Source organism: Helianthus annuus, chromosome 9, assembly GCF_002127325.2.
Source record: "Helianthus annuus cultivar XRQ/B chromosome 9, HanXRQr2.0-SUNRISE, whole genome shotgun sequence".
Taxonomy (NCBI): Eukaryota; Viridiplantae; Streptophyta; class Magnoliopsida; order Asterales; family Asteraceae; genus Helianthus; species Helianthus annuus.
In genome coordinates, this window is record NC_035441.2 from 157,951,246 (window position 1) to 158,021,787 (window position 70,542).

At 35.4% G+C, this 70,542-nt stretch overlaps 5 protein-coding genes and 2 long non-coding RNA genes across 14 annotated transcripts; 2 read left to right on the top strand and 5 right to left on the bottom strand.

The window, feature by feature from the left end:
* Nucleotides 1–1,985: 1,985 nt before the first annotated feature.
* LOC110879166 (NAC domain-containing protein 92) lies at nucleotides 1,986–3,896 on the bottom strand. Its single transcript, XM_022127585.2, has 3 exons — nucleotides 3,576–3,896; nucleotides 3,152–3,429; nucleotides 1,986–2,701 (listed from the first exon to the last, which is right to left on the bottom strand). Exons 1-3 carry the CDS (start codon nucleotides 3,871–3,873, stop codon nucleotides 2,246–2,248), a joined length of 1,032 nt encoding a protein of 343 aa, XP_021983277.2. The 5' UTR covers nucleotides 3,874–3,896; the 3' UTR covers nucleotides 1,986–2,245.
* Nucleotides 3,897–33,493: 29,597 nt separating this feature from the next.
* Nucleotides 33,494–37,091, bottom strand: LOC110879165 (alpha-glucan water dikinase 1, chloroplastic). Of its 5 annotated transcripts, none has more exons than XR_004867645.1 (8): nucleotides 36,803–37,091; nucleotides 36,133–36,231; nucleotides 35,775–35,948; nucleotides 35,545–35,637; nucleotides 34,827–35,445; nucleotides 34,578–34,668; nucleotides 34,337–34,390; nucleotides 33,494–34,202 (listed from the first exon to the last, which is right to left on the bottom strand). XR_004867645.1 is itself a non-coding variant. In XM_035977765.1 (5 exons), the coding sequence occupies exons 2-5, from the start codon at nucleotides 36,208–36,210 to the stop codon at nucleotides 35,368–35,370; spliced, it is 423 nt and encodes a 140-aa protein (XP_035833658.1). In that variant the 5' UTR covers nucleotides 36,211–36,231; nucleotides 36,803–37,082; the 3' UTR covers nucleotides 34,826–35,367. The 5 variants fall into 5 exon arrangements, 1 of the variants encoding a protein (XP_035833658.1); XR_004867643.1 differs by having other exon boundaries at nucleotides 33,494–34,243; XR_004867646.1 differs by lacking the exon at nucleotides 34,578–34,668 and having other exon boundaries at nucleotides 36,803–37,090.
* Nucleotides 37,092–38,308: 1,217 nt separating this feature from the next.
* On the bottom strand, nucleotides 38,309–39,332 carry LOC118481812. The gene is made up of 3 exons (XM_035977097.1): nucleotides 39,046–39,332; nucleotides 38,551–38,883; nucleotides 38,309–38,341 (listed from the first exon to the last, which is right to left on the bottom strand). Exons 1-3 carry the CDS (start codon nucleotides 39,325–39,327, stop codon nucleotides 38,309–38,311), a joined length of 648 nt encoding a protein of 215 aa, XP_035832990.1. The 5' UTR covers nucleotides 39,328–39,332.
* Nucleotides 39,333–40,012: 680 nt separating this feature from the next.
* Nucleotides 40,013–41,072, bottom strand: LOC118482190. The gene is made up of 3 exons (XR_004867647.1): nucleotides 40,978–41,072; nucleotides 40,438–40,524; nucleotides 40,013–40,361 (listed from the first exon to the last, which is right to left on the bottom strand). It is a non-coding gene; the product is annotated as an uncharacterized LOC118482190 (long non-coding RNA).
* A 6,942-nt stretch (nucleotides 41,073–48,014) lies between these two features.
* Nucleotides 48,015–49,951, top strand: LOC110879164 (pentatricopeptide repeat-containing protein At5g15300). The gene has a single exon (XM_022127583.2). It carries the CDS (start codon nucleotides 48,066–48,068, stop codon nucleotides 49,710–49,712), a length of 1,647 nt encoding a protein of 548 aa, XP_021983275.1. The 5' UTR covers nucleotides 48,015–48,065; the 3' UTR covers nucleotides 49,713–49,951.
* Nucleotides 49,952–56,520: 6,569 nt separating this feature from the next.
* Nucleotides 56,521–60,227, bottom strand: LOC110879162 (KH domain-containing protein At4g18375). Of its 3 annotated transcripts, none has more exons than XM_022127582.2 (6): nucleotides 60,064–60,227; nucleotides 57,683–58,974; nucleotides 57,352–57,591; nucleotides 57,210–57,277; nucleotides 56,951–57,012; nucleotides 56,521–56,835 (listed from the first exon to the last, which is right to left on the bottom strand). In XM_022127582.2, exons 2-5 carry the CDS (start codon nucleotides 58,937–58,939, stop codon nucleotides 56,964–56,966), a joined length of 1,614 nt encoding a protein of 537 aa, XP_021983274.1. In that variant the 5' UTR covers nucleotides 58,940–58,974; nucleotides 60,064–60,227; the 3' UTR covers nucleotides 56,521–56,835; nucleotides 56,951–56,963. The 3 variants fall into 3 exon arrangements, with proteins under 3 accessions (XP_021983274.1, XP_021983273.1, XP_035833659.1); XM_022127581.2 differs by having other exon boundaries at nucleotides 56,941–57,012; XM_035977766.1 differs by lacking the exon at nucleotides 60,064–60,227 and adding an exon at nucleotides 59,910–60,047 and having other exon boundaries at nucleotides 56,941–57,012.
* A 6,072-nt stretch (nucleotides 60,228–66,299) lies between these two features.
* Nucleotides 66,300–68,775, top strand: LOC110879161. Of its 2 annotated transcripts, none has more exons than XR_002558533.2 (4): nucleotides 66,300–66,646; nucleotides 67,451–67,494; nucleotides 67,597–68,435; nucleotides 68,534–68,775. It is a non-coding gene; the product is annotated as an uncharacterized LOC110879161 (long non-coding RNA). The 2 variants fall into 2 exon arrangements; XR_002558535.2 differs by having other exon boundaries at nucleotides 67,597–67,701.
* The last annotated feature ends 1,767 nt before the right edge of the window (nucleotides 68,776–70,542 follow it).

The following is a 70,542-nucleotide window of genomic DNA, read 5'->3' on the forward strand; positions in this document are numbered from 1 at the left end:
TTTTCTGTAATTATTGAAGACAAAGGACACAGTTTACAATAAGTGACATACATAAAGGACGATTTTTGTAATTTACTCTTTTTATAATTACCATACAAGATCAAAATTACTCTACAAGATCATTAGAGTAATTTTGATAATTAGCCTACGAGTAACTAATTACGATAATGCCACCGCGTTTTTTTGGGTTTTTTTCATGTCTTTCGTACGTTTTGTACGATAAGACACTTTATACGTGAACTTAACTCTATTAGGTAATATACCCGTATATTGTATTGAACATATGTGATACTTGTTTACTCGGATTGAAGCCGGAGATATTATTATATTATCCGGTCTTAAAAATATAATTAATATTATTTGAAGTTGTAAATTTGAAAATATTAGACTAAGAACATACATGACCAGGTTTTTTTGATGTGAGATTGGTTAAGATATTAGCTATAAAGTTTTCATAGGTCTGTAAAGTATATGATATTATGTAATACCCGTCATATTGTATTGAATATATCTTATACTTGTTTACTCACATTGCAACTGAATATATAAATATACTATGTTAGAATCCAGTGTATTACACTGCTTGAATTAGTAAAAATTTAGTTTTATATTTGTAATTCAAATTTAAACACGGGTGATCTTAAAAGGCAAAAGAGGAAATGAGAATCACAACTCTTAAATTTTTAAAAATAGACACAAAACAACTGTCAATTTAAACTTTATTAGGTATTGGGTATATTTTAACCCTTTTTAACTCAACCTAAGTGTCACATGTTTCACTCCAAGGAAATAGTTTAATCCTCTTAACTTCATCTAACCCAAATTTTTAGTGTTTTTTGGTTAAAAAAAGAGAATTATTAATTCAATCTTTAACATATGGTTGATATGTTAACAAATAACCCTTTTAACACACCTTATGACAAGGAGGAGTTGTGTACAATGCCGGTTAACATGTCATGTCACCATTAACACCGCAAATGTTAAGATACACCCCATAACCTTATAAAAATTGGTAAAGCTGTGTGAGGTTGATGAAAACAAAATAAGGAATATATTAGATGTAATATTTAAATGGAAATCGAGTAAATATGAAATGGGAAGAATTCGTGTGTAAGTTAAATGGATATACCAAATTAGACAAAAAAAACAAAAATTAAAGTTGCCTAAAATTGTGTCATGTGTTCCGCAATATTTTTATTTATTAGTGTAAAAGATAAATTTTGGAGACTAATATTTAGAATTATTTATTATAATAGGGATTATCCGGTCTTACAAATATAATTAACATTATTTTAATGTTATTAATTTGAAAATATTAAAAATAGGAAATTCTTAGAATTGTGCATGATATTTCTAGTCAATATTTGAGTTTAGTTTGAGATCGGTTTCAGCATGATTGTTTTTAGGGTGTAAGGGGTGCTCACCTAAGAGGTGAGTCCTCTCTCTTACGTCCAACCAATCCTCGTGTGTCACGTCAACTCCCCTCTTAAACTCCCCTAACACCCTAAATTGATGGCGGCACTCCCCTCTTAGGTGAATTGGTTTTTTTTTTTTTTTTTTTAAAAAAAAAAAAAAGGAAACTTTTGATTGGTCCCCTCATCCCTCTCTCCTCCCCCTCTCTTCGGCAGCTCCCCACCGGATTTCTTCCTCTCTCTACCTAACCGCATGGATGGCGGTGCTTTTGCCGAGCGGGAAAAGGGGTCACCGATTTCATATCGGTGGGTACCCCGTGTACCCTTAAACATATGAGTCTATAAACGAGGATCCCAAAGGCATGCAGGAAACACACAAATCATATGGGTAATGATAACAGGATACCCAAATGCTATGTAACAGTATAATAAGATATAATTTTATAATCAGAATCTAGAGACAAGACCATGAATGCCAAAAATCCATCCTAAAACTAATGGACCAATGATAACTAATTAATTCAATTAACATAGAAATAATGAACCTAAAAGTTGTACCGTACGAACAATATGTGTTTTAAATGTGTGATAATAAAATCTACACGTATATAATAGTTCATGAAAATTACAGCTAATCAAATACAAATAAAGATAAAAACCCATGATTAATATAATGATTTACATGGTATAATCCCTTTGATTCTATCAAATCTTTGCAATTAACCTAAAATGTATTAACAAACATCAATCTAAGTTGAAAAACCTTAAAATCACCATCTTTAGGTCTTTCTACTTACTATTCTCACTAACTTCCCAATTCTTTTGCTTGTTGCTCAATAATTCCATATGCAATCATAATCATCTTGACCACTCAAGTTCATACCATAATCCACCATTTCGGTTTTCATGATCGAATCGTTGTTTGCATCTAGAAAGATCTTGAGGATTGAGGGGTCTTGCATCCATGTTGAGTCCAAGTTGTTGTCCATGGTTGGAACCATTGTGTCGATTCTAGGCGCCATTAGAGCGGCGCTGTTGGAGCTCCAGCTTCCCATAATCGCTTCGTTGTTTGGATCTTGTTCTTCAATGGATTCGGAGAAGCAGGTCACGTGTGAATTCTCGGTTCTTGATCCTCCATCCCCACTTGAAATTTCCATTAGTGGAGGCATATTTGATGAACCAAAGGAGTTTTGGTTGTTATATTCATTTTTCATTGTTAATAGCCTAGATATTGGGATCTTTTTCCCGCCAGAACTCTTGTGAAAAACCCTGCTGATCACCCATTCACCCTGTAAAACAATCAAGTTGTAAATTTAGAAACAGATACATACATACCCAGTAATATCTCACTCATAAAGTACGGTCTGGGATCCCAAGAGATAAAAAGACTGCTCCAGATAACACCCCGACTAAAAAAAAACCATATTTTTACTGTATACAGGGGTAAAAAGACTGCTCCAGATAACACCCCGACTAAAAAAACCATATTTTTACCGTATACAGGGGCGTAGCTTTCAAGAGGCCGGAGGGTGCCCGACCCCCGAACTTTTCGCTCAGTAGTGTTATGTATGCGTTTCGTATAGAATTTTTTAGGTATATACGTTTTCGACCCACTGGTTTTATAAAAAAAAATTTACTTATACAGAATTTTTAGGTTCGGTAACTTCCGACCGCCCAGTTGACAGTTTATTAACACAAGTAACATAAAGTCTAATCGTGAATCAATTTGATGTTCATACCTTGCTCGATTTCACAAGATTATTAGCCGAAAACTTCCCATCTAACCGATATTCATGCATGACCCAATCGGTCTTTTCGCCTTTAGGAGCTCTTCCTTTATAAAACACAAGAGTTTTCTTCATACCAACAAGTGAATTCTCTTTGTAAATCTCTTTATCTTTTCCTGTAGCCTTCCAATACCCTGCACTTGTAGCTCGGTTCGTCCTCGATCCAGTCGGGTACTTCCGATCTCTAACACAAAAAAAGAACCATTCCTGCTCACCGAGTTTCGCCCTCCCTACAAACCCATACAACAAATTTAGTTCCAATTTAAAAATTTTAAGATCAAGAAAACAGAGCAAAAACAGAGCAAAACAGAGCAAAAACAGAGGAAAACAGAGCAAAAACAGGGGAATATTAGAAGAAAAAAAACAGAGGACTTACATGGAAGCTCCCATGGCTCTACTTTGTTCAAATCAACTTCTCCGATCGCTCGGGCGACAAAATTCAAATTGGAAACCTTGGGATAAAGATAGTGAGAGATCAGTTCTTCGTCGGTCGGATGAAACCGGAAACCTGGAGGGAGATCAATTGGTTCTTGGTGATTGAAGTTGTGCTCCATTTTTGTCAAAATCTTGTGTTTGTTGTTCTGAAAAAAATGTTTTGAAAATAAAAAACAGAGCAATAATTTGTGGGCTTTGAAGATTGAAATGTTTGAAAAGAGGGAAGAGGACCAGAACATAAATAGTGTTTAGGGGGAGAAGGAGACGTGTTTTATGAAACTACTTTGGTTTAAGTATTTATTTATAGTTATTTTTTTAAACCTTGGAACTAAATATATAATAATAAATGATTTGAAGTGTAAGTTATTATTATATACTAAGTTAGTTGTTAATAAAAAAGACACAAAAGAATCATTGACTGAAAACAAATGAGACTAGTTTCTTGAAATAAAAAGTAAATTTGAATTCTACAATAAAGTTAAATAAAATTGTATGCTTGTTTTAAGATATTTGTAAAAAATAAAAATGTCTTTTGTGTCTTAGTTTATTTAAGTATAACACATATTTCACATCAATTTAACAATTTAGGTGATTTTTGAAAGTATGCCCAATTCAAAAACAAAAGGTGGGTTGAGTAAAAAGTTAAAATTGTATACGTAGTCTATTTGAAACTAGATTATCTTTACCACATATTTTACCAAACGGTAGTCTATTAGAAACTAGATTATCTTTTACCACATATTTACACCGTTTAGTATAAACTATTTATTGATGGCAAAATAATAACAATAATTAATTGTTCTATTTTTTAAGGATAAATACTTTTATACATTTAACTTAAAGATTTAATCCATATTTTTTAGTAAACTTATAAAGAGAGGTTTTGACTTTCAATTATTAAGTATTCTATTTTTTTGGGTATGGAAAATGAGTGATTTCTTACTCGGTTTCTTTTTTTGGTACAAGCTCATCTTTATTCAACTTTTCTGTAGTTTGTTTATATGATTATATTTTTTTCAGTTTTATTTATCCTACAGTTTCTTTTTTTTTTTTTTTTTGAACAGCTTATCCTACAGTTTGTTTATATGATTATACTTTTTTCAGTTTTATTTATCCAACAAATATGGATTATATTTAAAAGTTATTTAGTTCAAAAAATAGAATTAAATTATTATAAATATTAAATTCATATTAACTTGTTATGTATCTTTGAATAACAAATAAGTAGAATATAATTTACATATTATAAATTAACATATTATAAATTAACAACATGTTGGTGTTTAGTATACTTGTACCTTAAGCTTTGGGGGTTTCCCAAAAATAATGTTAATGTTTAGTAGAGTTGTACCTTAAGCTTGGGTTTTTTTTTCAAAAATTATATTTAACTTACAAAACACTAGAGTTGTACCTTAAGCTTGGGTTCATTTTTTTCAAAAATTATATATAACTTACAAAACACAACAAGTTGGTAACATTATAGATCTTATAAAAGTTATTTATATACTATTAATTTGAAATATTTGTATGCATGTTTGGTTGTAAGTTGTGTTTAAATGGTTGTACCTTAATCAAATATTGGTTGTAAGTTGTGTTTAACTGGTTGTACCTTAATCAAATAATGGTTTCATTACCTTACCAAGTTCAATACGTTTTGTATGCATGTATGGTTGTAAATTGTGCTTAAGTGTTTGTACCCTAATCAAATAATGGTTTCATTACTCAATCGGTTTCATTATCTTACCAAGTTCAGTCTGTTTTGTATGTATGTATGGTTGTAAATTGTGCTTAAGTGGTTGTACCCTAATCAAATGATGGTTTCATTATCTTACCATATTCAATCGGTTTGATCCATTCAAAGTTGTGTTGTTTTTTTTTTGTAAACTAGGATTACGACCCGCCGCAATGCGGCGGGAATTCTTTAGTTATAACTAAGTCAATCTAGGACCTGCACGTTATGTTAAACCTGTCAAACGGGGAAAATACATGATGTAAAAACGTTCACCCACACACGCACGTTGCGTCGTGTTAACTCGCAAAATTTAGAACAAAACGTAAAAACGTTAAACCAAAGACGCACGTTGCGATGTGTTAAGTCACAAAATTTAAAACCAAGCATAAAGCGAAAAATTTACGGAAAATGAAAATATAAAGGACCAAAGTTGAAAGTAAAAAAGTTATGAGGATAGATTGCAAAAGATAAAAAGTTTTGGGTTAAAAGTAAAAAAAAAAAACAAATAGATTTTAGTTAAAAGTAATTTATGAAATACTTTTGGGTGAAAAGTAAAAAAAAAACAATTTTTTTTTTTTGGAAAACCCCCAAAGCCAACGTTACGATAACCATATGCATAACCATTTTTTCTTTAAAAACCTAACAAAGCACACCCCGCGTTGCGGCGGGGCGTAAAACGATGTCAATTAGTACTAATGTCACAGAACCGTCATCGACCACCAACACTGACTCGGCCTAGGATATGCGTGTTGCGACGAACATGGCATGGAAAAATAAAGGTAAAAACGTTGAACCACACATGCACGTTGTGTCGTATTAACTCGAAAAATTTAGAACTATACGTAAAATGAAAATTTGCGAAAGATGAAAAGTATAAGTGACAAAAGTTGTGAAGTTAAATTGTAAATAATGAAAAGTATTGGGTTAAAGTTAAAAAACAAATTATGTAGGGTTAAAATTGTAAAAGGTAAAAACATTTGGGTTAAAAGTAAAAAATTAACTTTTTTTTTTGAAAAACACCCAAAGCATAATATACAAGTGATGATGCACAAAAATATTGCAAACTTATATATGGATTAATTATTATTATTATTATTATTATTATTATTATTATTTATAATAATATACTTAATTTGGCCAAAATCTTGTATAAATATAATTTGCAACATATTGATGCAATGGTTGTTGTAATGTATGCATTATGGTTTGTATATATAGATTATGATGAACCTGTCAAACAGGAAAAATAGACGCGGGTTCATCGTAACGCGCGAGTACTAGATCAACTTAGTTATTTTGTTCCATGTTTTACGTTTCGATTTAATTTCTTCGCATTAACACCGCAACTTCTATGTCGATGGTCGTTGGCAGTAGTGTGACATTAGTGCTCGCCCCCGCCGCAACGCGGGGGGTTCTTAATACTAGTTAGTAATACATTATATCATATACAATTGAATATTTTTTTATTTGTTAAGTATTACCGATTAGTTTATTTTAAAAATTATGTTATCTTCATAGTTAAATTCTAGACTAATTATTTTTTCTTGTTCCTAAAATTCTCCTAATATAATGTGATTTTACTTTTATTGTATCAGTTTTGTATTTATGTTCAACAAAGAATCGTTTAAGAAAAAGCTTTTAAGTATACTTGTTATAGTCATATTTAATATATTGGTTATTACTCAAATGAAATAGTGACAAATTGTTTTATGAGTTGATTTAATCCATACGTATTAACTCGTCCTAAGTTCCTCAGTAGTGGGGCGGTATGAAGAGCTATAGCGTCTAATGGTGATGCCAAACACTGGAACGGAGGGCGTCATGAAGGAAAAGGGGGGGGGGGGCGATCTCCATAGCTGCCCTATGGGGTGTTTGTTTTGTATTTTTGACCGTTGAGCGGTCATAAATTAAAAAAAAAAATCAACCTTTCAATCTATAAATAACTCCCAAATCTTCCATTTTTTTTTACAATTTATCATATATCATTCCATTCTTCTCTATATATTTTTTAAAAAGTGTTGAAGCTACTCCCACCCTATTAAAAAAATGGGTTCCCCATCGGAAGACTCCTTTACCGATATTTACCGAAGATTTTTTTCACCCGAAGAAAACGCGGAGGAGGAAGAAACGGTTAGGAGTACATGTACTCTTGTGATACAAGCATTTGAGCACGTTCGGCCTACTCCCCCTCCACGACCCATTTTGCGGCGCACCTATATCTTGCGAGATCGTGAAGCCGCGAACGAGCGTTTGATGAAAGACTATTTTGATCCCACACCGGTTCACGGACCCAATGTTTTTAGACGGCGGTTTCGGATGAGCCAATGGTTATTTTTGCGCATTAATAATGATTTGGAAGATAAGTATGATTTCTTTAAGCAAAGAATGGACGTGCGAGGATATTTAGGCTTCACCTCAATTCAAAAGGTCACCTCCGCCTTACGCATATTAGCCTACGGAAACACGTACGACATCAACGACGAGTACTTGAAGATGGGGGAGAAAACAACACGAGATTGCGTGGAACATGTTTGCTACGGTATTTTTTGTTTACTTTTATTTATTTACTTTTATATATTTACTTTCATTTTTAGTAGCTTACTAGTAAAACTTTTATAGATTAAATTATATTTTAGGTATATGCCAATTATATGGAAAACGTTATTTGAGAAATCCCACTTGGAACGACCTTCAACAAATATATGAGGTGCATCTAGAAAATCATGGAATACCCAGCATGATTGGTAGTTTGGATTGTCGTCAATGACGTTGGTATAATTCTCCATCCGCATGGCGAGGTCAACATACACGGGGTGATAAAAAAGGGCCAACTTTGGTGTTACAAGCTGTTGCGTCATACGACCTTTGGATTTGGTCGGTCTTCTTTGGTGTAGCCGGGTGTATGAACGACATTAATACCATAGAGGCTTCACCAGGGGCGGACGTAAGAGAAAGGAAAGGTGGGCGGGCGCACCCCCGGGAAAAAAAAATTTAGTGCTAAGTTCCGTCGAAAATCCCGTCCGCACTCCTTGGAATTTTTCGTCCACACCCCTTGGAATTTTCGTCCGCACCTTTTGCAATTTTTCGTCTGCAACCCTTAGGTAAAAAGTGTTATCAATTTATATTTAAAATTTTTTTTAGTAAACTCTTATTTTTTTTAAATACTACCTAAATTATATAACTTTTAATACCTAAATAACTAAACCCAAATACTCAATATCTTTAACTAGCCAACTATTAAGTCTTAGCCCAATAAACAAACCAACAAATTAACAATATTTCAAACCAAAATAAAATAAACAAGCCCAAAACCCTTACATATTCTCTCTCGCTCTCTCTATACCACCGTAATTAGCCACCATACCACCGCCGATCGAACACGGGTAAATTTCCTTGTTATTTTTGTTGAATTTTGGTTGATTTTTTGGTTGATATTAGCCGCATACTAACCATGACAGTAGATATGTGCTTCGTTTTGTTTTTCATTATGTTATATGGTGGATTATGTTTTGTTAGTAATGATATTTTGCCTTTTTTTTATAGCCGCATACACCACATAGTAGATCTGGTGGGTTATGTTTGTTAGTGAAGAATGTTTGGCTTTTTCTTTTTATGGTGTATATGTTGTTTAGATGATTTTTAGGGTTATTTACATTATGATTTCTAGGGCTTGAATAGTTGATATATTATGTAATATGTTATGGAGCCATGTTTTGGATAGATTTCAAAAAATGAAAACCCGTAGGGTGACGTTTTAATTATGTTTGTAACATGGTTTGACATATTTTTATGATTATATAAATTTAGTTCAATGTTCTTTTGTTTTACATGACCCGACCCGACCCGACCCGATACGAACCGATTTTTTACTTATATACCTTGGGACCTAAAATTTTTAAAAATTGTCCGCACCCCCATGGAAAAATTCCTGGGTCCGCCACTGGGCTTCACCATTGTTAGAGAGCTACATTTCTGGAACGATACCAAAGGACGGTTTTCATGCGAACGGGAACGACTACGAGCATGGCTACTATTTGGGCGATGGTATATATCCGGAGTATTCGATTATTGTTAAAGCGTTTTCTGAAATGTTCGATGAGAAAAGAAAGTATTTTAGAAAACTACAATAGTCTTCGAGAAAGGACATCGAGAGGTGTTTTGGGGCTCTACAACAACGATGGCATTTTATCAGAAATCCTTATCGTATGTGGCATAAGGATAGAATACGAATGACCATGTATGCTTGCATCATTTTGCATAATATGATCATAGAGGATGATAGAAGAGCGATATGCCAAAACCATATTCCGGAAGATTTAGTTGAAGGAACCCAAGCAACAATGGAAGAGAGACTCGCAAATGCACAACTATTGCGATCTAAGGAAATACATAACACGTTGAAGGCGGATTTGGTTGAGCATGCTTGGGCGATTCGCCCAATGCGATACAACGGTGACGACGAAGAAGATTCCGAGGAAGAAGAAGTTGAGGAATTCGAAGACGAGAACTTTGAAGACGTAGGTTTGGATGCTGGAGAAAACGAAGAGGAAGAATGAGAGAACAACAATGAAGACGAAGAATAAATATATTTTTTAGGTGTAACGTTTTTTTTTAATTTTAATGTATTGTTTTTTATTTAATGCAATAATTTTTAATTTTATAAAACTTAGAAATTAATTAAAAAAATGAAAAAAATAATTGAGTAATGATGACAAAGGGGCTTTATGACTACGGCCTCAAGTTACATAACGCCCCATAAAGCCCCGTGATAACATGGCGTGCCACATATCGCATAACGCCCACATAGGGGCCTTATGACTAAGGATGACCTAATGGTAACAAAAAACGAAGTGTAAAAGTCAAATTTTCATTCATGTCTATCCTACCAACAAGTACAACAATTGTGAAATATGAATCAGGGTATTAGAAATTGACCTTGGCTTCCCCTCAAATTTTGGTAGGTAATGTGATTAGTACTAACTGAATTTAATGTTAAAAATCTCAATAACCAAAATACACTTGGTTCATTTCTTTGCGGTGCAAAGTTAAAGATTATGAAATAGCCTAACATATTCAAAGAAATCTTTGTGATGTTCATGTTTTGGTAACGATGAGAAATTGCTTTCATAAAACAAATTGGACCCTACTAACACCATGTTATCTATTAAGATTAGATAATATATAATTTACGTTAAAATGGGTTAAAGACAAAAAAAACTAATAGAAACTGAATCCAAACTAGAGATGTGGCTTTCAAATGGGTTAATGACAAAAAAAACTAATAAAAACCGAATATAATCTTGAAAAAACACTGGTTTAATTAACCGGAATCAACTGAACCAGAGGGATTGAATGAAAAAGAAGAAGAAGTGAAAGTGAAGTGAATGTAACTTGAGCATTATACCTGAATTATCCTTCTATTTATAGCCGAAGTTTGGGCGGGAAAACCTGTCGATGAAAAGTTGACGGAAAGTGCTTTTTCCGTAAGCGGTTATTTTCTCCCTCCGTTAATCGTTAACGAATGTGTAAGCACACGGATCGCGATCCCGATTAACGGTTTGGGTGTTGCCACGTGGAAAGTGGGCAAGTGCAGATTTCTCTTCAATTTCATGCCATCATCGTGACTTTGAGAGAGCCTGGGATAATGCCACGTGGCCATTCGGTTATAATCGACTGGTGGTGCACGATGGGGCTTTCTAGAAGAATACAGCTGTAATCCTGTGTGGCTCTTCTTTATGTCTATTCAGAGAAATTATTTTTATCCAAGTCTAGATTTTAATTATGCGGAAGCGTTTGTTTAGGATTTTAATCCTGTTCGCTATGGAGATTGGCGCAAGGATTTGTTAGTCTCCTTTTTGTGCGTAAATGTTAAGCATAGTTTTCTTCCTAAGTTCTCTTTGTAGGACCAGTGCGCGGCCGCGCAAGGTCTAAGAGGGCTTTTTAACGGGATTGTGGCATGATCCCAAGTACTTGAAGCAAGGTTTTTGGGACCTTACCCCTTCAAGTCCCCCAGTCTAGTGTTGCTCTTATGAAAATAAGTGGAGCACTGGACTATGAGAGATGGGTGCTCTTGCTGTATAGTTTTTGGCGCGAAAGGAGAGAGAGAACCTTTGGAGGAGATACTGTTGCTCATGTTTTGTATTTTGAAAATTTTGACTCTGGCAGGTGAAAAGGTACAGTAATGACTGTTGACGTGTGACAGGCTGTCGCTGTCAGTTGTACGTTGCTGACCATGTCCCCAACGTGCGCGTGAACTCACGTTATTGCTTCTTCCCACTCCCCCCTGATGCTTGGATAACCGTGCCAACCCCGAAAAAGGTGTTGTTGTAGTTATCTAGGTTATTTATGGTGGTGGGTATATAAATCTTTCAATTGCTTATTCTCGTCAATCATTACCTTTTTGAAAGCCCTTTCTTTTTCGCCTCCCTTGTCAGTTTCTTGAAAGGATTTTGTAATTTTTATCTTCTATGTCAACCGGAGACCATCACGAAGATTCTGCTGAAGAAATGACTGTCGAACTTCCACCATTGAAATGGTCCAGGGAAACCTTCGATGGTTTGATTCGAAACTTTAGATTTCCGGAAAGTTGGGATGCTCGGTGTAAGGACCTGCAAAAATGCCCCTAAACAACCCGTAAGTGAAAACCCGGACCCCTGAAACCCTAATGTTAATGAAAAACCAAGAAATTTAGAAATTTGGTTTTCACGCGGGCCGCGTAAGCCATAAGGTAAGGCTACGCGTGTCGCGACAACTTAAAATTCCTATGGATAAGCGCTTAGGCCACGTGTCGCACACGTGGCGGACCTACCGGTGACACGCTAGCCCTACACGTAGACTAGGGGGCCCTCGCGGGCCGCGTAAGACCTTGTTAAGGTTTACGCGGGCCGCGTAAAACCTAAAAAGTTGCTACAAAATTGAGGCGACAACAATAATAATAATGTAATTCAAGCCCCAATCCTCAAGATAATGAAAGTTGCAACACGTGGTTGCACTTATAAGGAATTTCTTGCCTGTAAACCAGTTGAATTTGCAGGCAATGAAGGGGCGACTGCTGCACTGCGTTGGTTAGAGAAAATTGAAGCAATAATTAAAATAAGTAAATGCGCTGAGGAAGATAAAGTCATGTATGCTTCTCACCTTTTCAAGGAAGAGGCATTAGAATGGTGGAACACGGTTGTCACACCCCAACCAATGGCGGAAACATCGGGATGAGACGAAGTGTGAAGATTGCTAGAGACATCATAACGCTATTTGTGACAATATTTAGAAAATCCAAATTTCATTTCATTTCATAACTTCAAATAGTCAACATTACAAGAAATTCAAATACGACAAGTTTGACAAAACAACATGATAACATAACAAAATTTTGATACAACATTTTAAACCCTAACGTCTATATGTGTATCTAGGCATCAACGCTACTTCATTTCATAGCATCATCGTCCTCAACCTGTAACATGTTTAAAATAAAGTTCAATGCAAAAGCAAAGGCGAGTATACAAGTTTGATACGTACATAGCAAAAGATAAGTTTGAACAGTTCCTCATAGCAAGCATGTGATTCAAGATAAACATTTAAACATGGCATGTGTCTAACATATCAAACCAAGAAAACGCAACTTGCTCATGACATAACCAAAGTTTCAGTAGAGGCGGGTCGTTAATCCTATAGCGCTACATATGTCAAGGTTTGGCTCGTACGAAGTTAATGATAAGTTCAACACATAAGAATCACCCAAATTTAAAGTATCAAGTCATCACATATACAAGCATGTTATAGGAATGTTCATGTGTTTAGACAAAAGTTCATGTGTAAGTTTCAATAGGTAAACATGTTACACCCCAAAAGTAGTAAAAGTAAAAAGGGGAAAAGTACGAGTATACTCACAAAGTTTGCATATGTTTTCCGATTATCCAATTGTTGACGAGTAGAGATTTAGAGTCCGAATGTATAAGGGTTAAGGTTCAAGTATGTTTAGAGTCGAGATTCGGTGTTTAAAACAACATAAAAATAAGATATGAGAATAACATGGAAAATAATCATTTAGTACATATGATGCTTGTTCTTGACACTAGGAAACTCGAAGGAGTTTAGATGTTTTCATGGAACAAGGTTCCATTAGAATCGTGACAAGTTATCATAGTCTAGGATGATGTAATCTAGTACCCCGACATATGAACACTAGTTCATCATCAAAGATTCGATTATTCGAATAATATATTTAGGTTATATAATATATGTCCAATAGTTCAAGCATGAGGTAGAAGATTAAAATCTTCATTTTGGTACCTCTAAATGTCATAGAAGTCATGTAGGAGGTAGGAAGATCAAGTCTTCCATTTAGGCACCTCTATGTGTTCACCACTACACTTGATGTAAAAAGAACAACCAAGGAGGGTCATGAACATACAATAAAGAATAAGAAATATACACACTAACTAAGAGAAATCATCAAATCGTGTGAAGATTGTATGTTTGGACAACCCAAGTTGTTCCATAATCACTCATGTATCAAAGACAAAGTTTGACATGACTTGTGGGTTAAAAACCCTAAACAAAACACCAAGTTTATGAGGTTTAATCCTCTGATTTTAAATGTCTCAACCTTGTTTTTAAGCTTAACCAACCATGGGATAAGTTGTAAGCATTAGGACATAGGTATGAGATGTGTTAGACACAAGTTGCATAGGTTTAAACAAGTTTTTGATGAACATAAAAACAAACAGAAAGTTTATGGACTATTTCGGGGCATTTCCAGGTCTGATTTCTCCAAGGAGAAGTCTAGGAATCGAACCCCATGATTATACAAGCAAGTAGGAAAAAGAATCGAGTGAATCGGATAAGAATTGAGTGAGTTATGCTCATTTTCGTGAAGGGTGTCAATCTACTCGAACCCTTGCTTTCAGCTACGGTTTGGTGGATGTTTTGTGAGTTTTTAGGGTTGAAAAAGTGGTAGGGAGGCTGGTTATAAGTGGTATTTATAGGGGGAAGGATTAGGGTTTCAATGGGTTGGGCTTTGGAAGTGTTTAGAAGGGGTTACACCTTGAAACTAGCCCACAAAACCTAACTATATGGGGCTGAATTTTGCTGAATTGGGCTGCCATATTTCTTTATTTTTTTTATTTTTTTAAAAAAATTATAATGAGTAATTTTGTTAATTAAGTTGTGTAATAATATGCAACAATGTTTCCCCTAACTTGTAACAAGGTGAAATATGAAATAAAACATGATTTAACTAGGTAAAAAGTGTAATGTACAAGTTTTATTTACGAAGCAAGTTCCGTATTTTACAACGATTACGATGAAAGAATGGTTATAAGAACACAAGATTTCCAAAGATAGAATTTCACGTAAGGTTTCTAAATGTAGGATGTTTGAAAACGCAGGGCGTTACAGTCTCCCCTCCTTTAGGAAATTTCGTCCCGAAATTTATTCAAGAGGAAGGCTTGAAAGAGTTTTTGGCATAAAGGTGATCATTAAGAATTGAAACTTGGGAAGTTTGAAAGTTTTGAAAAGTACCAAATTTTGGAGAACGTCAAGGTAGATTTGCAAGGGGAAGTTTTTAAGGATAGTATAAAAAAATCATACTTTCGTAAAACCTGTTTATTGAGAGGAACGAAAAGGTTTGTTACTTTAAATAAAGCAATAGAGGTATACTAAGTATAGTTTCACAAGAATCAAGAATAGGGAGGCTATTTTATACGTAACGAGGTAAGTTAGGACTCAAATGTTTAAACAAGCTGGATTGCGAACGAGTTTTGTATAAAATAATACGAGTATAGAATGAACGAATGACTCTTAAAGAGTACAAGTATGTGAATAGCATAAGTGTTGGATAGATGAACGTAGTGTGTTAAGGATGAAGTCTCGTCATGAATAATCGGATATAATGCGTTTGTGAGTTGCGTGAAGTTGTATTAGGTCCAAAAGGTCTGCAACACACTGAATTTCTCATGGCACGTTTTACGAAAGTTTGGTAACATGGTGAAAACACTTATATATAGGAAGTACCAGCGGCGTATCCACCATGTTTTAACCACATTATGTCCGTTTCGTTACTTGGGGTCATGTTACGTTCCGTGTCTTACCATACACAGTAGTACACTCTATGGTTCTCATACGCCTATCACTATAATCCCGTGTGCACCCGCGATTATACTGATTGTCGCATGATCCACATAGCTTGTACTAGTTATGTATGAATCAAGGTATACATGAATTTGAAAATAAGAATGTGTACGTAGAAGAATGTCGTATGTAAGCATGTTTATGTTTAAGCATGTATAGGACCCACGTAAGCGAATCCCTCGGATTACGCTCGCGTATAGGTACGAATGTACGAATCATGAGTAAGGATGAAAGTATGAGCATAAGTTTAAGTATGAATACGCATGTATGTATGAGCATAAACATAAAACGTGTAAGTAGTATGTGTACAAGCAGAAGCGTAAAACGTATAAGTAGTATGTGTATGAGTACAAGCATAAGACGTATGAACATAGGTGTAGGTATGAAAAATAAATATTGCGTATATGGTGTACGTTGAGACATTGCGGAGAAAAAAAAAAGGTTAAGTATGTAGATACGAACGATATAAATGATGCTATCGCGAGATATCGACTAAAATGTGTATGATGATGTGCATGTATAGTTGTTTAAACAAAACGTTGAGTTTGTCGAATCAAAATTAGATTGAGCTTGGTTTGAAAGGTAGAATATAGTTTGTATATGTAAAGGAACATAAAGTACTCATTGGTCATGCTTAACGTATTTTGTAATGATTGAAATGCTACTTTTGTTTAAAAAAAAGGAGTTCACGTATGTTGAAAATTGTCGGTCCCCATGAAGTCTTCTAGCCCACGTGTTTTGAAATTTGGATGACGAGTTAAGCGTTGTAGAGAAGGTTTTTTTTTTTTTTTTAAATAACGGGTTTGTTTCATTTGCATCAAAACATGAAAATTTTGGACTTTGAAAGTTCTTGTGAAAACGTCGACCCTTAGAAAAGAAATTTAGTAAAAGGACTTAGTGATTGTTTAAAAAAATAAATTTAACAAATGATTTATTGATGTTGAAAAGAGTATTTGGTAAAACGATCATATAACATCCATGAGATCTTATAAGTAATTGAGAAAGGTTAGGTTGATTTCGATTAAGAATGGAAGTCTCTAGTATGATGATATAATGTGAGCGTATTTTAGTTAATAAGTCGGATATGAAGTTCATGGGCAAGAGATTCATTAGACCGATTAATTGATAGGTAGCATTTCATAAGGTTTTGAAATTCGTGAAATAAAATGTTTTAAGACCTGATTAAGAATCTCGTGTATATGATTTGAGTGAAAATGGATGGTAGAATAAGAAGTACGTTTGATAAACAATGTATTTTGAAATCGGTATAAGTAGGTATTTTGAATAATGATAAATGATTTAGGTATAAAACATGATCGGGTTTGCATAATAAAATATTTTGAAAGAGGAGTTTTGGTAACGGTCACCTAAGTAAGGGAATCACCCCTAACTCGTTGGTGAGGTCGTTTTAGGGGAAGAGGGGTGGAGTCAATCGTCAAGGTAAGGAAGTCACTCCAATCTCGATGATACATCTCCACTAGTTGTTACAAGGAATATGAATTTAAATTATATGAAAATCATGCATATATAAGTGTATCGAAAAGGTTCGATATGTTGTGCGTGTGAAAAGAGAAATCAAAGGTAAACTCGAGGTTGAAAGATTGCATCGTATAAAATAAACAATAGAAACACATGTTTGACCAAAGTTTGGAGTGTTCCAAACGGAACTTTGACTAACCAAAGTGGTCGAAAAGTCTTCTAAATTTGAGGAGCATGCTTTGGCCTAATAGGTAAAATACTCTCGCCGACAAGTCGGTTAACGGTATTTACCCTTCCGGTTACTACATGTCCCAAATCAATCGAAATTTCGAGACTTTGCGGGATTTATGAAAAAAATGCCAAGGAGTGGAACTAGTCGACAAGGTGCGGGTTTCACCCCTAGCTTGACGATTTCGTATCCTAGGTGTGGTTGGTACTCGTCGGGTCAAAATTTAATTTCAACGTGTTGACGAGGGTCCACTAGAACTTGAAATTTGAGATTTACCATTAAGATGTGGATTTCACTCCTAGCTTAATCGCGATATCTCGTGTAAAAAAAAGAATAGGTAGATTGAGAGTCGTTCACCAAATTGTGGGTTTCACGCCTATTTTGGTGAATTCGTCTCGAGTGTTTACGGATTTAGAATAGTCGAGTAAAATGCATGAGGGAAAGAGTATGTTAAAGGAATAAACAAACAAATTTAAACGCACAATGAAGCATATTAAGAATAGCACATAATGAATGGGACAATAAAACATGTATTAGCACATAATAAAGCAAATATAGCATGCCAAGTGTTAACACATAAGCGACATATATGCTTAAAAGATAAAAAAAAGGAATAAATAAGAACAAATAAGGTAGCATGCAAGTAGTTTCAAGCAAAACATAAGAATAAATCTCTAAAACTATAGACTAGGCTAAAGCATTCCTACTTTCCCTAATTCCCTATAGTTATGGCTCTGATACCAATCTGTCACACCCCAACCAATGGCGGAAACATCGGGATGAGACGAAGTGTGAAGATTGCTAGAGACATCATAACGCTATTTGTGACAATATTTAGAAAATCCAAATTTCATTTCATTTCATAACTTCAAATAGTTAACATTACAAGAAATTCAAATACGACAAGTTTAACAAAACAACATGATAACATAACAAAATTTTGATACAACATTTTAAACCCTAACGTCTATATGTGTATCTAGGCATCAACGCTACTTCATTTCATAGCATCATCGTCCTCAACCTGTAACATGTTTAAAATAAAGTTCAATGCAAAAGCAAAGGCGAGTATACAAGTTTGATACGTACATAGCAAAAGATAAGTTTGAACAGTTCCTCATAGCAAGCATGTGATTCAAGATAAACATTTAAACATGACATGTGTCTAACATATCAAACCAAGAAAACGCAACTTGCTCATGACATAACCAAAGTTTCAGTAGAGGCGGGTCGTTAATCCTATAGCGCTACATATGTCAAGGTTTGGCTCGTACGAAGTTAATGATAAGTTCAACACATAAGAATCACCCAAATTTAAAGTATCAAGTCATCACATATACAAGCATGTTATAGGAATGTTCATGTGTTTAGACAAAAGTTCATGTGTAAGTTTCAATAGGTAAACATGTTACACCCCAAAAGTAGTAAAAGTAAAAAGGGGAAAAGTACGAGTATACTCACAAAGTTTGCATATGTTTTCCGATTATCCAATTGTTGACGAGTAGAGATTTAGAGTCCGAATGTATAAGGGTTAAGGTTCAAGTATGTTTAGAGTCGAGATTCGGTGTTTAAAACAACATAAAAATAAGATATGAGAATAACATGGAAAATAATCATTTAGTACATATGATGCTTGTTCTTGACACTAGGAAACTCGAAGGAGTTTAGATGTTTTCATGGAACAAGGTTCCATTAGAATCGTGACAAGTTATCATAGTCTAGGATGATGTAATCTAGTACCCCGACATATGAACACTAGTTCATCATCAAAGATTCGATTATTCGAAGAATATATTTAGGTTATATAATATATGTCCAATAGTTCAAGCATGAGGTAGAAGATTAAAATCTTCATTTTGTTACCTCTAAATGTCATAGAAGTCATGTAGGAGGTAGGAAGATCAAGTCTTCCATTTAGGCACCTCTATGTGTTCACCACTACACTTGATGTAAAAAGAACAACCAAGGAGGGTCATGAACATACAATAAAGAATAAGAAATATACACACTAACTAAGAGAAATCATCAAATCGTGTGAAGATTGTATGTTTGGACAACCCAAGTTGTTCCATAATCACTCATGTATCAAAGACAAAGTTTGACATGACTTGTGGGTTAAAAACCCTAAACAAAACACCAAGTTTATGAGGTTTAATCCTCTGATTTTAAATGTCTCAACCTTGTTTTTAAGCTTAACCAACCATGGGATAAGTTGTAAGCATTAGGACATAGGTATGAGATGTGTTAGACACAAGTTGCATAGGTTTAAACAAGTTTTTGATGAACATAAAAACAAACAGAAAGTTTATGGACTATTTCGGGGCATTTCCAGGTCTGATTTCTCCAAGGAGAAGTCTAGGAATCGAACCCCATGATTATACAAGCAAGTAGGAAAAAGAATCGAGTGAATCGGATAAGAATTGAGTGAGTTATGCTCATTTTCGTGAAGGGTGTCAATCTACTCGAACCCTTGCTTTCAGCTACGGTTTGGTGGATGTTTTGTGAGTTTTTAGGGTTGAAAAAGTGGTAGGGAGGCTGGTTATAAGTGGTATTTATAGGGGGAAGGATTAGGGTTTCAATGGGTTGGGCTTTGGAAGTGTTTAGAAGGGGTTACACCTTGAAACTAGCCCACAAAACCCAACTATATGGGGCTGAATTTTGCTGAATTGGGCTGCCATATTTCTTTATTTTTTTTATTTTTTTAAAACATTATAATGAGTAATTTTGTTAATTAAGTTGTGTAATAATATGCAACAATGTTTCCCCTAACTTGTAACAAGGTGAAATATGAAATAAAACATGATTTAACTAGGTAAAAAGTGTAATGTACAAGTTTTATTTACGAAGCAAGTTCTGTATTTTACAACGATTACGATGAAAGAATGGTTATAAGAACACAAGATTTCCAAAGATAGAATTTCACGTAAGGTTTCTAAATGTAGGATGTTTGAAAACGCAGGGCGTTACAACGGTGTTGCAAGCCAAAGGAAGCGACATGGCTTATGCCATGAACTGGGAAGAATTTAAGCAACTGGTGGAAAGGAAATTCTGACCCGAATATGAAAAGGATCAAATGGCGAATAAATTACTAAGCCACCGGATGGTAGATGTTGACTGTCGAGGGTATACTTCGAAGTTTTTCGAATATGCCCGAATCGTACCAACTCTGGCTTCGCCAGAACCGGTACTTATATCTTGCTATATTTGGGGTTTAATTAGAGATTCAGGATATCGTCAAAGCTGCGAGGCCTCGCACAATTGACGATGCGGTGGAATTAGCCAACACTCTGAATGACGGGCTGGTGCGTACGCGAGAAGAAAACAGGAAAAAGGAGTTAGCCCAAAAGATTACCCAAGGATTTCGTGTGGGTAATAATAGCAACTTCAAGAAAAAGTGATCTGGGTCCTCTTCCACCCCGCCATTTTGCGGGAATTGTAAAAAGAAACATTTTGGAAATGTAGAGAAAATTGTAATTTCTGCAAAATTCCGGGACATCGAGAGGAGGAATGCAAGAAGAAATTAAAGGTCTGCTAAGTTCTGTCCAACTAAACTTGCAAAGTTCTGTGCATTGTTATTTAACTAGGTTACAAGGCTAAAATCAGTAGGCAAAGTTCTGTCAAACTAAACTTGCAATGTGAGTCATTCTCTTTTTATCAAATTGCTTTACAAAACCCTAAATGTTTTCCAGTTATACTTTGCATTGGTTAAGTCTTTGCTAATTTTTAATTACTTGCAGTATGTGGGGGGTTTTGTGCACATTACTACTAATGATTTATCACTTTAGGTGGGCAAGCCTAATTAGTGATATGTCCACAGTCATAAATTCGGTCGAGTGACAGCTGAACCAGCTAATTATATGATAGGGGCATATATAAAAACTGTTAATGTTGTAAATTTATAACAATGTGTCTTTTGTGCAAATTGAACGACTCGCCAGTATTTCCCCGCTGATAAAATCTTTTTAAAACATGTTTCAGGTGATTTACTATGAATCAAGGAAAAGTGCTAGGTAGCACTAAAAATCTTGAAGAGGTGGCTCAATAAAATAAATAAACATGTTTTGTAAAACAAGGGATTTCCTCGTGAAATTTCCTTTATTGTAAATTATGGGGTTTGTCCCAAATTGTGAAACAAAATAATTGGGCATTTTCAGTTTAAAAGATCCTGTCAAATATTTCCGCTGCCAAATTAAATAATCAATACCACGGGTTTCTGTCCCGCGATCTCTGGACCGGGTCACACCAGGCCGGTGGCCGTGACACTCGGTACCCTGATGAGGGCCAAACAGCGGCAGATGCTCCGGCCGATTATATTACTTTGTTCTGGGATTTCTTCTCTCTAGGCAACTTTTGATTGCTTGTGACAAAGTTCTTTCTTGATATTCTGGCTTATTATAAGTTTCATACCACGGGGCCCTTTCCTTCCAGGCAACTTTTGTTGCTGTCTACGTTGCCCATGATTCCGTCAATCTGGATACCTTGGGTTTCCATACCCTTTGTTAGGAAACTTTATTCGTAAGTATTGAAGAAAATCTCAATCAACTGGATCTCTGAAGAGATAATAGTCCTGAAGATCACAACAAGAAGAAGAAGATCAGATGGGACAACCGAAATACAAAGCATCTACTTCAAAGAATCACAAGTTGATCAAGAGTTGATTTGGATTATCAGAGAAGGTCATTTCTGATGGATCTGATGATATTTCTGAATATCATCAGTTTCTGACGATTCTGATCATCAGACTTTCTGATGATTTGTTCACCAGAATTTCTGATGAAGTGGTTTATCAGAAATTTTGATGAAAACCCCACTTGTCTAAAATCACAACTCTATCCTGCCACCAATGACCGAAGCATGAGATTATTGGTTATCATGATTACAAATGCAAATTGAATGTTGGATTCAATGAATATGTCAAATTGCTACTTTATGCAGGACTTATTGCATGAATAAACAATTGTTTATTCATGTACACAACCGTCTATAAATAGAAGGCTCGAGAGGCAGAAGATAATTGAGTTTGAAGCTTAGCATTCACATACAAACACCCAAACTCCACTGCTCTTCTCACCCACAGAATTCAAGATTCATTTGTATTAGATAATAATCTTACAGTCACCTTGTTAAACTATTTTGTTTCAAAGTGATATAAACTTGATAATTATGTAGGTCTTGTTTCTTGAAAGTCTGATTTCCATTTCCGCACATCTTTTTCACATATACTGAAATCACTTGCCATATTACGTAAAAAGAAGTTGTTAAGGCCAAACTGGGTCCAACACCCTTTATTCTAGATCGAGGGCTTGATGGGTGAATTGTTGAATTCTCTGCCATATGAAACAGGGAATGAAGAGAAAACGAATTGAAACGAGAAGAAATGAATAAAATTGAGAAATCGGTGGGCGCCAATGAAGAAACACTGGTTTAATTGACCGGAATCAACTGAACAAGGGGGTTTGGATCCGCATAAAAGGGGTTAAATCTTCTCGTCCGAGTCATGGGTGAATGACCCTCTTCTTCTAACAATCACTGCAAAACAACAGCCGTTAGACTCACCACAGGGAGAATGGAGGTGGGCAAGTGCAGATTTCTCTTCAATTTTGTGCCATCATCGTGACTTTGAAAGAGCCTGGGATGATGCCACGTGGCCATTCGGTTATAATCGACTGGTGGTGCACGATGGGGCTTTCTAGAAGAATATAATTGTAATCCTGTGTGACTCTTCTTTATGTCTATTGTATGGTATCAGAGAAATTATTTTTATTCAAGTCTGGATTTTAATTACGCGGAAGCGTTTGTTTAGGATTTTAATCCTGTTCGCTATGGAGATTGGCGCAAGGATTTGTTAGTCTCCTTTTGGCGCGTAAATGTTAAGCATAGTTTTCTTCCTAAGTTCTCTTTGTAGGACCAGTGTGCGGCCGCGCAAGGTCTAAAGAGGGCTTTTTAACGGGATTGTGGTATGGTCCAAAGTACTTAAAGCAAGGTTTTTGTACCTTACCCCTTCAAATCTAAAGATGTCTGCTAGAAAGAACCAAACTCACAACATCCCACACCGTTAGACTCGTCTGAATTCTTAGTCTTTCTCTTTTACTAATATCTCAGCCATTTAAAGGCTTTTGTTTAGGTAAATTTTGGTATAAATAAATTAAATACGTTATTTTATTAAATAATCTTAATCGTACAATGATCTTAATATAAAGGCTAAGTTTTGGGGCGTATGTTAGTTATAGATTTTTCAATAAAAACTATAGTAACTGAAGACATTCATAGAAACATAAACTCAAAAATTTCCTAGTATGAGGAAACAAACACCCAATAATCGAAAGTGAAACCTTAAGATCATAAGTAGTGGTTTACCATATGAAGGAGCAAAATTCATGATGTGGTATCCGAGTTTGCACAAGGAAAATTACTCTTAAAATAGTGTAATGGTATAAAATGTGTGGATCAAACCAAACAATATTCACTTTCTAAATACACACTCTTCTCACACACAAAAAACCCCCTCTCTCTTTCATCTCGTAATACAAACTAAGAAGATAATCTACTTTGCTCCTTTCACATGCTTTCACATACAAGAGGGACGATATACCCTATGTGATTAGATGTGAAATAAAATTTTGCATAACCATTACGCATACTCTAATTAATAAATTAACTTGCGATATATAAAGGTGTAAATTATCACCACTTTTCTAAAGAGCATTTGTTTTCCACTTAATTACCGAAAGAACAAATTTACCCACAATCTTCAAAACGCATTAATTAACATATTATTGCCACCGATTTTATTTAAATCATTTATTTACTATATGTTATGATTTTTTGACAAAAAATTTAGAAGCTTCTTTCCTTTGTTTGAATGATTTTTTAGTTAATTATTAAAAATTTAGTAATACCAAACGATATATGAGAAATCAAAATAACTAAAGTAACTTTCTCTAAACTTTATATTTTTACCAACTACTAATTAATCATAACAAGTGATATTCTACTTAACTAAGTAAAAAAGAAAAGTAATTATTGTAAATATATTTAATTAGCGAATAGTTCATGAACGTTATTTTATCAAAAAATTAAAGTAAATATGAAATTTTGATAGATAAGACTATGGGGTGTGCAGGGGCTTGAGTTAGGGTAACGTCATGACCAACGCTAGCCCGGTGTGGTCTAACCAGCGTTGCTTGGCAACCGCCGCCTCAATCCACGCCCCACACCCCACGGTCTAAACAAAGACTTGTTAATCTCAATTACTGAATTTTATATTGTTAAATGTGAGATGCCTTCAGTAATGCTTGATAAAGAAATAGTGTATATACGTGTTATAAGATTCCTCTAATCTTATCCGATTATTAATTAAATACATTAATTATTATATTTTACTATCTATTCTTTACCGTGCCTAACCATTACCACCACTCAAGTCAAGCATCAAGTTAGTCAATTATCTTCACTAATCTCTATTATTGTTCCATATGCTCTTACATAAAAATGAGTGTTCTAATCTTTTATTAACAAACATGATGCATAATAAGGATCCAAATATAGAAACATTAGAGCATGATAGATACATGGACAATTAAGTGAATAAGATTTGTAACTTTTTAAATATCTATCAACAAATCTAAGCAATAAAGTGTATGTATACGTGTGTGTTTACAATGCGTAATTAGGCACCTAGACACCTTTTTATTCCGTCTTCTCAACATCATTATGCTGGTCAAATCATACATCGATGCTATTCATTATTCATTTCTTCTTATTCTCCTATTCTCTACCCCCCCCCTCGGGTCACTAATGGAAGGTTCATTGAGTAATCAAAGGTTCATCGAATAACGATTGATTAATCGCTAGGCGGTCAACGATAGTCATATTCCAGCCAAATTTAAACCAGACCTTATAAATTTTCTCCAATTACTTAAAATGGGTCAATGAGGGGTAAAAATATGTCTGCTAAAAATACATATAAAAATGTGTGTGTATGTATAAAACTAAAAATTACATATAAAAATCCCAATCCGATTAATCACGATCAATCCCTATTAATCTCGATTAATTGGCAGTCACTGCCTCCCTGACTGACTAGCGTCTACCGATTCTTACAATACTGATTTCTAGGTTTTAAATTCTATGGAGCTTGTAAATGGGTTCGATTTGTTGATGTTTAAGTTTCGCATTTAATTAAAAAAATTAATAGATTTTTAAACTTAAAGTTGTCTATAAAAAGAAACCAATTATAGATTTCAAGAAGCTTGAACATCCTAACCCACCCATACAAAAGAAAAAAGAAATTATTAAAAAGGAAGCATGGGTATAAGTGTAGTGTTTTTAAATGACGCGCGTTGCGCGAAAGATATTGGTGTTTTTGACCGTGGGGTATGGTGAGGCGGGGGTTTGGGGCATGGGTTGACACGTGGACTCCGAGCCCCCTACTGGTAAGTGACGTGTTGGGTCGGTATGACGGGGCGTGGCTAGCCCGCGTGAGTTGGCCAGTTTTATAAAAATTAAAAAAAAACTAAAATTAAAAAATACACACATAATTAAAAAAAAAAGCCTAAAATTATTATTAAAAGTTATTAAAAATCACAAAATTCTATAAAAAAAGGATTACAAAAAAAAAAAAAGCCTATAGCGTTAGGTAGATTTCGAACAATGTGAGCTTGTCAAACGACTTTCGCTCCTTGCCCCGGAACTGGGTGTTGGCCACCGCCACCCGGTCTTCGTGACTTATATCACCGCACGAGACGCTATCGTAGTAGGCTTTAAAACGGTCGAGCTTCGGTCGTAGCTCGCGCCACTTGTGTTGGCACGTGTTTAAATTGTGCCGGTCTTTCCCCACGTTGTGCTGGTAGCTAGCGAAAGCTTCCGGCCAGTAACGGGTCTCACCGGGTTGGCGACCCTTCATCGCGTTGTGCCGGTATCAAGTGTGGGTAGCGGGTTCGGGTAGGTGGAGTGAAGGTTTGGGGTAGCGATGTGGACAGGCGGTGGGGTTGGGGGGGTTTTATAGTGACTTGGGTGAACCGTTTGGCTTGGCCAAAGCCAAACGGTTATTTTTTAAAATCTAAACCTAGCCGCTATGGCCTAGCCAACCCAACCAATGAGAGCCGGCCACGGATGAAACTCCCGCCCAAGAGGCCACACCGAAACCCAAGCCCACCCGGGGTGGTGACTTGGGCATTTGTACCCAACCCTCGCCCCATAAAGCCAAACGGTTATTTTTTAAAATTTAAACCTAGCCGCTATGGCCTAGCCAACCCAGCCAATGAGAGCCGACCACGGATGAAACTCCCGCCCAAGAGGCCACACCGAACCCAAGCCCACCCAGAGTGGTGACTTGGGTATTTGTATCCAACCCTCGTCCCATACCCCATAGTTAATAAATGAATATAAAATATTGTTAAATATAAAAAATCACATAATAATAAAGAATTATGTAATCACTCTTCATTCACTTTTAATTTTATCATATATATAGATTTAAGATGACAATTTCTTAATTTGAGGCTTACCCCGAAGGCCTAATGGTTTTGGGCTGAGGGCCCAGCAGTAAAAAGGCAGATAGTGATAAACACTGAACAACTATAGTGATTTTTCATCATCAATAATTCAATATTAAGTTCGTTGGCTGCCTTTCCACCTCACGTGTTACATCTGCCCCTTGTTTATATGTGTTTATGACTCTATGTATATATACATGATATGCATACATATACACCGATTATATGTTTTGAAAATATATTATCCTATTTTCTAAATGACCAGATTATGAACTAACGTCGTACTTTAAAGAGTTTACACTTATAATCAAATACAAGTTCCTCAAGTTATCACTTCATACGTCGTCAAGAGGGCAGAATACGAAACACTAAAACCGCCTTTAGTTAATGCAACCGCTTAAAGTCTAACAAAACATAATCTAAATTCAAAATAAAATCCTAAGAACATATTTTTCAAAACACGGAAAAGGTCCATCTTAAAAACAATTACTAAATTCACACCATTCTTTATAAAAAAAAAAAAAAACATATACATCCAAAAAAAAGTAAAAAAGTTCAATAAACTATCCTGGTGGTTAATTGGTGTACGTCATAACCAAAATGTTAGCAACTCAAATCTTGCAATATATACTGTACATGACTTAGTTTACACTGTATTTATCGTATAAAAACGAAGAATTGCTCAAAGAAAATACAAAAACTAGATTAATTACTTCAAGAAGAGGGCTAAGTTTCTTAATCTTTTCATGTTCTTGTGTTCCCAAGTTTGAGGCATGTGTAAGAAGTTAAGCATTTTCTATTGGTTGTTGAAAAACAAAAGTCAACAAGAGAAGCACACGTACGTGTAAACCTTACCCAGCCACCACGAACACCTCCGGCAGACCAGCAGCCGGAGCCAAAAAACAAGACTACAAATTGACAACGTAATTCAAACGCAAAAAACCTAATATTATTGCCATCAAGTTATATAAGCCATTGACTTTTATATGCATGTCATTTGTCCGGCATGTGGTCATGGTGGGGGACAGCAACGTGGCATTTTTGGGTTTGTTGGAATGGTTTAAAATAATGATTCTTGATTTGAGTTCAAATTGATTGGTTAAAAGATGAGACAAAATAATGGAATATCAAACTCCAATTTTTTAAACGTTTTAGATGAAGTTTGAATTTATGATCCATGGTTCACACTTGATAGAGGAGATATGAGATGTCGACACAAGTTGGTAAATGGTTTGGTAACTAGACATTTTCTTTGATTGTTTATAGGTTTGGATAATATATTTTTCTCTAGCGTTTTTCATGTGATTTTCTCTATTCTTACGTTTTTTTTTTCAACTCACACTGGTCCAATGTTTTGAAAATTTGATAAGATATTTAACTGTTTTTTTAAGTAAACTCCATTAACACACCTTCGACTCAAAAGGACAAAAGGCCATTACAACACGCCCTTGACCCAAACACGCAAAAAGCAACAAAATCACAACATGTACAAAGGATATTTATATCATTCCTTCCATCGTATCGAGTTATAAGAAGACCAAACTTTTAACCACCAAAGACCTCTAGGTTTGACTTCCCCTAAGATGTATTGTGGAACGCCTTTGATATTATGAGAAACCATCTCATTTTTTCCTTTCCATATAAACTAACATGTGATTATAATAAAACTAACCAATTTAATATTTCACTCGTCAAGCTGGTTGAATCAGTCTTGATATGAGATGAAAACATAATCAATTTGAAAATATTATAAGATAAAAAAAATAGCATAAAATAATTAAAGACGATAAACAAAATGATCTCTTAGGGTTTTAGGATATCAAGTTGGTTTAAGCCATACTTATGCATAATATTATAAAAGAGAAATGATTAAAGAAACATAAATAAAACAAAATATTATAGTTAGAAACTAGTGACAAGTATACACCTCCTCCACTCTCTACTCTATTTATACCTACCCAATATTAAAAAAAAAAAAAACCCCTCTTTCTCATCAAATAAGTCAAGTTCACTGAAAAATGAAAAATCACCATCATCTCAACATTATCGGTCAATGGCACTATAGACTATCGTCACTGTGGACTGTGGAGCACACAAAATCACGTCTCTCGTTCTCTACTAGATTTTTTTTTTTTTTTTTTTTTAATGACAATGTTTAGTTCTCCTAATTTACACTACATTTAATTCTAGATTACTCTTTGCTTGAGATTGAACTCAAGACCTCCCCTTAAAAGACAGGAGTCTCTATATTAAGTGGGCTAACCCCATATTGACGTTCTTTACTAGAAATGCCCGTGTAAAATTAATCCCACATTGTAGAAACATAGAACGAAGTGAAACACCGAACTACCAAATATATTCTAGATTAATCTAGAATGAGGTTGAGAGCCGATGGAAGGGTTATGGAATGAATGTGTTTTAAGTTTTCTCTACACACACATGGGTTATAAGGCTAGTTCAATCATGTGTTTCCTCATATAATATCAAGTTCATTTAACAAGATCAAAACAAAAGTTAGGCAAATAGCTCCAGCTATAGTTCAATGCACATGGTCTTGATATTGCATTTGCTATACTAAATAAGGTAAAATATGTTTGTGGTCCAAATTATTCTAAAAGGTAATCGATCGTAATGCTTGCGGGCATTGACCAACTCCTTTTTTTTCAAACAACAATATAAAACGTAGTTGTAAAAGTTATAATACTCCATCCGTCCCATTAAAAGTGTCATGTTTTGAATTTTCAAAGTATTTATTTATAAACTTTGACTTTAATTATATATTTTTTGTGTTATATAAAACTTGATAAAAATTAACCCGATAAAAACACTTGTAAAACACACTCAAATCATATAATTTTCATCAAGTATTATCTCATACAAACAAAATTATTTAAGGTCAAAGTTTATAAATAAAGACTTTGAAAATTCAAAATATGACACTTTTAATGGGACGGAGGTAGTATCAAATTATGTGTTTTCATCAACATATAGCTCATAATAATACTTTTTTAATGACTCGTAATAATACTTCATTTATTAATTTTTAAGTTTTAACTTTTAAGTTAAAAGTTGAAACATTTAACCGATTAAAGATCCTGTACATTAATTCAAAAGTGTGAGAAGTGTGAGAAATATTGTGGAGATGACATGTGTCATCAATCTAAATTAATTCAAAAGGGTAAACACGTAATTTTCTCATTGATTCAATTAATTGATAACCTTTCATAACTGCCACCCTTTATTTTAGGAATACGAATTAATCTACGAATTGTATTTTTTTTATCGTTCATCAATTATAACTTTCTGAAGATCGCAAAATGAAAGGTTTTATAGAGTGTTATATAGTGATTGATGCAGAATGAAGGTTTTATACAGTGTTATAGTGTTATATGGTGTTATATTTCCGGGTAGCAGTCTATGATGGATGTATAGTGTTATATAGTGTTATATTTTCTGGTAGCAAGTCTATGATGGATGTATAGTGTTATATACTGTTATAGTGTTATATTTTTCTAATAGCAGATCTATGATGGATGTATAGTGTTATATAGTGTTACATAGCGTTATATGGCGTTATATGGTGTTATACAGTGTTATATATTTCTGGTAGCAGTTACATGTTTCCGGACTTTTAGAATGTCCGGATTTTTTGTGTTACTTTAAAAATGGATCGCTGCAATTTAGGAGAGCTTACCTTATTTGAAAAATATAAAAAGACACCATTACCCCTAATAATTAAAACACCATTTATAATTTGGTTTGGTCCCTATTGATCTCAACCATTAGATCAAAAATCTAATGGTTTAAAACACTTCTTACACTTCTTATACTTTAGACCCCTTTTACACTATCCTTACCCACATTTAACCATCTTAACCACATAGTGTAAAGGCTAAGTTAAGTTTATCGTTTTCCTTGAATTAAATATACTTTGAACAATTCTCAATACATTTAAACTATGTTTTTTTTGTTAATTTTACTCAATTAACCTATAGAAATTAATAACATAACCATATCAATCGATAAATGTCTCCAACCTAGTATTCAGCTTTAAACGGGTAATCATATTGATAAAATACTATAAATGTTTTTTTAATTACATATATGGATGCGTCCTTGTATCAATTGCATATTGGTACCACTATTTGCCAAATCAAAATATGTTTGGTATTTATCACTAACATCTGTTAAAAGACTTACTATTAAGAGGTTGTTTATTTATCTCTTAATGGGGTTCTTAATAGTTTAGAACTCTTACTGGTTTAACACTTAATAGTTCAGACTGTTTGTTTCATGAGCAGATGTCTGAATAGTTCAGACAATTGCCTCTGAATGGTTAAGCATTATACTGAGTCTGAATGGTTAAGACTTCTAATTTGAATTGATCAGACATTTGTCTCTGAACGGTTAAGCTTTATACTAGCTCTTACTGCTTCAGACCTCTTACTGGTTCAGGACTTAATGGTTCAGACATTTTACTGATTCAGCACTTAACCATTCAGATGTTGCCAAAGAGCCCCTAAATCAATCTCCTTTCTTCTTCATCACATCTATCTAAACATAAAAAAAAACTAAATCAATTCTATCAATATAAGGGGTAGATCCAGATCCATATTGGTAGTTATTGATATTGAATTGATTTTTCAATGTTAAAAAATTACCTCGCCAACGCCTAACAGGACGACTGATTGCACTGGAGAATATGTGTTTGTTCTAGGACCTTTTCTAGGAGCAGTTGATCGCGTCATCTACTACATATGAATATGTATTATGCTTCTTTTCTTTAGTATTCATCTTTTATGGACTAGAGTAGGACTTGTGACACTCAAAGCAACCATTGGAACCCGAGGAGATAAGATCTAAGATTGGATGGTTTTGAAACATGTAGATATTGAATTGCTATGGTTGGGGAACACGGTTTTGAAACATGTAGAGATTGAATTGCTATTGTTGGGGAACACATTGGCTTTGTTGAAGGAGGAAAACTAGCTAACATTGTACTCAAAACAGACTAGATCGACCGATTGGATAAGGAACTAGACACATACCCAATCCGATTTGGTCTATTTGAACCGCATACATTTGAAGCGCTTTCAGACCATATTTCATTTTTTTTTATATATTTTTCATTTTTTTTCTTGCAAAATCTCATTTACTCCATAGTTTATCTAAGTATTTATATTTTATTAGTATTGCAAATTCACATAATTAAAGATAAAGTAGTTTCACTTTTTTAAACACTAGTTTTATATTTGTATATTTAAAACTATTAACTTATTATCATCTGGTTTTTTGAAACGATTTGATTGTTATGGCCAGTGAACCGGTAACACAATCGATTTGATGAATAGTCCGGATTACAAAGACAATGGTTGCCAGGAGTGGGAAATAAGAGTAGTGAGAGACTATAATCAAGGTTTGGGTAAATGTTTTTTTTTTTTTTTGTCTTTTAGTTGTGATTTTATTATTTTAATCCCCCGTGTCTCAATCGCACACAAGGTGATTTAATGTATAAAACAAACACTCAAACATACATTCATTCAAGAATGAGACCAAACAAGTTAAGATTTAACAAAAAGTGTGGATCAAATTTGTAAGACATGCTTACGAAATGGAGCATCCTTGTAATCAACTCAAGTCGAGGCTGAAAATACATTTTCGTTATAGATCATTAGATTGTGCAAAGGGTTCAAGATGGCATTTGGTCTAAGTCCATAGGATAAATCAAAAAATAATTTAGATAGGAAATATGCTACAAAGTACAAATGTACCTTTTTCAATTTTCTCTTAACATTTTTTTACACCCACTATTAGAACAATAATAATTTATATTATCCAATAACCATTCATGTTTACTACTTAGTGTATCTAAATCCGTCGTTACCCTCATTGTGGCATTTTCATATATTGTGTACTAGGTTATCACCCGTGAATACTCACGGGTTGTAAATAACGAATGTAATAATTTAACTAAAATGTACGATGTGGGGAAAATAATTATATTTATAAATTAAATAAATACTAACTATTGAAAGGTTAATATTAATATTAGTATGTTTTAAAAGAAAACGATATAATTCATAAATTTATAAACGTTTATAGTTTAAGTCGAATTCATAAATATCCAGTGATTGAATCCCCCAACACAGACCAAACACACCCGAGCCATAATACACACCTCTTGTGGTCACGATTCAAACACCAAACCACACACCCCCCAAAAGATACCACCTAAATCCAGCCAACTAAACAAAAAAATAGGGGCACTGAGCACCTCTGAACTATAGCCTTTTATATTGAATCATACCGTATTACCCCAATACAATACATAACCAACATACCACTGAATAATTGCAGAAATAGGTCCACAAATAACACCAACCCACCCCGATAAACGGAGACGACTCAAACACGATACCGAAACCCGAAAAGTAGGGATCGGCCATCTACTACACAATGCAAACCATCCAAAATTAGAACCAAACCAAAAAGAAATAACACCATACGTGGGAAACAAATAATAATATAAATGTAATAAATTCCAAAAACGTTATCTTTGAGTAATTATGGAAATTAAATGATTGTAAAATTATGGGTAAGTTGGTTGGTAGAATTTGTAAATTTAAACAGCATAACATTGGTCCCCATAATGAAAACATGTTTAGCAACTTTTAAACATTGAGAATGTTAAAGTGTGGTGAATTGAAATGTGAACAACTTTGAAATAGTTAAGCATCGAGAATTTCATCTTGTTAAATATAAAACCTAAAAACATAATTCAACATCGAACATGAACATAAAACCCAAAAATATAACTCAAAACCAAACATCACCATAGTGGTTCCAAAAAACATAGCTAAAATCATTCAATAAAACCCTACTAAATTCCCAAAGCTATAACCCCAAACGTTTAAGTTTTTAACCATGCCATCATTGTTCCGTGTATTCATTTGAAATTAATAATATACATTCTTTCCTGGTAGTGTCTGTCGAGTACATTTCCTATCCTTTTACAGCATACCTCTTGTAACCAGTAGAAAGTTCCATCAGAACTTATTCCATCAACATTCTTTGCTCTCAATTGCATTACATTATCGAACCCAACCACCCTAACAAAACCAATCAGAAAGCACTACAAAACAAATAATAGAAGGTTCTACTTCTTACAAAGCGGGACGTCACATTTGTAGTGACAACAGGGTCATTTTCATCCATGGAACTATCTTTTTTAATATCAATTACATCATGTGCAGACTACTGACCTCATCTTCACTAACTGTTTGCTCATGTAGCTAAAGTTGATGTCCATTTGGCCTAAAAACTGGCATGTTAAAAACAGAATCACCAACCATCAAAGATTAAAAACATATCTTGTGAAACATATGTCCATCCTTCACTCTTTCACTGAAGTAGTAAAAACTCCTTTTTTTTCTTCATTCTGACACTCCACTGATGAACCTCACTTGTACAAATCATACGGTCATTGGCTGATTTGGAAGACTGTTAGAAAAATAATGATTCACATATGAAGATGGCAAAAACTGCATAAATGACTCGTGTATCAATATTAACTTGCAATAATAATAAAAATAATTTAGATGTGCACTCGTGATTTCAGAAGAAAAAAATCTTACCTCAAAGTCTTACATAACTCCTGAATAACTTTGCCAACTTTCATCCATAAGGGCCTAGATATTTATATCAATGCAATTATTAAACCGAAGACATTCATTGTGATAACCAATGTATACACCATTATTACTTGTTCTTGAAGTTTTAGATTTGATATTGGAATGTTAATCTACCAAATTTATTATATTTGTTTAGACACCTTTTATTATTTGAAAGAAATCTCAAGGTTATTTAAAATCTCACCTTATGTATATTTTTGTGCAAAACCAACTTTATCAACTTCATCACTTCCAAACATAGCCTAAGTTCTTCTTTTTTTTTTTCCAAATCAGCCCTAAACCCATTTAAAAACATGCTTTCAGTTCGAGAAAATCAACAAAAACGTTATTAAGCATCGCTATTATAAAACCATTTATGATAGGAGTAAGTAATCATCACCCAAAACCCATTAAAACCATTGAAAATATTAAAACGTGGACGTTTAGAACTCACCTATAACGTTCGAACTCAAACTTTGTACGTACACCATGATTCAACCCCGAAACCGAACCCAAATCACATGACGTGGATGTCTCGTTTTCCATTCTGTTCTAGCAGCCATCACCCCCATTACCCGGTGTCATTTGCAGCCCTCGAGCAACTCCCACTTAGCCACAAACAACCTGAATCGTTGTTGCGAGATGCCCTGTGATTTGCTATCAAAACCACCCTGGAACATAAGACGACGTGATCTCGTTCGCTGAACTTTATGGGCAGATTTATTTCACCTCTCACAGCAGCGAAGTAGCCACCGTTCACCGCTGGATGTGGCCGTCGTACCGACATAGCCAAGCATTGGTGCCATTATCTTGTTTAGCATGGCACCGTCGCCCTTTGTAGATCGCCTCTTGCCTCTTGCCATTTTAGATCGAATTGCATCCACTATTGCAACATCCCTCGGAGGAACGATATAATGGAAATTACTATGGTTTCAAAATTCTCATGGAAGTTTTACCTATCATAAAGTCATGCACCATCATAGCCTTCAAGATCTTCACCATTGGATGCAGATCGGAAAATAATGGATCTTCTTATGAAAAAGGCCAATGGGTTTGCTTGGGTAACCCAAAACCTACAGATTCAACATGGTTGTATATGAAACTATAATTTTTAATTCCTTTTAATTAATAAATTTATTCAGAAAATGAAATTTGGAAATAGACTGATGTACCTTAGGAGAGTCGAGCTTGTCTTTCTTGGCAATGAAACTTAAAGCCCGACCTGGATAAGCTCCGACCAAAGTCTCCCCAAGTCCCTTTACAACCTGTTAGCACAACAAACAGTTATAGACAGTTTTATATTTCCATATCTGTTCAACTAAATATTATTAATCCATTGTAGGCAACATAAATGTAACACTCGACATGACCCATTAAAAATGTTAATATTTTTTTTAATTACCTCGGCGTATATCTCTGATGGATCTCCTGAAGATGGATTTGTGGTATAAATAACAAATGCATAGTCATCATTTATTATTTCCTGAACCAGGACAACCATGCATAAGAGCTCATGATCTAGCTTCACTTTTCTTGTACTAAAGTACGTTATCTCGTTCCATTTTGAAGCCCAAACCTGAAAAATGACAACCATATCCATCCCTCATCTATTTTAACACATGTAAGGGAAGTGATAAAAAAAACCTTAAAATTTCTAAACCGTATTGCTGGTGGAAGTGTAATTCAGTTATCATTATAAACAAAGTGGAAAACTTCTTTCGATAAACTCGATAAACTCGAAAGCATAAAAAATTCCTGACCTTTTTTATAGCAATCCATGCTTGTTCCCATCTCTGCTGACCTTCATCCCCAGACCATGGCATACCAGAGCTTTGCATTTTGTTTTTCAGCTCTTGTGCCTGAGATAATAATAGCCATCATCATTTTTTTTACAATTTTAACCATTATATATACTATAAATATGCTATTATGTCACATCAATCAACTTTGGCCCCTCAAATTTGGCGTTAACCAACTTTAGCTCCTCAACTTTAATAATTGTTTAGCCCCTCAACTTTAATAATTGTATTCCCTATAATATTTTGATGAACACCAGACATGTTTTGACGGTTCTGCAAGTTCGAATTCCGACCAACAACATTTTCCATGGAAAATTGTTGTAAACCGCTGCCAGGTCGCAATGTGGATGGCTGGATCTGGTTTGATGCCAGCAACCACATCACAATACCTTCAGAATTTTCATTCACGATGAACATATATGAACAATAAAAATCCTAAATAAGAACGTATAAAAACAAACCTTTAACCACTATACCAATCTCAATCTCAATTTTCAACAAAACCCGCATCATAATTCACAAAAATCTTAAAACAAATCCATAAAAATCAAAACTTTAACAACAAAAACCTAATATTACGAAAACAAACAATTCTTACAAAAAACTGGAATTATACGAAATGAATGAATACCTCAAGGCCAGCACCTTCGCTGCGAAGCTTTTTGATGACTTCATAGTTGCCATAACTGACTTGTTGATACAAAAGCTCTTCTTTGGGTTGTTGCAACCCTATTTGATTAGGAAATTAAAGAAATTAGGGGTTGACGAATGGAATTAGGGTTTGAATCGGTGGAAGAACATGGAATTATAATCGATTAAAAAGTGAAGCGTAGATGGGAGATGTGATAGTCCGCCATGGAATTAGGGTTTGAATAGGCGGTAGAAGAACAGAGATGAGCAAAAATTGTGGTTGTGAAGCATTTGGGTTTGTTAAAAACAATATATAGTATTCGAATTAATGTGAGTCGGTGCAATAAAAACCCAAAGTCCGAACCTAACAAATACGGATCCAGCGTCCAACTTTGTGTTAGCCTATTTAGAATGGCTTCCTTCCCAAAATCATCCTATATTAAAGCCAACAATACCTTTATTATCTTCCAATAGTCCAAATCCGATTCATCTACAACCCCCCCCCCCAAAAAAAAAAAAAACGCTACTTTGTGAGAACATAATCATTCTATGATGTACATTATTCAGTTTATAATAAAAACCCCACTTGAACATAACCTAAAAATCAATACATATGCTTTGTCAAAAAAAATGATGAAGAGGAACATAACCTGAAAAATCAATACTACATATTCAACACCAAATCGGACCTCATCCGTAAACACAATGGTGAAAAAAAATCTGAAAAGACCAGTAACAATGATTTACATATCATAACATATCAACAAAAAACGTGTATAACCAGTCGATATTTGAATGAAAATGAATGTGATTAACAATAAGAATGATATACGAATGAGTCACATAACAACTCTAAGTTAGATATTGCATTGAAGAAACTTCTTTTTCATGCCATATTCTTGTGATGTGCCCTAATTTTATCAAATTTTCAATTTTTTTTTACATGATGGTCAACAGACTATTGACCCTAACACTATGACTCAATTCGAATGAATAGGATGGTTGCTAGATGTTTAATCATTTGGAACGTAGAAGATCTCAAGAACATACATAAAATGAATATTATAAAAACCAAAATGCTATACAAAATCGCAAACCTGGTTTTTGAATCGTTGGAATTTCGAATTTTTTGACAAATCGCTGGACAATTCAAACATAAAAAAATTGTATGGATCAGGTAAGTTAAAGATCAATAAAAACTCTAATGATAAAAAAACCTAATTAAAGGAAAATATAAATGATACAACATAAATCTGCTCAAATCGATGGACGATTCAAATGAATCAACCAAGTTTGTATGGATTGTATTACAAATAACATCAAAAGAAGATTTAATGGCGAAAAATAAGACCCTCGTTTGCAAGAACGAACCTGGTAAATGTGGATTTAAGAAGAAGATGCGGCGATGAAGATGAATTCGAAGATGTGGCTGAATATATAAGACCCGAATACAACACCCGACCCAAAATAAAATACGGATCCCGCGTGGATTGAAGGTTGTGTTTATTTAGAATGGATTCCCCCCAAAATCACCATATACCTGCACCATAACATGCCACATCAGCAAAAAAGCTCCACCGTCACATGCCACATCGCCCAAATCATCTCATTTATTAATATGTATAGATAAGTCAATTCTTTTAATAATTACATTAATCATTTTAGACACCTACTAAATTATACCAAAAGCAAGAAATCAGGAGAAAATTTAAACTAAAATCTAAAAAACAATAGTGCAATGATATATACCTTGTTGAGGTTACGCTTCTTTGATGAGTCCTTATTTTCTTGAGGCTTCAGTAGATCCCTAGGGAGCGCATCAAGCAGAACATCACTCTTATGACAGTTAGGGCACTTAGGGTTACCCTCACGAACCATGACATAAAAGATGCAATTGATACATCTCATTAAGATAAACTCTGGCTCGTGCTCAAGTTCAGATTTAGGGGTCAGAACATGGTTCAATTCATGTTGGGAATCACCTTGTTTGTCTGTTGCTTTCTTTTTGTTGTTACCAGCCACATACACACTCTTGAGACTTTGTTCATTGATGACATGGCGGTTCAATGAGACCATTTCAAACTACAAAGCATAAGAGTTTTATTATTTCTCTAATGAGTCCATTCTTTTAATAATTACATTAAAATAATCATTTTAGACACCTAATAAATTATACCAAAAGCAAGAAATCAGGAGAAAAATATAAACTAAAATCTAACAAAACAATAGTGCAATGATATGTACCTTGTTGAGTTTACGCTTCTTTGATGAGTCTTTATTTTCTTGAGGCATCGGTATATCCCTAGGGAGCGCAGCAAGCAAAACATCACTCCTATGACAGTTAGGGCACTTTGGGTTACCCTCACCAACCATGACATAAAAGATGCAACTGACGCATCTCATTAAGACGAACTCTGGCCTGTGCTCAAGTTCAGATTTAGGAGTCAGAACATGGTTCAATTCATGTCGGGATGATGATGAATCACCTTGTTTACCTGTTTCTTTCTTTTTGTTGCTACCAGGCATATACACACTCTAAGGTTAACGGAAAGAAGATAATTTCTAATCTCTTCGGCTCTAGCAACCTGTAGGCTGCATCGCTCGTCGAAAAACCTGCAGGCTGCAGATCGCTGAAAAAAACAGCATTTCGTCCGTCGAAAAACCAATCCTTAAAACCTGCAGCGGCACGTTTTCGTTCGCAGAAAAAAACTGTGTTTTTTTGTTTTCGAAGAAAAAACCCGCGTTTTGTGAGGGTTTTTGCTGAAAAAACTGCAATTTTTTGCCCGAAAGAGTGCTGGAAAATCCTACACTTGTTTAGTGTTTTTTTTGCTGAAAAAACATGCTATTTTTGGGGTTTTGTTTTGAGAAAATCTGCATGTTTTTGGCTTTAATTTGCTGAAAAAGTAAGGTAGATTAACTCCAAATTTAATCACTCACAAACAACTAACAAATTAGGCTATATACATCGTTACAAAAGGAAATTCAAAACCAAAATCCAACACATAAGCTCAAGAATTTTAGAAGTATTATAACAGCTGAATTAAAGACCTTTTGATACCTACATGTGAAACCTCAACAGATTGATGCACATTATGATTAAAACCATCGCCATTCTTAATCTTTGACAGGTAATTGAAAAATGCAATCAACTAACCTTAAGCTCGTGACAACGTGTACCTATATTAACAATCCACAAATCAAATCACCCACATCACCTAACGAACAGTGAAAAATTAAGTTAACAATGCCACAAACCTAAAAACATAAACAACAAAAACTGAACACATGAGCTCTAAGACCAAAGGCACGTGTTGAGCATCAAAAAAACATTGCACCAAAAGTAGAATGGTGTAAAAGAGAACGGGTTCGCAACCTGTCGCGACCGATTCATGTTAAATTTCATAGCCCACACCTACTGGTTTAGTGAGATTATTCAAACTGCATGGAGGTTGGTTGATCAATGTTTACAGGATGAGAAACATCTCTTCCACCACTGCAAGGTGATAATTCTTGCCAACATCATCAATGTCCACTATTGGTTCCTCATATACATCTTCATCCTAATAAACAGATTCAAAAAATTAGTCAATATAACTTTAATATGAAGAATAACAATGAAGGAATAGATGATTAAACCGGTTCACGCAAGGCTGCAATCTACAAAGATGCTTCACTCAGCTACGTTATCTCAGATAGTGGATTGAATGTGTCCTCCATGTCAACCTATAAAAGCAATCGTGTCAAGCCATGTTAATAGACTGCCCAATCACCACCCGATCCCGCCATCTAAGATGGTGGAAGCACCATAAATGCTTCACCTTTGATCATACACACCAAAAGCCATGAAGAATTGGCCATGTTCACCATAAAGAAAAAAGTAATTCACCTGTAAGCCTTACAAATTTCTTAATATACATTATAGCACTAATCCCTCACCTAACCTTGTCCACAAATTTGACTCCTATTTTAGGTTTGAAATTATTTATAAAATATAACAATTACACATCTCAGTTAGTTTGAAGTAATATTTCATGGCAATTCATCTCACCGGCGTAGCATCCCTCACAAATTTAAATCCAATATGCACCATGTTAAGAGTTTAGCCATTGATCATGGAGCAAATGGAAAGAATAGCTCAACGTTTAAGAAACCAAGAGAGAACGATTAAGTAGATACCTGTTTAGATCGAAGAACACATCAGATTTTAGGCAAGATTGATGGAATCAGAATCACTTTTTGATAGTTAGGGTTTCAATTACAAATAGTGATTGGCCTGCTCATTAATTCTGCAAAATAGCAAGCAACATTCAAAACAATGACCAGAAAAATTTCTTGATGAAGAAGGTGAAGTTAGGGTTTAAATACATCATGAATCTGCTCAAATCGATGGACGATTCAAATGAATCAACCAATTTTATATGGATTGTATTGCAATCAACATCAAATAAAAATTTGATAGCGAAAAATATGACTCTAGTTTGAAAGAACGAACCTGGTAATTGGGGATTGAAGAAGAAGATGAAACGATCAGGATGATGAATTCGAAGATGATGCAGAGATTGATGGATTACAAAGAGCGTATGAGTATCACAAAGCGGCGTGAAGGAGAAGAATGAGACATTTAGGTTTTGAGAACAATTATATACGATCCAAAATCCGACCCGAAGAATTATGGATCCCGCGTCCCACTTTTTTTGGTTTGTGTTTTGAGAATTTTGGTTTATGTATATAGAATTGAGATGGATTCCCTCCTAAAATCACCTTCTACTCCATCATAGGATGCCACATAAGCAAAATTGTTCCACCATCCAATGACACATAGCCCAAATCATCTCATTTATTAATATATATAGATTCCCATCCATTGGTAAGGGATGGTCAATGTCTCCCTATCACCAATCATGTGTTGCAACGTTATTGTTTTTTAATATTGTCACGTTGTTTTCACTTGTATTTATTTATGTTGTGTAATATTTTTTAATTAATGAATTAAGTCATTGATTATTGATTCATAGGCATTTCACATGATGTGTTGGCAGGCACTATGTCCACATCAAACCCCCTTAAGTTAACACCAATGAATTCATGAATATAATAAATCAATTATTATTGGCTATGTTCACATCGTTAATTTATTCTTGTCAGTTGTCACTACCATTTATTTTGATTTTTGAGTTGTAATTTGGGTTGTTTTCTATGTGTGCACAAATTCGTGTGTTTGTGTAATTTGGAGAATAGTAATTTGTAGAAGAAATTAACAACAAAACGAGGAGTCATGGTTATTTTTTGAACGGTAAATGTTACACACCAACAATTATTAAATATCCCTCTTACACTGATTTGAACCTGAAACATCTCCTTGACAAGGCAAATACTCTTACCAAGTGGGCTACCCCACGTTGGCAAAAAGCCATGGTTATTCATAACCGGAAATGAAAGGCAAAAGGTATTAACTAAAATAAAATATAGATACTATTAGTCCCGCATACATATCCTAAAACAATAACCAAAAGCTAATACAAATAAATAAATAAATAAATAATGAGAGGCCAGTGTCTAGTGTCTTAAATCATCTTTATTCTCTAGGTTAGGTCCCGTGTGTTCGTACATTGTACTCATTGACAAGTATAACATAAAGTGTTAGCTTGGAGCTAATTGAGCATGAAGGACTATCTTATCAAATCAACAAAGAGTGTAATAAATATGAGAGTTCTTTAAATGAAAGTCACACCAAAAGGATTATCTTATTTGCAATTCTTAAAAGGTATGGTATGGTTAAACGTACCCACATATGCTAAATGAACCTTTCCCTCATGACAAAGATATTAATTACAATTTGTCTTTTTATAGTTTGAGTCACTTTTCATTTTACGCTCCTTCAGCAAAAACATTTTATGGTAAATACATACACTGTCATTTTTCTTGCAATTTGACACCCCAACGTTACACTTATGTTAGCCTGAGGTTGAAATCTTTTGAAAAATCCATTATACCCTTTTCCCTTTTCAGTATGAGCCCTTATGGTTTTATAAACCCTTCACGCATGCTTCGATTCTCCTTTTTACTATAAATTTCCCACCAAAAAGTTAAACTGAAACATATATCTCAATTTCTCACCAATAACATACATGGACTTCTAAAGTTAAACGAACGAAAGTCAAACCAAATCAAGTTAACTCATAAGTCCCAATAACATCATCGGCTTCTAACAATAACACCATCTCATCAGCTTTAGATTCTAACAGTAATAAATGAACGAAAGTCAAACCAAATCAAGCTGTAATTAACTCATTATTACATCTTGTACAAGTTATAAATTTTAGTAGAAGATGTTACCATTAGAAGCCGATGCTAAGTATGCACAAGAATTACTGCTTCAAGAAGCTTCTCAAAGACCAAGCATTAGTGTCTTGATCAAGGAGGTGTGTAAAATCTGCTTGGAGCTGCAGGACTCCTGGAAAATGTTTAGGTACTCACTTGTTCTCATTCCTTTTGTTATCACTGCACCTCCATGCATGCAACAACACATATTGTAATGCAATATATATGTGTTACTCTATAACATCATCTCATCCCTTGCACATCATATCCGAGTGGATAAATGAGACACGCTTAACACAGGTTTTACCCTAATGCTCCATTCATACCTTGAACAAATCAATGATCTAAAAATAGCACATGGACCTTGATCATAAAATGGTCCATTCAACTTCAGGTCCATTTATGTAGTTTGGTACAAAAGTGGATTACCTTTACGCATTGACCTTGGAACTCAACTGATAATCGGGGCATGAATTTTACAAATTTTGAAGTCGATTATGTATATGAGAATTATGAACATTGAACTGTGAGTTAGGGTTTAGTTTGAATTGATTGAAGAAGACGATTGGTAGGTGTGAATCTATAACAGTAGGATTCCGATATGATCTTGATCTATGTTTTGATGATATACAATTGGTTGCTAGCACATATGTTAACTAAAAAACCACATTGAAACTTTGAAAAAATGTAAAAGAACAAAACTGAAAATTTTGTCGGAGATGAAGAGTTGCCGAATAAGATGACCAGAAAACATGAGGTGTATGATATCTTGAAACTTTGTAAAGTGGGACCTATCTTTAATTGTTTTATTTTTTTAGAATTTTATTATGTTTTTTTTTTATTGACAGGGATAATTGTGTCATTTCACTAAAACTTAAGAGCATAAATGAATGGAGTTACTGAGAGTGAGTCTAATTGAAACGAAAATGAAACCGTTAGTACTGTTTTAACAATTTTAAACTAATGACTGCGATTTTGTTATTTTTAGCAAACTAGTAATTAACCCATTTCAAAATGATACCTCCATGTAATCACCTACATCACGGTTATTAAAATTACCCATTTCTAAAACAATAAAAAAATCCTTTCAAGTTACACAAATCATCATCTATCATGATACCACGTGATTAGTTTCTTGTCATTTTCTTAATATATTTTACTTTTTTTGAAAAATTCTTAATATATTTTACTAACTTTATCTTTTAGTTATTAAATCCATGGGCGGACCCACCCCAGGTGTGTGGGCGCATCTTCGAATTTTAGTTATTAAAGCCATGGGTTGACCCACCCCAGCTCAAGGTGGGTGAGCGTATCTTCGAAAAAAAATTTAACGCTATTTTCTGTCGAAAATTCCGTCCGCACCCTTTGGATTTTTTCGTTCGCACCCCTTGGATTTTTTCGTGTGCACACCTTAGGTGAAAAAATGTTATCGATTTATATTTTAAATTTTTTTAGTAAACTCAGATTTAAAAAAAAAAAAAACTACCTAAATTATATAAACTTATACTACCCAACTTAACCCACTATTTAATTAAACATAACTAGCCTACTAATTCCTAGCCCATTAACCAAACCCAACCTAAGTTCAGACTATAATAATTAAAATAAGCCCAATAGTCCCTTAGAATTCATCCTGTCATCCCTCTCTTGCGTTGTCTCCTGCCAGCGATCAGCGAACACAACAGCATGTCATCAGCAGCTGCGGACCACCGCCGTTCAACACCAAACCGCTGTCGTCCGACACCAAACCAACCGGAATCCGATAAAGGGTAAGGTTGTTTAGATGATTTTTAGGATGATTATGTTATTTAGATGATTTTTAGGGTGATTACACATGATTTCTAGGACTTAAATAGTTGAAAATTAAAATTGAAACTATGGAGCGATGGACTTAAAATTGACATTCCAAATATACTAAAGCTAGCCGAGAAGTATCCAGTGATTTCAATGAAGAAAAAAAACGAAGGCTTCCGGTTCAACTCGGAAACTACATTGATTTTGCGAAAGAAGATAAACAATTCACCAGCTTGGATTAGGGGTGTGCACGGTTCGGTTCGGTTCGGTTCGGTTATTAGCATTATCTGTAACTGTAACCGAAGTCATCGGTTAATCGGTTCGGTTAATTCGGTTAATTTGTGGGTTTTCGGTTCTCGGTTCGGTTCGGTTAATTCGGTTAATTTGTCAGTTTTCGGTTCTCGGTTCGGTTCGGTTAATTTTCGGTTAATAACCAATTCAAACAAAGGCTAATTTTTTTTGCTTAAAAATACATGTAATGGAGGTATAAATAAATGAAATGGATATATAAATAAATAAAATGGAGGTATAAATGCATGAATAGATGTTTAAATACATAAAATGAAGGTATAAATAAATGAAATGAAGGTATAAATAAATGAAATAAAGGTATAAATAAATGAAATAGAGGTATTATTACATGAAATGAAAGTATAAAACATGACATACATGAAATAGAGGTATAAAAGCTAGAAATATATAAAGAAATAAATGATTCAGTTCGGTTCAGTTAATTTCGGTTAACCGATGGTAAACAAATTATCCGTTAACCGACTTTCGGTTAATTCGGTTTCGGTTAATTTCGGTTCGGTTTTGTCGGTTTTCGGTTCGGTTTCGGTTAACGGTTCGGTTATTGCACACCCCTAGCTTGGATGGTTTGTCAAATCTTGTAAGGTTAATGGTTTCAACAAATATTCACGTAACTTTTACATTGGTATATCAGTTATTGAAGCTTGTTCTCGTATTACCCATCGCAACCGCAACTGTTGAAAGACGTTTTTTGACAATGAAGAATGTGAAGACTGACTTGCGTAATCGGATTGGCGATGAGAATTTAAGTGATAGTTGTATATGTTATATAGAGAAAGACTTGCTTAAGAAAGTAGCTTTAGATTATGTTTTGGATAGATTTCAAAAAATGAAAACCCGTAGGGCGACGTTTTAATTATGTTTGTAGCAAGGTTTGACGTGTTTTTGATGATTATATAAATTTAGTTTGATGTTCTTTTGTTTTACATGACCCGACTCGATATGAACCGATTTTTTTACTTATACACATAAGGGCCTAAAATTTTTAAAAGTGTTCCGTACCCCCACAAAAAAATTCTTAAATTCGTCACTATTTGTTTAAAGGGTATAGTCCACTTGTTATCCCGTTTCTATGTATGGGTTACCCACGTGTATGAGAAAACCATGGACTAGGTCAACGAACAAAAAAGTAATCCATCATCGTCATTAAGTTGAAGGTATCTTTTTGAGCTTATGTGTGAGTGTATCATAATCCTATTTGAATTCACATGGGACACAACATATAGCGATACATGAAAATTCATCATCCTACATATGCAAACATTATTTATAACATTCATAAACTAGAGCAAGTAAGATTGAGATTTGCTATGTTTCAATGCATGTAGGACTTTAAAAACGGACATCTTGCTGTGTATCTGGTTTCATAAATGCTTAACAAAAAAAAAAATAATAATAATAAAATAAAATAAAAAAAATAAAAAAAAAATCTGGTTTCATAAATAGTACATATGTCTTGATTAGCATACATTCTCAAATACATGTCAACCCACTCATACATCTACTTTGCAAGCTATTGGAACAGACATGTATTCAAAACACTCCTAACTTGAAGGTCACTCTTCAACACGGCCGACCCTGAAAATCCTCGAAACGTTTTGGGCTCGGGCGAGTAAACAATAATATAAACTAATAATTATATACAAGAAAACCATAATACGACAAAATAATTGTTATAAATTTGTAATGGGTTTTACTTATAGTGCTTTTTATATTTAATTGTTTAACAATTTGAGTACCTAGGCCTGTTTTTATTCGAGTTTAAAATCAACTTGTGTTTAGGTGATTAAACTAGTTGCGCTATATATATAATATAATATAAATTCAAATAAAAAAATCCGGGCCCTTAGAGAGACTGGGCCTGGGTCCTTAATTTGCCCAACCGGCTCTCCCCCAAAGCTAGCCATGCTCTTCAAGGTTATGATATGTGGTTCACATGCGTGACATGCTATCATGGCCATGCTACACTCATGGCTAACTTGTAATGTAATGGCTATATCAATATGTCACGTCACTCGACATGTGTCACAGTTACACTAAAGTCATGGAATGTTTCACGATCATAACATGGTGTCATAGTGATTATGCGTGTGGATTATTTTTATATGTTTTTTGCTAAAGCCTTTTCACAACCATGACACATTTGAATACTTGTTATTCCTTCAATAGCATGAAAAAACGCTAAGCATACTTTAAAATCTTACCTGAATAAATGGTCTGGTATAAATCTCATCTCTTGGCTACTACAACTCTTGTGTTTCCATTGAACTAAAAGTCCAATGAGCTTCTTTACCATTGGATTTAGGATTGCTTCTTGATAAGAAAAAAAAATTATAGTCAAATAGTATTTGTTGCATCAAAACTTTAAGGATATAAAAGGACTTCGAAAAAATAACAAGTAATTATATCATAGAAAAAGTGTATCGTACAAATATGACTTAACGTACGAAGCGTACGCAATGTCAAATTCGCACGTTATAACAAAAAGTCGCATCTTGTAAAAACAGAAGATCGCATGTTCAAAAAAATGAAAATCGCATGTTTGTAAAAAAAACATATTTTGCATGTTATTAAAAAAAAAATTCGGATGATGTTAAAGAATACCAAAATCGCATGTTATAAACCAATTTTCGCATGTTGATATTGAATCTCGTACGCTTCATACGTTAAGGCATTTTGTACAATAACCGGCCTCTATATCATATACAGGATATAATGAAAAATGATAATAATTTTTTGTTTGGGCTTTAAGAAATGTATTTTTATTTGGGCTTTAAAAGTATATGGGCCTATAAGTAACCTAACAAAGCCTAGCCCATTTCAAACAAAATTGATGTCTGATGATCAGAAGGCAAACAAACGACAAGATCCCCAATTATCATCAACGTTCAAATTTATGGCGCGAATGCACCACTTTCAGAAAACTTAGACAAATTCACGCTTCCATGATCATAAATGGCTTCAATACCAATCGGTTTAATCTTCGAGAACTTATATACGTCTCAGCGTTGGTTATTCCCTCTGGAATTAGTTATGCACACCAAGTGTTCGATCAAATTACCCAACCAGACCTCTTCATGTGGAACACCATGCTTAGAGGCTCAGCTCAAAGCCCCAACCCCAGTAAAGCCGTATCGTTGTTTACCCAGATGGAAAAACGAGACATATGGCCTGATCGTTACACGTTTCCTTTTGTGCTCAAGGCCTGCACTAAGCTTTGTTGGGATCATGTGGGTTGTGCTGTTCATGGAAAGATTATGAAACATGGGTTTGAAGAGAACACGTTTGCGAGAAATACGTTAATCTATTTTCATGCTAATGTTGGAGATATAGATATTGCCAGTGCCTTGTTTGATTCTTCGGGTAAAACCCAAGTTGTTGCGTGGTCGGCTTTGACAGCTGGGTACGCGAGGAGGGGGAAGTTGGATATGGCAAGAAAGGTGTTCGATGAAATGCCTGAGAAAGATTTGATTTCGTGGAATGTGATGATTACGGGTTATGCAAAGAGAGGGGAAATGGAAAGCGCTAGGGTGTTATTCGATCAGGTGCCGAAACGAGATATTGTCACGTGGAATGCGATGATCGCTGGCTATGTGAACTGTGGGTTATACGCGCAGGCGTTAGAGATGTTTGACGAAATGCAAAGTTTGGGAGAACAACCCGATGAAGTAACAATGTTGAGTCTCGTTACAGCCTGCACGGATTCTGGGGATTTAGACATTGGTGAAAAGATCCATCGTGCGGTTTTGGATTTAGGTGGAGGAGAATTAAGCATTTTACTCGGTAACGCGCTAATAGATATGTACGCGAAGTGTGGAAATATCGACAAAGCATTCAAGGTTTTCCACAGTATGAAAGAAAAAGTGGTAACAACATGGAACTCCATAATCGGAGGTTTAGCCTTTCATGGTCACTCTGAAGAAGCCATTCGTATCTTCAACGATATGTGTAGATTGAAATTAAAACCAAACGATATAAGTTTTGTCGGGGTGTTGGTCGCATGCAGTCATGCAGGGAGAGTTGAAGAAGGTCGGGAGTATTTCCGTCTGATGAGAGAGAAGTACAACATCGAGCCGAACGTTAGGCATTACGGGTGCATGGTTGATCTTCTTGGTCGTGCGGGACTTTTAAAAGAAGCGTTTGAATTTGTAGACAAAATGGAGATAAAACCAAATGCTATCATTTGGAGGACTTTACTTGGATCATGTAGAATACATAACGATGTCGAGTTGGGTAGGCGTGCGAATGAGGAGTTGGTTAAACTAAGGTGGGGTGAAAGCGGCGATTATGTGTTACTCTCGAACATATATGCTTCACAAGGCGAGTGGGTCGGTGCTCAGAGTGTGAGGAAAGTGATGGATGATAAAGGAGTGAGGAAAGAGGCTGCGAGTAGTTTAGTTGATACTGATGAAGACACTCTTATGCATTTCTTGTTTGACTCGAAAAGTCAATCAAAAGTCAACAAGAAGCCTGGTTTGATTCGCTAAGCAAAAGACGTAATGGCAATTTATATGCTATACTTGTTAACACACAGTGCTTGTTTTACCGCATGATCATTTCACCTAGGGTTGTATAACAAACGTTAAGATGATTAGTTTGGATTTTCTTCATGAACATTAACCTCTTTTCGGGAAACATGTAGTACAACCAAGCTCTAACGTGTCTCAACAACCCACAGTGCTTATTTTACCGCATGATCATGGCGGATAGGCGAGAGTGCGTGTTCCATTGCTTTGTGTCTTTTCTACCTTTTCCATGTTTCCTCCATGGTTCATGTCCAAAACAGGTAGAATGTGCTTTGTTTGTAATCTTTATTTCGACTCTTGATAGAGGAAGTCCCTTAATCCAATTGGTGATCCAAAACATTTTGGTAAATTGTCCATCGCGTCACACTCCCAGATCTAGCAATTTTGTTGGTGTAGATTTTGTAACATGTGTTGAACCTAAGCATCGATATGCGATGACAAATTTAAAACAATAATAACAAACATACTAGTCATCTAGGGTTAAACACTCAAAACCATTAATTACTTGAAACGACCCACAAATAACCGCCCTAACTTCTCTCCTATGTAGCACGACCCAATATTCCATTATGGGCACTCGATGCAATTTAGACATACAATATAATGAAATGTAGTATCGTCACTAAAATCCCCATGAAAGTAGAAGTCTTCTATGCTTTGCGCCATACTTTCTTATCTACCAAATCTTCTATGAAAAGTGTCTACTATGTGATGGAATATGAAGCCACTGTCACCTCTTAATTGTAATGGTTGCATATGCTTCCTATGTCACCTTCTCAAATGTGTCCACCTCTGCCAACAAAAATGGTGTCACAAACTCGTCCGTCCTACGTCTTCCTCAAGAACCATCAATTTTATCATGTTTATTATCGTGGATCATAGGTTTCGTCCTGCCATGGACTCATCAGGGAAGTGGCCTCAACTCCCGACCAATGACACAACTTTTCTTAATCATTGATCCACTCATGGGCACGTCTGATTAGGAACAGATACACTTTGGTCTGAATGGTTGTCGTCATCCTTATTTAAGATCTCAAATTGTCTGCCGGAGTGCACAAGTTATCTTTCCAGAGTGCACAAGTAATCTTTTAAAAAGACACATGTAAGTGATTCCTTTTTCTAGCATCAAATATTACTCACTTCTAATTTACACCAAATTAATCTTAATCTACTCGCATGGAATTTAACTCAAGATCTCCCACTAAGAGACAAAAGCCTCTGCCAAGTGAGCTAGCTGATGGTGGTCGTCGATGGAAGATAGGTGACGGTAGTAGCAACCGTCGCGGTCGTCGATGGTGGTGGTGACGGTGGCATGAGTCAGTTGTGGATGGCGGTGGCAACGTTGGGTGGCACGGTGATGGTGGTGGTGGTGACGGTGACAGTGGTGGGTGGTGACGGTGGTGTGTGGCAGTGGTGGTGGGTAGGTAACGGTGGTGGGCGTCGGTGGTGGCGGTGGATGAAGGCGACGGTGGTGGGTGGTGATGACAATGGTGGGTTGTGTTGTTAATGAAGGGTGAAAGAGAGAATGAAACAAAAAAAGGGGGGTCAATGAAATGAATCTGAGGGAACAAAACGACTTGTGTAATGGACGATTTCATTCCATTGACCAACTTAACACCCTTTCTCTCACAATGGTCCATTCCATCTCGTCTCTCATTCTTGTATACCAAATGCTCCTACTTAAGGAATGTAAATAATAGATAAAACAAAAGAAGTATGAAACTTCAATAAATATGAAGTATGAAGCGAGCAAAGATGTAACGTATTAATCTCACGTTCACAAATCTCATAAATCAAGTTAACATGGCTTTTCTTGATTTTCTTTTATTTTCATACAAAAAATCCACTAATTTCTTTTTTGCTCATTTCATCAAGTAAAAAAATGATATCAGATTCCTTATACATAGATACGATACCATAATATTTCCAATTTTAAAAATAATCCAAAACGTGAATTGAAAGACGGTTGAAAGTACATGTTATATCCATTTACCCTTAGGAAGTTAATCCAGCTAAATCACTAAATGAGAGATCACTTTTAAGTGTTGAAGTCGAACCGCCTTCGTAAAATGCCAATGATATCATGCATTTTCAACATAGCAAAACAATAAACCTCTCCATGCACATGCCCACGATCAAAAACAAATTTTGCTAAATACACCCTAAGACCTACATGTTCGGATTTTTGTTCTAGAGTACTATTTAATAACCTACCAATGAACTGGCGGTGGAGCAGTAAGGGAGAAGCCTGGTATTTTAAATGACCCAGGTTCGATTCTTGTCCTCCCCCATAGTTTCAGGGCAGGGCACTTGTTGATGATGGTAGACTAGACGAGTAGGCGGCGATCGCTAGTTCGATCCTTGAACTGAGCGAATTTTACCTTACTGCACTGTGTGAGGGTTTTCCCCGGTTCGGAGGCAAGTGTTCAAAAAACAAAGTAGCTAATTAACTAACCAAGCCTAACCTGACACAACCCACTTGGCACCCGCTTGTGTCATACTTGTCTATCTAAACCACTCCTTTTAGACTATGTGTACCGCTTTAACTTAAAAGTGCAAAAAGTTCATGCTATATGACTACCACTACCACATAGGCAGTGGGGATTTAGGTAAACTGACCCTCACAATTGTGTACTGGTTTAACTAGAAATTTAAAGAAAAGAAAAAGATAAAAAATAAAATGAAAATCAAGTGATTGATAATTTGTGGACCCCATCTATCATCTCCTTCACATACATTAGGGGCTTGGCGAAGACCTCCTTGGCGCCCCTTTAGCGGTGTTTGGTGCCATGGGTGGCAGTCGTGGTGGCCAGATAACGCCTGCTACGACTAATCTTGCATCAATTGCCACCAAACTACCAACTCTGCAACAATTTCCAGCTAAATATGCCACAAGAGGACATAGATTAAAAAAACACAACAATAGCTTCACACCATACATCAAGACCAAAACCCTAAAATGAGTTGCAAAAAAAAAAAAAAAAAAAATACAGATGATATGATGTTGCAAATGACAGTAGTCTCTACTCAACCAATACACATCATCTCCACAAACCTTCAATCATCATCCACTTCTATTTCCTTCAAATCATCATCCCTCCTCTTCTACTCACCCAACTAGTTATTAAACATACTCGATTCACCCGAAAGAGATTAGAGAAAATAGCATATATAATAAAGATGATATGCAAATAAACTAAAGAGTTAATTACACCGATGGACCCTATGGTTTATAGCTAGTTTCACCTTTGGGTACTAACTTTTTTTTAACAGGTTTAGGTTTTATAGTTTCAATTTTGTAACACCTTTGGGTACTAACACCAAAATTATCAATATAATGACTAAAATACCCTTTCATTCTTTTTAATTTTATCAATGTAACACCTTTGGGTACTAACACCAAATTTTATTTAAGTTTAAATCAATTTTACAAAATATAATTTTTTTATTTTCATCTTTTTATTATATCTCTTAATTCACATAAAATCTACTTATTTTTTTATTTATAAATATAAATTAAAAAAAGTCAGAAAACGTCGGCTCCATTTTTTATTTATTAATAATATTACTAAATAATACTAGATAAATATCTGACTAATATTATGAATATCATAGTTATCAATGGCGTTAGGCGCACTCAAGGCGCATAGGCCTTGCCTGGGGCCTAGGCGCAAGGCGCAAAAAAAGCGCGGGCCTGAAAAAAAAAGGGTACAACAAAAAAAACAAAAAAAATATTTTTATATAATAGAAAATTAATACTATTCTTCAAATAAAATAAACTAAAGCTATTATATAACAGTTAATATCGTCTATTTAGTACCAAAAGTTATAAAATGCTAGTTTATTAGTGTAGAAAAGTAGTTTCGTTTGATAAAAGTAGAAATCTAGCTAGAATCTTGCCAGAATTTAAAGAATTTGGCCGAAAACTCTCAAGAATCTAGGAATCTCGCCGGAATCTGCGCATGAACCATCACCTGGAGAATCAAAGCGCAACTGTCTTGACTTAAGGCGCAATTGCCTCGCCTCGCTAGGAAATTGGGCCTAGGCGCAAGAGGCGATGGCTTTTAATAACTATGATGAATATATAAAAACTCTTTAAAATATAAATTAAATAATGAAACAAATGATATAATAAGTATCTATTAAAATCCATAGCAATCTTGAAAACACACGAATATAATATCTGAAAATTAGTTAAATTAATATATCAAGATATGTAGCATAATCGAGAAAAATTGTTTAAAAATAACTACAACTAATTTAATATATTTTGTAGTAAAATCGTAAAAATGTATAATCTAATCTGATTTGTTTGTTACGGTCAATTACTTGGCACATTTTGAGACGGTGTGATTAAACCATGACGTCTCTATTTTATTTGTGTATCTATGTGCTTAGGAAACACTTTAGTTCCGATGAGATACAATCTTTTATTATTATTATTATTATTGGTTTTATATTATTTAATCCCATATATTTAAAATTACAAAAATTAAAACTAAGTTTTATACATTAAACACGTGTAATACACGGAGTTTTAACCTAATATCTTAATAATAATTTATTTGCACATTACCAACTATTATTATACGAGTTAATTACATAGTTAGTCCCTGTGGTTTATAGGAAATAACAAGATCAGGTATTAATAGTTTAAAATCACATTTTGGGGTATCAACTTTTAATTTTTTAACAACTTAGAGTACTAAGACTAACAAATGTTAATTTTCCTGTTAGATTTCTATGAAATGAAAAAAAACACCCATTATAACTTCAAGGACCATTTGTATAAAATACTCATTTATCTAAAATAATTTTTAACAAATAAATCAGATATTAGAAACATAAACCCAGATCTCTCTCAGAGCTATCTCCCCCCCCCCCCCCCCAACCACCCATTTCTTCCCCCAACCAGTCCTAAACCCACCCTTTTAACCACCACCGACCCACCGTTAACCGCCGCAGAGGACATATTCATTGTTTACGAGGTGTGCATCAATCATCGGAGTTATTGAACCGGAACTTCTCGAACAATACTCGAGGATTAATCTGCAGCTTCACCGGAGTATCCTGTTGGAACGATCAGGAAAACCGCTTAATTTCACTCACACTTTGTGATTTCGGACTCACCGGAACAATTCCGTCGGAGTTAGAGTTCTGTGCGAGCTTAAAACACCTAGATTTATCAGGTAATCGTCTCATGTGTTCGATTCCTGGTGAAATATGCAGATGGTTGCCGTTTTTAGTTAACCCAGATCTATCGAACAATGAATTCACCGGTGAAGTTGGAGGGCCCTTTGTGATATACCTTGTCTAGTATTTTTGATGGAAGATATTGCTGGCAATTTCTTGCATTTTATTCTTGAAATCCATGCCTTTTATTGCTCCATAGCCGTTGGTGGATCAAAAGATACAGAAAGGAGCTATGCTACTTCATTATAAAAGGAGAAGACTTTTATAATATAAAGAACCCATCTTCTGTTCGATTATAATTGAGTGTTTTTTTCTATAGAAAGGAGCTGCTACTTCATTGTATGGGTGTTATTAGGGGTAATTTGTGCTAACTACCTCCGGTTTTATATCTTTTGTCTTGCACGCTATTTACAGTGGGTTGTATATCGTCTCTTGTTTTTCTAGTCAATACATAATTCAACAGATTCATGATTAAGTGTTCTTAATCTATTTGATTTAGAAATTTTGACAGATTCCGGTTCAGATTCCGGTTCAGTTTCGGTGGTTTAAGTAAGAATTGTTGGTGCTGGTGTGTTTGGGGCTGTGGGATCATTATTAGTAGGGGATTTATATTTGTTTTTATAAGCTTCACGTAATGTTATTGTCTTTTACAAAAACAGTCCCTAACTAGTCATATAGTTACATAATTAGTCATTTAGATGTAAAAGGACTTAAATGCCCTCGAACCTAACAAAAAAACTAACTTTGTTAGACTTAGTACTCTAAGTTGTTAAAAAATTAAAAGTTGGTACCCCAAAATGTGATTTTAAACTATTAGTACATGATCTTGTTATTTCCTATAAACCACAAGGACTAACTATGTAATTAACTCATTATTATACCTATTGAATTTTTAATTATTTAAGATTTTGAGCAACTTCTATCGTGCTAAATTATTTATCATTTCTTAAAAAATTATATATAAATATTTACTTATAAAAAAATAAAAAATAAATAGATTTTATGTTAATTAAGAGATATAATAAAAAGATGAAAATAAGAAAAATAGATTTTATAAAATTGATTTAAACTTAAATAAAATTAGGTGTTAGTACCCAAAGGTGTTACATTGATAAAATTAAAAAAAAATGGAAAGGTATTTTAGTCATTATATTGATAATTTTGGTGTTAGTACCCAAAGGTGTTACACAATTGAAACCATAAAACCTAAATCTGTTAAAAAAAGTTAGTACCCAAAGGTGAAACTGGCTATAAACCACAAGGACCATCTATGTAATTAACTCTAAACTAAAGGATGAAATCTAGCTTTCAATCACAACCTCCATAGGAACCATGTGACTATTTTGTAGATATACAAGCTATGAAATAGGTGGTTATGTTTTGTATAGGTGGGATATATCACAGCTAAAACGATACGTATAGGTGGTTCTTGCAGTTCTCTCTTGTGTGCGAGAGTGCGCACACATTAATAAATGGTAACTTTGAGCAAAAATAAGAGCAGGTCTATGCAAATAAAAGTTTGGTAAGAGGTGGATACAGGAAGGATGGGGAGGGTAAGAATGGGTTAACTATAAGGTAAAAAAAACTAAGAACTAATGATAAAGCAACAATATAGTGAGCATTACAACGTGTAAAAGGTTTGGAAATTGGAAACACTGATCAAGGCACAGGTTCTTTGGAATCAAGAAATGAAAGCTTGGTAAAGACGTAAAGTAGTAGTAGTGTCGGGACATGGACAATAATAATAGTAGTAGTAAAATAATTACTTCAAACAGTGGTCCTCTAAAATAGGTGTCCTCTTAAGAAAAGCATGTAAGGTGGCTGGTGGTGTGGTGGGCCGGTTGAACGGGTCTTCTGGTTTAGGCTGGCTTCAGGTTCAGGCTTCAGCTGGCTGTTTTATAGGGAATGGAAAGGAAACAGGGTTAACATATGAGCCTAGGTTTTACTGCACTAAACTTGGCATTACATTAAATATAAGTCGCTCAAAAACCTTTACCTTCACTAACCTGTACCAACACTTTAATAATTATAATCCCTCCACCTAGAAGCAGGGTTATGCCTTGATCCCCTGCCAACAACAAATAATGCAAATGTAATAACTACATGTAAATAACTTTCAAAAGAATTGGAGAAGAAATGTTGCTCTGTTAAAGGTACCAATCCCTTGTTTCAACATGTGCCAAAACGTACCCATTTTGACCAGTTACCCAACCTACCCGACCTGTATATTCTGGCACCTCAGAACAAACCATTGCATATACTTACCCAGAACTACCGCTGCGTCCTGAAGAATAACCGCCATAGGCTCCATAAGCTTCACCGCCACTGCGTCCCTGAGAAAAATGAACCACATAACAGACCGTTAGATAAAACACTTGACAATAAGTAGTATAATATGTACAGTTACCTGCAAGCCAGTGTAGCTTCCATACGCATCAATAGCAGGCAAGTCATCATGTCCTCGCCCATGACCTTTAGAATCCCTACTATCATACTTCGAAACTTCAGGGACATCAGGTGCCACAGGAAGATACGGAAGAACCGGAACAACAGTCGACATTGCCCCTTCTCTTTCAAAAAGATTGGCCCTCAAACGTGAGATAACTTGTAAGAGCGCATCCTTAGCAAGGTCAATTTCCGCAGAAATCTATTTAAAAATATAAACCAAAGGGTTATTGAATTTATTGTCGTAAATACACATAAATATCAGATGATGGTATTTGTACGTTTATGCTTACCTGTACCATCTCATCGTCATCTTCAGCAACTTTCGGAAGATCTTCTTTCGAAATGATTCGTATATTAGCTCTGCTAATTCTCCGTATTTCCGTGATTATCGCGCCTCCTTTCCCGATAAGACATCCAATCCGAGAAGATGGTACAAGTAATCGAGTAGTATACGAGACAAAACCCGAATCGTATACGATTCTCTCACTGCACCTCGGTTGCAACAGTAACGCAGCCTCAATAGCTGGAGAAAACGTGTCTTCAAATACCTCCTTGGCTGAAATAGATATTATGCAATCATCTGCCTCTGCTTTCGAACTATCGACTTTGATAGCCGCTCCGGTTTCCTGTCTAATTTGATTAATCGCCGCACCGCCTTTACCGATTACGCCACCGATGTTCGCAGTTGGACAGATCAAACGCAGAGAAAATTCCTTTGGCGGAGATTCGTCCCTCGGACCCGCGTAGAAACCACCTTCACCCTTGTATCCACCGTAAGCACCGACCAGTTGAGTTAAACCCATAAACGGTGCACCTCCGGGCGGACCCGTAAGTGAACCACCCGACGGGTAAACATTAGGTGTTGATGATGAAAGCAAGTGCTGTGAACGTGACGGATTATCATGAAGGCGAGCCGCTATTTGGAAAAGTGCCTTTCTAACGTTAGACGGTTCGCCAGATATCTGCACAAGTTCATCATTGCTTAATGCACAAGCGGGAATGTGATTATCCTTCAGGATCCGAATCTGAGAAGCGGTATCCGATCGTATAGTTTGAACTATCTGTCCACCTTTTCCAATAATACAACCAATCTGATCCGATGGCACAAGAAGGCGCACCGTAACTTGCAGTGCTTCCTCACGATCACTATCCACTTCAGCAGCTTGATCATCCGCAACAACTCTGTCATGCACTTTGAACAGAGCATCCGTTGCCGGACACACACGGTCATCATTCATATCAAAATCATTCGTCTCCTCACTCGTACTGTGGATAGTGACCACACGTTCATCACACCCTTGAACCGTCTCACCGATTCTAATTTTCGCCTTGGTTTCAGATCTCAGCTGCTTAACAATCTCCCCGCCTCTTCCCATTATACTTCCAATCTTTTTACTAGGACATAAGTATCGATATACGGTATCATCAGAACCAATTGACGAGTACCCTCTGTCGTCACCGTTACTTCTTCTCTTGCTTCTTCCATTATCGTCGTAGTCTGACTGCGAGTGTGGACGCTTTCCATGACTATTTCTTTGTCCACCCATGTGTTACAAATAGATTCCTATTCCCACACACAGTGCTGACCAAATAGGACCAATTTATAAGAAAAATGATCCATTTTATGACATGTTGAAGTTGAGGAAGCAGAAGCAAGAAAAAAATATACAACTTAGAGTACAGTTTTTAACAAATACACTTGTAAAACTTATTTTTTTGGGCATATCAATTATTAACAACCATATATCAGTAGTGAATACCATTTACCTGTTAGGTTTAGTTGTGGGGACTCGATCGATTTGGGCAGGGTAGCCCTAATTTTAGCCCGTATATTATTTCTTAGGGAATAAGTTAGACATCCTAAATTTTTATAACAAATATATGTGCTTGTGCTTGTAATATCTCATCACGAGCGCATAGAGCAATAATATTATATCTTGGTTGCAGCCCGTGGACCATGGGCGAAGCATTGAAGGGGCCGGGAGGGGCGCCCGACCCCCCGAACTTTTTGCTCAGTAGTGTTATATATGAACGTTTCGGTAGGGGCGCCCGACCCCCCGAACTTTTTGCTCAGTAGTGTTATATATGTACGTTTCGTATAAATTTTTTTAGGTATATACGTTTTCGACCCCCCGGTTTTATACAAAAAATAAAATTTAGGTATATACTTTTAGGTCCGGTGACTTCCGACCCCCAGGAGAAATTTTCAAGCTTCGCCACTGCCGTGGACGTAGGTCAGCTTAGACCGAACCCAGTAAATCCTTGGGTTGTTTACTTTTCTGCAGTTTGTTTGTTTGTTTGTGTGTGTGTTTGCAATTCAATCCTAACATGAATCATTGCTCACAAGAATAGTCTATGATCAAGAAATTTCAAAGTAGCTCAATTATTCATGGCTCTCCTACATATTAAATTATTACTTGAGCTCCGGTCAAGATCTAGAGCTGAAAATGGTCAATTATTGACAACTAATAACAAAAAAAAAAAGCAAAATTTCACAAGAAACCTAACAAATATTACCTCAAAAGATGCAAAATTTATCTAGGAAGTCAAGTAATATGAGTGTTTACATACAGTTAAGATTGTGGATGATATGAATATGTAAGGTTTAGAAAATGAAAGAATAAGGTTACAAAAAGGGGGGAAAGTGATAGAATGGATTAGGATTTGATACCTTGTAAAGTGAATTAGAGGTGAAATCAACGTGGTAGAATCAATCAAGAGAGATGAAGACGTAGTGGATATTGGTAATCTAGGGTTTCTGACTTTGATCCTAACGACGTGCACGGAACATATGTAGTTAAAAAACTCATCGACCGCCCCTTCAAAAAATAAACTACGTAATATATATGGAAGCGAAACAAAGGGTTGTTTGAAGGACTGTTTTGTTTAGTTTTTAATAAGGTAGTGTTTGGTATGCAGGAATGAGAGGTGGAATGGAATGAGTGATTACGAGGGAATGAAGAAAAGAGTGTTTGGTTGGTCAATGGAATGGAATCACTCATTCCAAAAGGCATTCCATTCCCTCAATATCATTCCTTCCACCCCCCATGTTTTTTTTCCATTCCATCCCCTCTTCCACCATTCATCAACAACATCACAACCCACAACCTTCGCCACAACCCACCACCACCACCACCCACCACCGACGCCATCGCCGCCACCCGCCACCACCTCACCCCGACGGCCACGGCCGCCGCCGCCACCCACTCACCACCGTTATCACCCACAGCTGCGACCAACCGCCAACGCCACTCGTCGTCGCCACCCACCCCATCGCCGACGCCACCACCACCGCCACCACCAACGGCCGCTGCCGCCACCAACCGTCACCTTTGCTGCCATCCACCACCAACGGCCACCTTGTCGCCACCACCACTCGTCGTCACCGCCACACCGCCACTTGCCACCGCTACCACCACCACCCATCGCCGCCGTCGACACCCACCACCGCCACCTATAACCACCCACAATCACTACCATCGACCACCACCACCACCACCACTCACCGCTAATTTTATTACTCCGTTTTTTTTGTCTACCGAATAATACACAATAATAATTAATTCCATTCACATGGTAACCAAACAAGATATGGAATGGTAATGATCCATTGCATTCCCTTGTCCATTCCATTACCTCGTCCATTTCATTCCTTCGTTCATTCCATTACCTCATACCAAACAGACCCTAAGTGTTTTTGTTTAGGTCTTAACGAGTCTTTTAATGGTTCATACCTTTTATTATCTTAGCACTTAATAGTTTAAACTGTTTGTTTCATGAACAAATGTCTGAATAGTTAAGACATTTGCCTCAGAATGACTAAGCATTATACTGAGTCTGAATGATTAAGACCTCTAATCTGAATTTGTCAGAAATTTGCCTCTGAACGGTTAAGCATTATACTGGCTTTTAATGGTTTAGACCTCTTACTGATTCAACACTTAATGGTTCAGAACTCTTATTGGTTCAGCACTTAACCATTCATAAGTTGTCAAACAACCGTCGATGATGTTATGGTTTCGGGATAGATTTGGTTGTATTTTTACAGATCTGAATTTTGTGAAGAAGATGAGGACCACCACCGACATAATCTTTACCGTTCACCACTACTTTCTATTCGCCGATTTTCACTGTTTTCCATTACAGTCGTCGTTAACTCCTGTTATGTAACCACCAACATGTTTTTGTTGATCTGAATCGTTTTGGTTCAATTAGATACTCATTTGTTTGTATTCTGTTATGCTTAAATAATCAAAAATGAGTTAGAAAAGGTGTATATTTAGTGGGGGATGTGGTGGTCATGGTAGGTAGGTGGTGGCTGATGGTGGAGGTTGAAAGAGGTGGGTGATCGTGGAGGTACTTGAAAGAGACAGTATGTGTGTGTTTAACACTATGTTCCCGAGTCTCATTTAACAGGGGGAGGGAAAGGAGAATTTTCTCTCCTAATCTCTCCAATTTGTAAGGATGAAAATATGGTCATATTTGGTCATATTTTCTTCCCTTTTCCTTCCCCTCCCCCTGTTAAATGAAACTCGAGAACATTTTCTTCCCTTTTCCCTCCCCTCCCCCTGTTAAATGAAACTCGGGAACATGGTTTTTCATATTTTCATTTTTTTCCCTCCCTTCCCCCTGTTAAATGAGACCCGGGAACAGAGCGTAAGAGATATTTATTAAGTTTTTTAATGTATTAATTTTTATATTTATTCATTTGAGTAAATAATGTAAAATAACAAAAATACCCCATATAGGTCCACTTGGTTAGAGTTAACCATAAAAATTAACTGAGTTAGGGCTAACGGACGTAACATGCAAGGGTTTGCAAACATCAAGTACGTTTTTTGTACTTTTTGAAGAAAAACAACACAGTTTGCAATATAGTGTCAACATAAAGGACGATTTTTGTAATTTACTCTTGATTTTATTACTCTCAATTATTGGGGTATTGGCGGTTGCCACTCTCAACTATCACTTTGACCATCACCCCTCACAACTTAACATTTTGTGTGTTGTGTCACTCCGGAGCTATACTTGACAACAAGTTTTGCTCTGTTATTGTTGCGAAATCCCTTAATTATGACATCTTATGTGTTCCGATTTGGATGTGCTCCACCTGATTTGCAGAAACTGTTGTAGAATGGTTAACTCCGGAGTGACACAACACACAAAGTGTTAAGTTAGGAGTGGTGCAAGTTAAAGTGATAGTTGAGAGTGACAGCGACCAATACCCAATAGTTGAGAGTGATACAATCCAATAACCCCGAAACAAAAGTAAAAGCTAGGGCAGAGGCGAAAAAAGCGATTCTTGGAATTGAAAAATTAAAAGCTACGGATGCGAAACAAAAGTCGAGGGTGAGGTGGGCGATTAACGAGGATGAAAACTCGGTCTTTTTTCACACGGTTGTCAAGATAAACATGCCTTCTAACAGAATTGCGGGATTATTTTTTGGGATATCTGGGTTACGAATCAGATGATAAGCATGTAATCAAATTTGAGAGGTGTAACATAATTATGTATAAAAATAATCGAGTTTCATTATGATCAAAGTATCGGATTACAATGTTGGAAAATAAAATACGAATACAATTTCAATTACGAGTTTTCCAAAAATAGAAATACAACGACACTTTCTAAATAAGGAAAGTATAAGAATACAAAGCATTACAAAGAAAAAAGTGGTGGAATTTTTCTCCGCTGAGTTTTCTAAACCAGTGCAGCATCGACCGGTTCTGGTGTGTCTTTTTATCTCGTGGTTGTCATCCTTGGCTAATGAAGGTCTTATTGGTCAATTTTTCCATTTTAGAAATCGAGCGGGCGGTGTGGGATTGTGCGGGGGATCGGGCCCCAGGGCCCGATGGCTTCAACTTTAGTTTTATTAAACAATTTTGGGACAACCTAAAAATATATTCTGCAAAACTTTTTAATGAGTTCCATGATCGAGGGGACATGTCTACAGGGTGTTTCCCATCGTTTGTGGTGCTTATTCCTAAAATAAAAAATCCTTTTCGGGTCTTGATTTAGGCCAATAAGCCTAGTGGGTTGCACAAATAAAATCCTGTCAAAGGTTCTTGCAAACAGGTTAAAAGGTGTGATCAGGAAGCTTGTATCGGAAGAACAAATGGCTTTCTTATCTAGCTGGAGCATTTTTGATGGCCATTTAATTATTAATGAGACGATAGCTCGGATGCGAAGCTCTAGACGTAAAGGCATGTTGCTTAAAGTGGATATCGAAAAGGCCTATGACTCGCTTTGTTAGGACTTCCTTATTTCTATGCTAGAAAAAATGGGGTTCCCTCTAAAATGGACGAATTAGATTAGGGCGATCTTATATATGGCTCGAACCTTGGTTTTGGTGAATGGGTCTCCAACATGCGAGTTTGTCTGCTCGCGGGGTTTAGGGCAAGGTGACCCTATATCGTCGTACCTCTTTATTCTTGCAATGGAGGGTCTCACTTGCGTCATGGAAAAAGCTTGTGAAAATGATATTTTTAAGGGGTTGAAGATCTCTAGAGATGGACCGATTTTGTCCCATTTCCTCTTTGCCGACGATGTTTTATTTATTGGGGAGTGGTCAACTTTGAACGCATTAATGCTTAAGCGTATTCTTAGGTGTTTTCATCTTGTTTCCAGGCTCAAAATTAACCTCCAAAGTGTAGTGTTTACGGCATGGGCACTAGTCAATCAGAGTTGTCTAATATGGCGGAGTGCTCTAGATGCAAGATGGGTTCTTTTCTATTCATTCATCTCGAAATCCCGGTTGGGGATAATATGAACTTGGTAAGGAATTGGTCCGTGGTGGTGGAGAAATTTCGAAACAAGTTGTTGTTTTGGAAGGCCTGACAATTGTCGGTCGGGGGTATATTATCGTTCTCAAGTCAGTTCTAAACTCCTTGTTGACTTACTGTTTCCCTCTTTTTCATGCCCCCGCCCAAGTTTTGAAGTCCCTTGATCGGTTGAGGCGTAGCTTCTTTTGGGGAGGTGATGAAGACCATGAAAGCATGAATTGGTTGGCTTGGTCAAAAGTTATTCTTCCTATTGAGTACGACGGCATTGGCATTGGGTCGTTACAGATGCCAATTTAGCTGTGTTAGCTAAGTGTTGGTAGATGTTCAAGACAAAGCATGGAGCTTTATGGTGGAGAATGATCTGGGCTATAAATAGCGGGTCAATGTGGCACTTCATTGCTAGAAGACTTTCAAGCTCGAGCCCTTAGAAACATATTGTGGGAATTAGCGAGGTTTTGGGTAGTTTTGATGTGAACTTGGTGGGTCTTATTAGGGGTATCCTCGGGAATGGCCGGTCGTTTTTTTTGGCTTGATACGTGGGTGGCGGTCGACCTGTTGAACTCTCTTTACCCCAAACATTTTAAGCTGGATATGTTTAAAAGATGTATGGCGGGAAATCGCGTGGAGATGTATTCAGGTGGGATAAGGTTCCAGTGGGAGTGGGTGAGGGCTAACCTAAATCAGATTGAGACTGGCGAACTCACCGAGCTTCTTTCTACTCTGAAGGTAGTGAAAAAGCAACTGATGAAGGTAGTTGATGCACTTCAAAAGGTATGTCTTCTTAAAGTTAAATAATTATATTGCTATAAATGCAATAATTTTTATAAGATTCTTTGGTGGTCTAAAGCATATCACAAGTCTTTGAGTGATATATATTCTAATGATGGTATACTACATGCAACAGGTACCCCAACAGAAGGTTGGATTCAACATTTGGGTTTAACCATGACCTTGTATTATCACCGAAGAAGCATTATTTAAGTGTCCATCATTTTGGTAAGTAGTCAACAACCTAATTTGAGAATTTCACGGCAAATTGATTATTTTCGGATTAAGCTAGAAACAAATGTAGGATTGTTAAAGGAACATACTTCGGGTGGAGGCAAACAAAAGTTGATGTTCAACATTCTAATCTTTGGGTAAGTTTCTTTAACCTATAACCAAGTTGAAAAGGTTTCTTTTAGCTTGTAAATAATAGGAACAATTTTAAATGGATGTGTTTGTTGACCTACACTTCTTGTTCAACCCAGGTAGCTTTTGGTTATACAGGTCGTATGACCCAAATTTAATATTTTGAACAAACACCTGATACAGGTTGTATTAACCAAGTAATTTTATTATACGAATTACACCAAAAAACCTAAGAATTGACTAAATTGACTCTAAAAACTTAATCTTCAATTCCATGAAACACTTCACAACTTCAAGAATGTCTACAATTGCGCGGAGTTGCTTAATGTCCTTCTTGTTTTCATCAAGGGTAGAAACAAGAACAATGTCAAGAACGATAATCGAAGGAAATGACATCAACTTCCGTATAACTTCTCCTATTGGCATATCAAATTACTTAAATTCTCACATGTTTGTTCCAAAACATCGGTGTACAACACATCTTTGTTGAACTGCGTTAATGTCTCGTTAAGCATTTTCTGCTTGAAAAAGTTAGAGGGTGAGGATGCCATGATATTTTTTCTAGCTACTACCAACAAAGAACCTATCACAAACACAAGACAAATAAATAGTGTATTTGGAATATTCTTTTTCGAAAATTAACAATCCAACCACCGAGTATGTCTAAATTCAAACATGGATTAAACGGGCATAGTTATTACATCTTTTCCTTTTAAGGTTTTTTTTTCAAGATTAAATCTGATTGAATGGTTATGATTTTGTTTAGTCTTCAAAGATTAAATCTGATTGAATGGTTATGATTTTGTTTAGTCTTCAAATATGATTTATCGCTTAAAATTGTGGTTATAATTGGGAAGAATTACTTACAAGCATTTAAATTGTTTTTTTTTTTTTTGCTATATTCTTTGAATGAATAAAGAAAGAAAAAGACTTTAAATTAGTTGCATATTACATATAATACAAATAAAAGTACCATTATATTATATTATGTTATACTATTATATTATACTATATAACAATTTGGGTATGCTCTTAGCTACAGTTCCAGTTCCCAGATTTATCTAACCCACATATGCCAGTCATCACCTCCACCGCTCTATTCTGCCTTCACCCATATGATATTTAGGGCAAGATGATGCTTTGATTTGGGGGTTATAAAGCGACATGGTGGAATACCATCGATGTGTCGGCAAAATGGAAATCCAAATAGATGAAGATCAATCGGAAGTAAGCGAAGTCGCCGGAACCCTAAAAAGGTCTCGATTAGTTCATCGTTGACCTGTGTTTCTTTAAGGCTTGGCTTTAGATGACGGTCGTGAAACAATTGGAGCATTTGCAAGGTACTAACAACAACAACATTATGTAATTGTTGCTAGATAGAATGAGGTCATTTCTATCAGTTTGATTTTTGTGCGTTTTGTTATTTTGGTTATTTTCTATAACTTCGTTCGTTTTGCTGATTGCATATTTGTTCACTCATCTCTACAACTTACAATCTTACATTTTGGTATTTGTTTGTGGCTGGACTAAAAATGTCAAAGATTATAGAATTTACATATTTGTATTTGGTTGTCGCTTGACTCAAAAAGTCAAAGATTAAAGAATTTTGTTATGGATATTTACTTAAGTTATAAGCACGAATTCTGAGACTCTTTGTGATATTTTAAAGTAGTCTTTTGCTATGTCTAAGTCTTCTTGCTTTTTGTCAATTAGAGACCTCCAATATCAGTTAGGATGAAGCTATTTCTTTTCATTTTAGTGTTCAATATGGTTTAGACTCTTAATTTAGCTCAATTTTTAATATTCTTGGTAAACTTATGAATGGGTAATGCAATTAATAAGTTTTGCCATTGCTCTGCAAGACTTCTTTAAGATTGCGCCAATTGTTTTTGGAAGTCGTAATTGCACTCCAAGTTAACATTTCGAGTCGCAGTGCTGCTATTCAAGGATCATACGATCGAAAAGTATGGTTACCAACAACACATAATTGTTTTCAATAAACTACAACTTGAAATTTGTAGTTTGCGACAGGAGATTTGCAGTACATGGCATGAAATTTGTACTTCATCAACTACCTGTATTAAATTATTCAATGCTATTTTTCGTTAAGAGGTGTTCATCCTTGTGTCCATCTTCTGTTTCAGGTTTATATCAAAGTGATTGTGCTGGGTGATCTTTCTTCAATCAAGTAAAGTTATACTATTTTCCCGTACTATTATTATTACATTATATCTTTTTCTATGATATTTTGTTGCACGTGTTTTATAAGGATTTGTTTTCCTTTGCTTAGAAAATGTTGCCGACGGACACATCTGGTAAACATCAAAGGATAGCTGACTCTTATAAAATAGGTGAAACTTCTCGCGCGCCTTCTTGCTGCAGGATCTCGCATCGGGTATGTCTCGTAGTTTCATGACCTCTGAAATAGTACAGATGCCACTACCTTTGTATTCTGATTGTGAAGACTGCACGTGTATATACGTCACATGTCGGGCATCCTCGCTGCAATCAATGTTGTAAATTAGGTTCTGTGAGGTTGCCTTTTCCACTTGAACCGCCACATGTTATTAAGTTGTTGTTTCGAGATCCTTAGTTTATGGAGAATATTAGAGCATATAATAATATGTTTTTCATGGCCTCCAATTATTGAGACACTTTTTTACAAATGTATATATACGACAAAGAGGATGAAATTTCGAATAGGCCCCGGTTTTCCAGTAGCTCGGATCAAGGCACCTTTTTCCTACTTTTGATTCGGCAAGGTTTTACGATTTATAATTGTATTAACATGCTTGTGTGCATCAGTTTAACTTCCCAATTAAGTTTACTTATTATTAGGTTCCTGAATCGCAACCGCCGGACTCTTTTCTGCCATTCCATTCTAGTATCAATTCCTGTTCAGTAGAGAAACTTCACATAAGGAATTAGGTGACCTTATCGCCGATCTTTGTCGCAGAAATCCAAATTCTTTGTCTATAAATCCTCCACACTCTGCATTCAGGGAGGTTTTACGATTTTACTCTGTTCATGCACAACAAGAAACTCTATGATTAGTTTAACTTCCTAATTAATTGATTGGTATATACATTGATAATGCCATTGATGACTGTAAACATGGTCATGGTTAAGGTAATTAAATAACTTTCAACTCTTATGTAAATTATTACATATACCTTCACAAAAATATTAACCTTGCATTTTGTCCACTTCTTTTTATTCTTCCTCAGATTTGCTTTGTGTTGAAAATGGCTACAAAATTAGAGACCCAACTTTCCAAAAGCAGGTTAAACAGATAAGAACCAAGAGACAAGACGTGCTCGCTACAAAGCCTAAATATCGTGCGCATGACGCGACTACTGTTGATAGTGCTAGACATTACATATACATATGTCTTTGTAATTAATACAATCAATAGCTTAATAGAAATGAAATACCCGCCGCATCGCGGCGGGCAATTTTCTAGTTATTATATAGTTAAAGTACAATTTTATATACAAATGGTTAGAATTATTAATTAACTAATTAAAATAATATATTTTGTTTTGCTTAGAATTATTAATTAACTAATTAAAATAATATATTTTGTTGTTTTGCTAGTGTACATAAATAATATAAACCTAATAACCAAATCGCCCACTATCTACTAGAAAAACGTGACTAGAAAATGTGATTTAAATTAAATAAATTAATGTGGTTTAGTACATAGATAGAAGCTATTGTTTTGTTATATCAAAAACCACAATTCAATGAAATTATATGTGCAGAAGCAAAACATATAAGTTCAACCTGCTAACTCGTTTACGGCCTATTTAACCCATTTTATTAGACTACCCCCATTTAACGTGTTTACGACCCATTTAACCTAGTTTATTAGACTGTGAGATTAAATATATTATTATTATATATATCAAATAATAAAGGGTTCTTGCACCAGTTGATTTCATAAGATTTATGATTTAGTCACTAAAGTTTTAGTTCTTTGAAAATCCACTATAACATCCATGGGTAATATTTGAGTTTTATTGGTGGAAGGGGTGGTTGGGCAAAACGTGTCTTGTGTGCACAACCATTTCAACACAATTTTTTTTACAATTTCTCTTACTTTTGTTTTTTTTTTTAAATAGTAATTGTCAGAGATGTTAAGCTACAAGTTATGCATTTATCTCTACCCATCAATATTTTTTTTATTAATTAAATAAAATAAACAATACCAATTAAAAAATACATCTTAACATTTCAGGAATTTTAGCTTTCTGTTTTATTAAATTAAAACAAAATTCCATTTTGTAACCGATCGAATTTGAACTTTAGTATTCGTTTTATGGATGTAAAACATATGTTGATATTTTTTTGGACATACCACAACTTTATTTTTGAGTCTTCTTTTTCGGTTGCTACTTGCTACACTAGCACCGTAATAAACCTAACCAATACCGACCGAATCCTTCTGCATAGTGAATCCGCCGCAACGCGCGGGCATCACAATCTAGTTATTATAATATTTAATCTTGTAGCCATTATAATCATTTATATTATACAGATCAAAATATATTAATAACCTATTAATAATTAGTTGGTAATTGTTGATGGGCCATATTACCCTTATTAACTAATTAGGTTTCCTCTTGGGTGTATATATAAGGAGATTACTAGAGAGATAAAGGGTTAGACACACAACTCAATAATCATAACATCAAATTCGGCTCTCTCTCCCTAACCGAAACCTCCCTAGTTTCGGTTCATCACCATCATAACCTTACACCCTAAGGAGGAACCAGATCATCCTGAAAAGTATGTCAAACTCAACGGCTGCATCTCTGACTGGATTCTCTGCTGGCCTGTCTGCTGTAACAGGTATGTGATTCATGTTTTCCATTATGTTTAAAACAGAACTGATCAACATGTGGTATCAGAGCATATGTTGATAAATCAGTTCTGTTTTCGTATCCATTATTCTGGGATTAAAAATCTGGAAAACAGAATTCTTGCATGTTTATAAATGTCACGGCTGGTTTCGGGTTTTATTGTACCGAAATCAGTGTTTTCAGGAAAGGGGTGATTTATCATGTCACCCGAAACTAATATGGGTTAATTTTATGTCCGAGACCCGTTTTGAAACCATTAAAATTCAGGTTTCGGATCCCAGAATTATGTTTTAAATTTTAGGGTTCATCATATTGTTCTAAGAAAACTCGAAAATTCCTTAAGTTTTGGAATATAATTTGATTAGTGGGTG

Excerpts from the sequence above, each read along its gene's own strand:
- LOC110879166 (XM_022127585.2), bottom strand. The coding sequence starts at position 3,873 with ATGTTCTGGTCCTCTTCCCTCTTTTCAAACATTTCAATCTTCAAAGCC. Across the intron at positions 3,430-3,575 it reads AGAGCCATGGGAGCTTCCAT|GGAGGGCGAAACTCGGTGAG; the intron begins GTAAGTCCTCTG and ends ATGGGTTTGTAG. Across the intron at positions 2,702-3,151 it reads ATCTTGTGAAATCGAGCAAG|GGTGAATGGGTGATCAGCAG; the intron begins GTATGAACATCA and ends ATTGTTTTACAG.
- LOC110879165 (XM_035977765.1), bottom strand. The coding sequence starts at position 36,210 with ATGCAAAGCTCTGGTATGCCATGGTCTGGGGATGAAGGTCAGCAGAGA. Across the intron at positions 35,638-35,774 it reads CATCAGAGATATACGCCGAG|GTTGTAAAGGGACTTGGGGA; the intron begins GTAATTAAAAAA and ends TTGTGCTAACAG. Across the intron at positions 35,446-35,544 it reads ACAAGCTCGACTCTCCTAAG|GTTTTGGGTTACCCAAGCAA; the intron begins GTACATCAGTCT and ends TTGAATCTGTAG.
- LOC118481812 (XM_035977097.1), bottom strand. The coding sequence starts at position 39,327 with ATGCCTGGTAGCAACAAAAAGAAAGAAACAGGTAAACAAGGTGATTCA. Across the intron at positions 38,884-39,045 it reads AGAAGCGTAAACTCAACAAG|TTTGAAATGGTCTCATTGAA; the intron begins GTACATATCATT and ends TATGCTTTGTAG. Across the intron at positions 38,342-38,550 it reads AGAAGCGTAACCTCAACAAG|GTATATGGTGATTTTGGGGG; the intron begins GTATATATCATT and ends GTTATGGTGCAG.
- LOC110879164 (XM_022127583.2), top strand. The coding sequence starts at position 48,066 with ATGATCAGAAGGCAAACAAACGACAAGATCCCCAATTATCATCAACGT.
- LOC110879162 (XM_022127582.2), bottom strand. The coding sequence starts at position 58,939 with ATGGGTGGACAAAGAAATAGTCATGGAAAGCGTCCACACTCGCAGTCA. Across the intron at positions 57,278-57,351 it reads GAAGCTACACTGGCTTGCAG|GGACGCAGTGGCGGTGAAGC; the intron begins GTAACTGTACAT and ends CATTTTTCTCAG. Across the intron at positions 57,013-57,209 it reads GGACGCAGCGGTAGTTCTGG|GGGATCAAGGCATAACCCTG; the intron begins GTAAGTATATGC and ends TGTTGTTGGCAG.